Genomic DNA, 72,089 nt, shown 5'->3' on the forward strand with positions numbered 1-72,089 from the left:
GAGTATAAGAGAGTGTGATGAAAGAGAGAGGAAGTATAAGAGAGTGTGATAAAAAGAGAGGGAGTATAAGAGAGTGTGATAAAAAGAGAGGGAGTATAAGAGAGTGTGATAAAAAGAGAGGGAGTATAAGAGAGTGTGATGAGAGAGAGAAAGAGAGGGAGTATAATAGTGTGATAAAAGAGAGAGAAAGAGAGGCAGTACAAGAGAGTGTGAGAGAGCATGAAGTGAGAGAGAAAGAGAGGGAACAGGGCAGAGTGAGGGGATGAACGAGAGGGAAAGAGCATAAGAGAGAAAGGGACTGAGAGTGACAGAGAGAGAAAGAGAGAGAGAGAGAGAGAGAGAGAGAGAAAGGGTGCACAGGACAGAGTTAGAGGAAAGAGAGTGAGAGTGAAAAGGAGAGAGACAGATAGAGAATGATAGAGAGAGGGACAGTGAAAAGGAGAGAAGGAGAGAGACGATGTAGAGAGATATAGAATAACAGAGAGAGGGCGAATGAAAGAGAGAGAGAGGGAGAGAGAGAGAGAGAATAGTTTTTTGTGTTCTTGGCTCTTTGGGTGAGATTCCTCTCATGCTGGTTAGTATTGTTTGAGTGCCAAACATACAACTGAGCCGGATTACTCTCAAACAAGCTGCCATTCTGTTTCTCTCTCTCTCTCTCTCTCCCTCTTTCTGTGTGTGTGTGTGTGTGTGTGTGTGTGTGTGTGTGTGTGTGTGTGTGTGTGTGAGAGAGAGAGAGAGAGAGAGAGAGAGAGAGAGAGACAGAGAGAGAAAGGTAGCGTATGTCTGTGTATATGTGAGACTGATTGTGTGTGAATGAGTTTATGCGTGTGTGTGTGTGTGTGTGTGTGTGTGTGTGTGTCAGTAACTCAGCACGAAGTGTGTAAGTACGACCCCAGACTCAGTGTGTGTCTGAGGAACAGGTGGGCACGGAACAAACCACTGTGAAAGAAACACACACACACACACACACACACACACACACACACACACACACACACACACACACACATAATGTAGGCTGTGTATCTTGGCATAACACAACAGCACCATCTACTGAAACAGAAAATCAATGTGTGTCTCTCCGCCCCACTCTCTCTCACTGATTAATTCTCAAGTCATCTGATTCATCATGTTTAAGTTGCAGCTGCATATTCCTAAACACCCCCCCCCCCACACACACACACACACACACACACACACACACACACGCACGCATGCACACTTTCCATTGTGTGTATAACAAAAAGAGCCTGGAAGAAACTGTCCCAGAGTGAAAGTAATGCTTGAAAGAGAGGGAGTTAGAGTGAGAGAGAGTGAGAGAGAGAGAGTGAAAGAGAGGGAGGGAGAGGGTGTGTGTGTGTGTGTGTGTGTGTGTGTGTGTGTGTGTGTTTTCACATGTTGTCATAGCTGTGTGAGTGGTCCAAAGCACCCTCTGTAATTTTAATGATATTTCTGATGGGGCAGACATATCTGTCTACAGCTAGACTCAGTCAAGTGGAAACCATTACCAAAACACACACACACACACACACACACACACACACACACACACACACACACACAGAGCAGGCACATACACACACTTGGCACATAACACACCCGCACAGAGCCTGCTCCATGTTCACCTCGTCTAAAAGCCCTATTTCTCCACACACACACACAGAAATTTAGAGTATGAGGGACCACTTCTACATTTTTACCTAGTCTAAAAGTGCTATTTCCACACACACACACACACACTCTCTCTCTCTCTCTGTTTCTCATGCGGCCTTTTTTCACTCACATCTCTGAGTCTACCCCATTGTCCACTAATAAACCTTCAGCTCTCACACGCGCACATAATCACAAATGCTCTGTTTAGCTCTCTATTCTCTCTCTCTCTCTCACACACACACACACACACACACACACACACACACACACACACACACACACACACACACACACACACACACACACACACACACACACACACACACACACACACATACACACACTTGGCACATAACACACCCGCCCAGAGAAAGTAGAGGGTAAGGGACTACTTCTCCATGTTCACCTCATCTAAAAGCCCTATTTCCACACACACATACAAAGTAAGAGTATGAGGGACCACTTCTACATTTTCACCTAGTCTAAAAGTGCTATTACCACACACACACACACACACACACACGCACACACACACACACACACTCTTTCAGTTTCTTATATACTGTCTTTTTTCTTTACCATCTCTAAATCTACCCTATCATCCACTAATAAACCTTCACCTCACACACACACACATAATCACAAATGCTCTGTTTGGCTCTCTATTTTCTCTCTCTCTCTCTCACTCTCTCTATCTCTACACACACACACACGCCGTCTTCTGTTCTTTTTTTCTGCTGGTTACAGCAATCCCCCTCTGCATCACTCTCTCTGCATCACTCTCTCTGCATCACTCTCTCTGCATCACTCTCTCTGCATCACTCTCTCTGTGCATCTCTCTGCATCACTCTCTCTGCATCACTCTCTCTGCATCACTCTCTCTGCATCACTCTCTCTGCATCACTCTCTCTGTGCATCTGTCTGCATCACTCTCTCTGCATCACTCTCTCTGCATCACTCTCTCTGCATCACTCTCTCTGCATCACTCTCTCTGTGCATCTGTCTGCATCACTCTCTCTGCATCACTCTCTCTGCATCACTCTCTCTGCATCACTCTCTCTGCATCACTCTCTCTGCATCACTCTCTCTGCATCACTCTCTCTGTGCATCTGTCTGCATCACTCTCTCTGCATCACTCTCTCTGCATCACTCTCTCTGCATCACTCTCTCTGCATCACTCTCTCTGTGCATCTGTCTGCATCACTCTCTCTGCATCACTCTCTCTGCATCACTCTCTCTGCATCACTCTCTCTGTGCATCTGTCTGCATCTGTCTGTCTCTATCCCTCCCTCGGTCAGATCAAATTATTGCTATTCTTTTGAACTTTTCTCCAAAATACTGTGTGTGTATGTGTGTGTGTGTGTGTGTGTGTTCGTCACATAAAATGCTGATTAAACCAACTCACAGATCAATAAGCTGTTTCCGTTAATAATGAAAAAGACTCTTTTGCCAACTACTTCCAAAACGCTGACACACACACACACACACACACACACACACACACACACACACTTAATCTGAATGAGAGAATGGGATTGGAATTGTTTGGGTGTGTGGCTCTAAGAGGAATGAAGACGGCCAGGAGGTTCTCGGCTGTGGAGGGATCTCTATTAGCGCGGCGGTAAAATGGCCTCGACATGAAGAAGAGCTCAGGAAGTGATGGTATGAATGACACCAGCTCAGCAAAGGGGTAAACACCCTCAACACTGACACTACGCACAGTGTCTACACTGCATGCACTGGCAAAAGCAGGAGACTGTGTGTAAGAGAGATCGAATGACACACAGTGAGAGAGAGAGAGAGAGAGTGAGTCAGAGTTATACAGAGTGAGATAGAGAGAATAAGAGAAATAGAGTGTGAGACAGATAGACAGAGAGAGAATGAGAGGAAGAGAGCCCGACAGAGAGACTTAAGGGCCATTCACACCAAGAACGATAACTAACAATAACTGAAAGTGACTTTGACGATATTGTTCTTCATGTCTCCTTCATATTCCCCCCCTCATTTTCATTGTTTATTTGATTAGGCTACTGATTGAATTGACATTGTTCATTATTGCTATTATTGTTTTTTTTATTGCTATTCTCCTTATTATAGTCTGACCAACATTTTAATTTGTTCCCTTTTAAATTATTATATTGTTTTGTGTTTGTATGTCGGTTTGGACAAAAGCGTATCCATAACCATAACCATGTCAATATTGTTATAGTTTATGTGTGGATGTTGTAATTCATATTATAGCTCAGATAACCCCAGTGCTTGGCAGGATTACAGATCTTCAGATGTTCTTCTATTGCGGTCACTCATACACACAGGACAACAGGGAGAGGCCAGTGATAGAAAGAGAGACAGGAGGAGGGGAAGAGAGAGAAGATAGAGAGAGAAAGATGAGGAGAGAGAGAGAGAGAGAGAGAGAGAGAGAGAGAGAGAGAGAGAGAGAGAGAGAGAGAGAGAGAAAACGGGTGGTGGGGCTGGGGGCATTGGATGGAGAAATAAAAGTGGGCAAGAAGATTGTAAGAAGGTGACTTCATTACTCTCTGCATTATGGATGAACCAGAAGCACAGATCACACACAATCACACACACATACACACACACACACACAACTCAGACAACCCAGACACCACACATACTTGCTCATACATACACACACACATGCACGCACGCGCACACACACACACACACACACACACACACACACACACACACACACACACACACACACACACACACACACACACACACACACACACACACACACACACACACACACACACACACCGGTATTTAAGAAGACAACACATGTAGTTAGACAGGTGGGTATTTTATAAAGGCGGTAGACAAGTAGACAGATAGGCCAGCAGGCAGACAGACAGACAGACAGACATGAGATCAGACTGTGAACAATGATAGTGGCAATCAGTGACAGGGAGATCAGGAGACACAGGTACATACAGAGAGAGAATGATAGATACAGAGAGAAAGAGGGAGAGATTGAAGGAGAAAGAAGAGAGAAAGGGAGAAAAGAGAGAGGGGTGAGCAAGATAGAGAGCGCACAGGGTGAGAGGGATAATATCACTACATAGACACAGTGGAGCATCAAACAGAGCAACGTCTAGAGGAAATTCAAAAAGGTAAAGAGAAAGATGGAGAGGGGAGAGAGAGAGTGGCATGAACAAGATAGACAGATTGAGGGAAAAGGAGAGAAAGACGAAGGGGGAGGATGACAGAGATGGAGGGAAACGAAGGAGAGAATGAGAGACTCAGTAGAAAGGGAGAGTCTGAGACAGATAGAAAGCGACAGAGGGCAGATAACCCTCTGATACCCCATGATGGGGTTAAAGCTACCCCTCTGCCCCCTCCCTGCTCCACAGCCCATTCCACCTCCTCTCGCTACATGTCACTGTATGATCAAGGTCACTCTCAGAGAGATTCAATTTACAGCCTGTGCTGCCCACCTGGGAGACCTGCCGTGTGTGTGTGTGTGTGTGTGTGTGTGTGTGTGTGTGTGGCAGACACACAGGAGAGCAGCATGGTGTTTTCTCAGGGAGTAAAAAAAGATCGACCAGAAAAAAAATCAAAGTGTGTGTGTGTGTGTGTGTGGCAGGGACAGCAAGTGTGTCTCTGTCAGTGTGTGTGTGTATGTCAAAGACATGAGTTTGTTTGATGGTGACATTGCATGGTTCCTCTGAGACAGTCTGCACAGGTCTCCTTGAATACACACACACACACACACACACACACACACACACATACACAGAGTACATTTCAAGGTTAGGGAGTTGTTTGTTTGTTTGTTGTTGGGGAGAATGTGCAGATGAACAGATGACGTGGAACTCTGATCTGCCATTCTAGTTGTTCCCAGGGGGAACAAAATCACTGTCACACTGGGAGCACACAGCTGATGTTTCACACTACAAACAAACATCACATTTACACTGTGGCTCTCAGCCAGCATGTGCACACACACTCACACACAGCAAGCCACTGGCTACAGAATCACTGAGCCTAATAGCCTGAAACTAGGCTATTTACTAACAACTAAAACCACACGCTGCAAACAAAAATTACAAACAGACACACTCACAAAGGCTGTGGTCCTATACAGAATCACACAAACACACACACACACCCCTATATACTAAACTGCTTTGAAATCCACCTCCTTGGTCTTCTTTCACTTCTAAGTGGGTCATGCAGTCATCCCAATGGGAGGGGGGAGACACACACACACACACAGTTTAACATAAGCACACACACAGTTTAATTATGGTCGATGGGTCTGTCTGAAGTTGGGATAAATCGTTCGTCTCGTTCAGGGTAAGCGGAACTCTAATTAAAACATTATTGGCTTTTTCCTTAGACACTATTGGCACACAGCTTGCTTAAAGACCATTTTTTTAGAAAAAAATAATAATTGTTTAATCACACTGGGAGACAGTTGTCTTAAATTATTTGTCATCATAATGCTGTAATCATGAAAGGGTGATTCATGAATCTTCCAAATTATTGAGTGGTGAGTGCACTGATTCCAGGAGGGCCTGGAGACTTTGGTTACTGTGGTGGCGTATTTCTGCCATCTAGTGGCCAATATGTGTATGTGACATCTCAAGGAGCAGATGGATGTTAAACTAGTCAGCGTCCCTCTCTGAGCCTAATCAATATTTCTGATTTCCTGTTACTCATCCACTCTTCCAGATAAACAATAAATTAAGTTCTATATATCTATATTCTCCTTTTAAAGCAAACATTCTACCAATATTTCTAAACTATCTTTAGCAATGTTTTTTGGTGCCAGTCACACCTTGAGGTGCAAAAAAAAAAAGTCATCCTATTGTGGGGAATCATATATTTGTTTTTATTTTATTTCATAGCAAACAACAGAGGAATTTGTGTTTAACAGATAAATTATCTACAACCGTTAGGCCTAAAACATGAGAGAATTAACTGTTACACAGAGGCAAAAAAAACATGATACAATACTTAATCCAACATTCAAAATGGTAAAACAACAGGATTTTGTTACAGGTAACAACTGATGTTAAAGATTATAATTACACTGGCAAAAGAATGTTGCACCGTTTCGTTTCGCTCGTCTGTTCCAGCACGGAGGACGTCCTACGGTCCGGCTGAGGGAACGGTGTGTAAAGAATGCCCACAAACTGGGTCGTGGAGGATTAAAGTGGCGTTGTGCCCAAGAACTTGGTCCCAAAGACCCGTGTGGCAACATCTCTCATGGAGATGTCACACGAGTCGACTCGGGAACCTCAGCAACACGGGATGGTTTAAAAACGAGAGTACTGAGACCACTGAAAAAGTTTGTGCAATTCACCACACGTAAACATCCTTCAATAGAAAAAGTGATGTGGGGTGTGTGTGTGTGTGTGTGTGTGTTAATGCAAGGGAATGCATGTACCGTCTTAAAATTGTGTCAGTTCCAAGAATAGAATAGTCTATAGGTTAGCCCTTGGACGAAGAGTTTTAAGTACAAAATACTATAGTAAAACAGTAGGGAATGTGAGTGTCCTTCCCTCAAGGACCTGGAATGCCCTCCAGCACTCATCAAGGAAATGGATTTGGATTTGGTGGACCAGATCTCACTTCTCTCAACAGGTATGTCTGGGAAGTTACCTGTAGGCCTAGTGCTGTTAACTTCCATCCAGTCCAACAAACAACTCCAAACCCTTTTCTCAGATGTGTGTGTACGTGTGTGTGTGTGTGAGAATGTGTATTTGTGACCATATGTGTGTGTGTGGTTTTCCTGAGTGTGTGGCAGGATTTATAGAATCATGGTTGTGGCAGGTTTTCTGGCAGGTTACTGTATGTGCGTATGTATGTAAGGTATGTATGTGTGTGTGTCAGCGTTTACACTTGGAAAAAATGGTTTTGTTTTCCGGACATTTTGATCAAATATCCTATTATCGCTTTGTTCGTTGTTTATAACAGACGTTTTATTTGAAACATAGCCAGATGGTGTATTCTTGCTTTAGTATAGGCCTACATTTTAGGCTTATTCTCAAATTCATATTGTGTTAGGTGGACGGGATTATTAGCCAATTTCAATCAAACCTTTTATCGGACATTTAATTTTTTTTCCGGACAATGTCCGGCCGGGTATTACCGGATAACCGAAACCCTGGTGTGTGTGTGTATATATACATGCAGGTTCAAGTATATGTAGCAAGCTGCCTCGTGTATTTGTGTGTGTGTGTGTGTGTGTGTGTCTGAGGCAGGTTTTTTCTCCATCCTATCTGGCTGTCTCATGTGTATGCATATGTGTGTATGCATGTGTGTATGCATGTGTATGCGAGTGTGTGTGTGTGTATGTATGGTCGCTAAGGTCCAGTGGCGTGGCATGCCTGCTGGTAGCTGGTGGCGTTGAGCGGGCTGAAGATGTCCCCGCGGACGAAGCGCAGGAACTTGCCGAGCGGGCAGAGCGGCGTGTGCGTGTGGCGTGGGTGCGTGCGGCAGAAGGTGGTGTGGAACGTCAGGTCCTCGCCGTTGTACAGCACGCGCACAAACAGGTCATCCTGCGAGCGCTTGGCCCTCAGCTCCCTCCCCCGCTCCCTCCCCTTCTCCTCCGCCGCCCTGGCTCTATCCCTCGCTCCGCCTGCGTTCGGCCGCCTCCACAGCTCCATCACCAGCCGCGCGGCGAAGCTCGGGAAGCCGGCCACGCCCTCCAGGCCCAAGGCGCTTAGCAGCGGCGCCATGGTGATGTCGTGCGCGGACGCCACGGTGACGAGGGGCTCGGAGGGCGGCGGCACCGGGTTGCCGCGGGCGACGCGCTCCATGCGGGCGGCCGTGCGCTCCAGGTAGGGCTGGGCGGCCAGCACGGCGTAGCGGTGGTACAGCCCCGCCACCTGCCGCTCCCGCTCGTCCTCCTCCTGCTGACGCCGGATCTCCGCCAGGTGCGCCGCGGTCAGGCAGCTGGACGCCGGCGACGAGGACGCGTTGGCGCTGCCGTCGGCGACGCGGCAGGGGAAAGGCAGTCCGTGGCACAGGTGGCAGAGCAGCGCGTCCACCGGATTGGCCGCCCGGAGCACCCGCGGCGCCACGCCAAGCGCCGCCGCCATGTCGACGTAGGCGCGGTCGAGGCGCGTGTCGGCCACGCGCAGCCGGTACTGCCGTCGCTGCTCGGCCTCCAGGTGGCGCTGGCGAGCGGGGCAGTCGCAGGCGCGGCCGCAGAAGAGCGCGTTCCAGTGCTGCCGGACCTTCAGGGCCGGCCGGGAGAAGCCCGGCAGCAGTCCGTAGACCAGCGCCAGGCCGCTCTGCAGCGTCCGGCTCTTCCCCGTCGTCTCCAGCAGCACCTGAGACGAGCCCAGGGACGCCGGCAGCAGCGGCGCACCACGCAGGTACGCGCCCCGCAACACCTGCCCGTTACGCAGGTGCTGGACCACACCTGAGTGGGGGAGAAGAGGGGTCCGAGATGGAGAGAGGGAGAATAGAATTGATATTCTACACTTCAAGCAATATTATACATGTCCACAGTAACACACACACACACACACACACACACACACACACACAGACACACACACAGACACAGACACACACACACAGACACAGACACACAGACACACACACACAGACACACACACAGACACACACACAGACACACACACACACACCTATCAGACAAGATGTGTTCAAATTATCCACAGCGGCTTGTAATAGGCTCTCTGACTGACCATGCTGGACGGACGTGATTGGTTTGTTTACCTGTCTGTGTGAGCTCGCCCATCTCACATAATCTGTGATTGGGCAGGCGGGCCAGCGAGGTGAGGGAGGCGTCCCAGTTGTCAGTCTGGCCATCTTTAGCCATGTCACTGATGAAGGAGGACAGGAGTGGGTGGGAAGGCGCTCTGAGAGAGAGAGAGAAAGAGAGAGACAGAGACAGAGAGAGATAGAAAGAGAGAGAGAGAGATTACCAGAAATGAATGTAGACCTATAGCCCTCTCACAACACATATATTTTGGGGAGGCCCTGGAAACACTAGCAATGTAGCAAGGTTAGGTACACTCTCTCTCTCTCTCACACACACACTCTCACACATACAAACACACACACACTTTTGGAAGGTCCTGGGGAAAAAAAACTGGCAAGGTTAACGGTGCAGTTGTGTTGTGTTGGTGAGGTCCTGGAAGGAAAAAAAAACATGCAAAAACTCTATACTCTTTTGATCCCGTGAGGGAAATTAGGTCTCTGTATTTATCCCAATAGTGAAACACACTCAGCACACAGTGAACACACAGTGAGGTGAAGCACACACTAATCCCGACGCAGTAAGCTGCCTGCTACAGCGGCGCTCAGGGAGCAATGAGGGGTTAGGTGCCTTGCTCAAAGGCACTTCAGTTGTGGATGTGGGCATGGGAGAGTAGTGCTCAAACACTTCCCTCGCCCACATTTTTCCTACTGGTCGGGGGTCGAACCAGCAACCCTTCGGTTACAAGCCCGAAGCCCTAACCAGTAGGCCACGGCTGCCCCTAATAATATTTCTTACATTTCTGACTGGACAAGAGGGATTCCACCACTTGAACTCTTCACAACTTGTTGTAATCACTCCACACTAGATATCCTAAAACCGTTGCCTTGCACAATGTCCACAGTTTTGTTCTTGGCTGTAGAGCAGACATTATGTGGTGCGTGGATGATATGACACTGAAATCTCTTTTTGAGAGGTGAAAGAAGTGAATGAAGCTAAATCGAAAGAAATACAACAAAACAGTTTCTAAAGTCAGTCAGTAGAGGAATATGTAACATGACACTCGTATTTGTAGAGGAATATGGGGTTGGATGAGGATATCTCATGGCTGTCATTACTTGTTCTGGTTGAATCACAGCTATGTGTGGATATCCTCACCCAATCCAACTCTCACTCTCATATGAGTATATGAGTCAATAGTAATACTTCACATGAACACATGGGGGCAGCAACAGCTCACTAGTATTCCATGAATGGAAAGAGAAATGAGTGAGTGTGAGTGTGAGTGTGTGTGTGTGTGTGTGTGTGTGGGGGGGGGGGCATTATAACCACAGTTGTGTGTCTACAAGTCAGCACCTGACATCTGTATGTATCTGTATGTGCGTGCATTTGTGTGTGTGTAAGCATCTATGACAAAGAGAGAGAGAGAGAGAGAGAGAGACACGGATGGAGAGAGGAGAGGACAGTTGGAGGCGGAAGTGGGGGAGGGGTTTAATAGGTTCAACATGACACGGATTACATTTTAATACTGAAAATCTGCCACGGCAACCAGATGACTATTATGGGCTGTCAACAGCCTCCAATAACCAAGCCAAAGCTAAAGAAAGCAAAGGAGAGGAAGAGAATGACAAGGAAAAAAAAGAGAGGACAGACAGAGTGAGAAAAAGAGGAGAGCGAGAATAGAGGGAAAAAAGAAAGAGATAATTGGAGGGAGAGGAAAAGAGAGATGATAAAAAGGAGATGTATAGACAGATAGAGACAGAGATAGGGTGACAGAGGAAAGTAGAGAGGGGGAGAGAGACTGGATAAATTAGAGGGTGAATAAGAGAGGGAGAGAGATGAAGGGAGGAGAAAGAATGGGGGGAGGCGTCTGAATCTTCATAAGCCGTCACTCCTGAGAGATAAACCTTGTTGGCATGTTACCATGGTGACAAAGAGTCCGAGGATTACCAACACCCCTCTCACACTTCGGTTGACAGATCAACAGCCATCAACCTAATCCTGCCAACACATACACTGTACGCAAGCACTGACATATGCAACGCGCGCACGCACACACACACACACACACACACACACACACACACACACACACACACACACACACACACACACACACACACACACACACACACACACACACACACACACACACACACACACACACACACACACACACACACACACACACACACACACACACACACACACACACACACACACACACACACACACACACACACACACACACACACACACACACACACACACACACACACACACCACACTACCCTTCTGATTCTCAGTACACACTCCGCTGTCCATGGCTGACGCCTCAAACGCAACAATCCGGTTCTGCCGGCTCTCCACATCACATCAGAAGCATGATCTGGAAGAAACGCTCTTAAACTAAACCAGAAAGGTAGTGGCAAAAAATAGCAATACAATCTAATTCCCAGAGAACACACACACACTGATGGGAATGTACCGCAGGCTGCTTTGGGTAAAAATGCCTGATAAACAAACACACAAATAAACACTCACTATGCATCCAGCCTGGTGAACCCGCTGAGTAGAGGACGAAGGGAGGATTAATGCCGTTGCAAGCTTCTGCGCACACGGTTGGAATTGCCGCATCTGCCCGACCTAGGTTTGGGGCGCAACACCCAACTGACTCTTACATGGGTGACTGACTACTCTTGCTACAGTATATTCAAGATGATGGGGAGAATGCATTTCCCTATAAGTACAGAGCACACTGGACTGACAATACAGCAAAGGTCTTTCAGTGTTGCTGCTTCTCCTGTAGTTCTCCTCATGCGCAGTTCACATGTCGTCAATGCTGTCTTGACGCACGCCCACAACATTTCGAAGGTATGCAATGGCATGCACATGCCGTATTGAAGGCACCATTTTTGTCATGTGCTTCAGCCAGATCCATGTACGCAGAGCACAGACACTTTAGTTTACTGGTAGCAGACATTTCAGACACTTTAGTTTACCGGTAGCAGACATTTCAGACGCTTTAGTTTACCGGTAGCAGACATTTCAGACACTTTAGTTTCTAAAGACAACCGTATGGCTGACTGCGGGAGACTCTGGAGAGAACGTGCTCCCCAACCGTACAGACGATCCGCTTGAACTTATTTTGACCCAAATCCCTCCTGCAAAGAGGAATGGCCCAATGCAGGTTAAGCTATATAGAGCACTGAGCAGCCCTCAGTGTGTGTGTGTGTGTGTGTGTGTGTGTGTGTGTGTGTGTGAGTGAGTGAGTGAGTGAGTAAATGATGGCAAGGAAAGGGGATGGGTAAATGTGTGTGTGTGTCAGTAATGTAAAGCACTGGGCAGCTGGGAAGCTCCAGAAGTTGTGTGTGTGTGTGTACCAATAGCTATAAAAAACAGTGACAGCAGGGACAGGCACACACACACACCCCTACTCACAGGACACACACACACACGTCCAGAGGGGCAGTCAGATCTCTATTAGACTGATTAGTTGGTCAGATTATATAAAGCCCCTCCATTACGGAGAGATTATTATGGGTAAGATTATGATTATATGAGACAAAAATGATGAGAAATAGCTAGAGAGAGAGGCAGAGATAGATAGAGAGAGACACACATAGAGAAAGAAAGTGAGAGAGAGATGTGGGGCACTAGAAAACAAAGGCATGAAAGCATCCCACTGCAGTCCTCCATAGAACTGCAGTGGCATCATAATCATGGTGCTACGGATAGGGGTTTAGGGTGTGTCCAGGTGTAAACTCTCCCCAACCCTGCACATACACTCTACATAAACCAAGCTGTGATATGCTATCATCATCACAATGGCTAAAATAAACAGTGGCTCATCCCTTTTCTGTGTTCTCTCTCTCTCTCTCTCTCTTTCTCTCTCTCTCTCTTCCCCCCCCCCCCTCTGGCCCCACAAAACAAGACAGGCCAGTTTCCAAGTGACTTTGCAAGAACTTATTTGTTAGTTTAGTTCCACACCCCAGCAAACACACAATCACACACAGACAGACAGACACACGGAGAGACAAACACACACACATACTGTACGTCAAATAGGACAACTTGTAGAGCCAGAAGGGTCAGAGTGTGTGTGTGTGTGTGTGTAACTCACTTGTTAGGAGACAAGGTGCAGTCTATAGGAGGTTTCTTGGTCCTGGGAATGGAGTAGAGAGGGTAGCGGTCGCCATGACGAATCATGACCTGCACGGAGAGCAGCTGGTAGTCTGCAGGGCTGTGGCCTGAAGCATCATGGGAAATGTAGTCAGTAAAGCACAGATGCTGGCACAGGCGTCTTTATGAACAAATGAGCAAAACAAGAGTGACTGAAGAGCTGCTAGACTAAGGCATTAGCGCTGGTTTTAGATGTTATTTCGTCTCTACATGCACTTTAAAATATGCCATTGTAAGTATGAACAATGTGCATGCTCTACATTCAAAACTGTATCAGTTTAAACTTTAAAGGTACAGATAGAATGAAATTCTAATGACTAACTTTTTAAATGTTAACACTGACAGAACAACTGATGTGCTTGCAAAATAAATATAATTAGTGCATCATGCTGTATTTGTTATAGGTTGTATATGATGTTATATATGACACACTATGTCTAGGAAGCTTTCTATTCATTGGTCTGTTGGGGATGTTGCAGTAGTAGTGGTGTGTGTGTGTGTGTGTGTGTGTGTTTGTGCGCGCATGCGTGAGTATGTGTGTCTCGACTTCCCATTTCTGCTGGGTGTGGTTTGGTGTGTTGCAGTAAGAGATGTGTGTGTGTTCCATATCCCACCTCCATTTCTGTTGGCTGAGGTTGGGGGTGTTGCAGCAGAAGTCTGTGTGTGTGTGTGTGTGTAAGTGTCCCACCCTCACATGTCTGCTGAGTGCGGTTGGAGTTGTTGTTGCAGTAGAGGTGTGTGGGGGTGCGTTTGTGTGTGTGCATGCATATGTGCATGTGTGAGCGACCCACCCTCCCATGTCTGCTGTGTGTGGTTGGGGGTGTTGCAGTTGCTGTGTGTGTATGTGTGAGACACACACACACACACACACACACACACACACACACACACACACACACACACACACACACACACACACACACACACACACACACACACACACACACACACACACACACACACACACACACACACACACACACACACACACATACACACACACACACACACACACACACACACACACACACACACACACACACACATCTGCTGGGAGTGGTTGGGGGTGTTAGTAGACGTGTGTGTGTGTGTGTGTGTGTGTGTGTGTGCGGTGTGTGTGTGTCTGCCTAAGTGCGTGTAACTAGGGATGTAACGGTTGAAAATTTAACCTCACGGTTATACTGACCAAAATTATCACGTTTTTTGGTATTATTACAGTATTTCTAAAAGTGTGTTCAACATGTTCAGACAGCACTGATAGGCCTACACGAGCTGAAATAGTTTCAAAAAGTGTCCCGTTCACTTTTTTCTTGGTCATGTTTGATTGGCTATGTGCTTATATAGCTTAACTTACCCTACCGTGACATGGAGTTTGCTATTTCTGTTATTTGGATCCAATGAGTGAGACCAAAGTAAGCGTTTGAAATAAAACTTAGGCTACTGTATTCTCCTGATAACGTGAGTGGAATGGATTTAATGTGGACGCAAACATAAAAAGATGCAGAGTGGCTACATGATACAGTGCACATTTTGCGGTGAAAATGTTCCGCCTTTTAAAATCAGGTGTAGCCTAATTCGAATCAATTTGACAACAGAATCAGTAGGGTACCAGTTTTGTTTCATTGTACCAGGCCTACTGTATGTCAAAAACAGGATGAAGCTGGGAAAGAATTAAACACACGGTTTCCACACCGTGGTAATCAACCATGATAATTATAATATTTGAAAAGAAAACGGTAATTGTTATCGTCAACATTGTTATCATCAACATTTTTATTGTGGTTTACCATTATATCGGTAATCGTTACATCCCTACGTGTGACCCACCCTCCCATGTCTGCTGGGTGCGGTTGGGGGTGTTGCAGTAGAGGTGTGTGTGTGTGTGTGTGTGTGTGTGTGTGTGTGTGTGTGACCCACCCTCCCATGTCTGCTGGGTGCGGTTGGGGGTGTTGCAGTAGCGGTGTGTGTGTGTGTGTGTGTGTGTGTGTGACCCACCCTCCCATGTCTGCTGGGTGCGGTTGGGGGTGTTGCAGTAGAGGTGTGTGTGTGTGTGTGTGTGTGTGTGTGTGTGACCCACCCTCCCATGTCTGCTGGGTGCGGTTGGGGGTGTTGCAGTAGCGGTGTGTGTGTGTGTGTGTGTGTGTGTGTGTTTGTGTGTGATTGTTTGTGTTCAATGAAATCTACTGTAAAATGTGAACACAAATAAAGGTATTAAAATGTGTGTGTGTGTGTGTGTGTGTGTGTGTGTGTGTGTGTGTGTGTGTGTGTGTGTGACCCACCCTCCCATGTCTGCTGGGTGCGGTTGGGGGTGTTGCAGTAGCGGTAGGCTCCGGCCAGGGGGTCGGGTGTGGCGGGCGGCGTCTGCAGCACGGGGTTCAACCTCTTCCTGCTCTTCCCCACGCCAGAGCGGCTGGACTCCACCGGAGACACCGGCACCAGCTGCACTGCAGAGAGAGAGAGAGAGAGAGAGAGAGAGAGAGAGAGAGATGGACAGGTTGAGACAGAGAGGAGAGAGAGGGGAGAGAGAGAGAGAGAGATGTATAGGGAGTCACAGAGGAGGGAAAGAGTGTGACAGGTAAGTGAAATTAATACCATTTCAGTGAAAGTAACCAAGCCATTTGTGCCCACCAACCTACACAGATCTACACACACACATACATTATGTGTTTTAGTAAAGCAGTGCAATGTTTTATGCAAACATTTCAGCTCATGACACCTCACTGCAAAAAAACTGATACACAATACACATTAACCGTCTGGTCTTTTACAGCACATGCTTGTGTGTGTGCGCGCGCGCACACACACACACACACACACACACACACACACACACACACACACACACACACACACACACACACACACACACACACACACACACACACACACACACACACACACACACACACACACACACACACACACACACACACACACACACACACACACACACACACACACTTAATATGTGTTATGATACAGTAGCGTGTCAGTAAATATTACAGCTCACTCTTATAGAAGTGCTCCGAGAGGATAAACATTCAAGTCTGTGGATGTCCTGAAAACACTCACATAGGCGCACACACACACACACACACACACACACACACTTAATATGTGTTATGATACAGTAGCGTGTCAGTAAATATTACAGCTCACTCTTATAGAAGTGCTCCGAGAGGATAAACATTCAAGTCTGTGGATGTCCTGAAAACACTCACATAGGCGCACACACACACACACACACACCTCTGGTGCTGTCTAAGCCTATCTAACGTCTGTCTAACCCCACCCTTGGCCGACATCACCATGGCAACGTCTGTCTAACCACACCCTTGGCCGACATCACCATGGCAACGTCTGTCTAACCACACCCTTGGCCAACATAATCATGGCTTTTCCCAAAAACTCCAGAATCTGAAGCCTTCTCCAAGACCACTGTTTACTCAATGAGCTCAATGCTGGAATAGGACTCTGTGGAGTTGAGTATGAGTGTGTGAGTGTCAGTCCATTTCAGTTCCTCTCATTTGCGCGCGCACACACACACACGCATTCACGCACACACACTTTTAACTGAAGAAAAGGTCCACACTTTCAATGAATTCCTTTGTGAGTTTGGGAAAGAGCTCTCTTGAAACACACAGTACCCAACTTCTCTCTCTCTCTCACACACACACACTTACATGCACGCAAACAAACACCTACCCAGGCACACACACACACACACACACACAGAGACACACACACACACACAGCAAACCTGGCTTGACCAAACACCACAACTGCATCAGCCTACGTGGAAGACAGGGTGTGTAAACAGTGCTTGGTCCCCCGTCTGGGAACCTAATCATGCAAGGCTCATTCTGTGGTGTGTGTGTGTGTGTGTGTGTGTGTGTGTGTGTGTGTGTGTGTGTGTGCAGCATTCAGACAGCACTTCTTCAAACCAAACTTGCCAGGTCAGGGGCGCCTCTGGGAGTGAAGGAGCATGGGAAATCGTCTACAGTGTGCTCATTCCCCAGGACTACTGCAGCACACACAGTGTACTAAGAACATTGAGGTTTTGTGTGTGTGTGTGTGTGTGTGTGTGTGTGTGTGTGTGTGTGAGAGACATTAAGATGTCAGGAGAGGCCAGCACATAGATGAAACTTTCAGAGAAATGCATTCTGTCTATTTGGAAAAGTTTTGTATTAAAGTTTTTAACAGCCATGTCAACATTTAAAAGAGTCTTGATTTCATGGTCTTCAAAAGCATTTCTGGTCTCGGCATGAGACACACACCATCCTCCCGGGTAGACAGAGAACATCTGGTGCCTTAAGAGCGAGCGCGCGCGCACACACACACACACACACACACACACACAGCAAGTCCTAAAACTCAAGGAGACAGGAAAATACCAAAGCCAAATATCCCTCAGCGCACACACACACTATATTTGTTATACACCGCTAAGTCTAAATGTGTGGTGTATTTTTCAGCAAAACAAAGAGCCCACACAGAAAGCCACATTCATAAGTCAATCAAAGAGTATAAAATCACTCACATAAATCCACCCAAAACACTAATCCACCAGGAAAACAGAAACACACAGTACACATCACTGAAACTTTGTAAAGGCTGCAAAACACCTAAATAACAAATAACTTCAAACAACTTTAGTCCAAGTTGTTTAAATATCTTTAAATAACAGTAGTCCAACTCCTTTAACATGGTCTTAAAATGCACTGCTCAAATTATACTCACCAGCAAACACCACGAACACCAGTGTCTGCATACTAACCACGGTTAACATGATGAATGTGACTAGGTGTGTGTGTGTATGTAAGTGTGTGTGTGTGTGTGTGTGTGTGTGTGAGTGTGTGTGTGTGTGTGAGCATCAGTTAAGTCTATTCAGGGAGTCTTTGCCCCATACCCTCTTCCCGCCTGCGTACACACATCCACCAATCAGAGGGAGGCAACTGGCTAACCAACCAATGGGACCACAGCACAGAGGTAAGGCAGGCTTCACAAAGAAGCTTTTGTAGGTTGCACTCTATTCCACACACATACACAGACACACACAGACCGTTAGTTCTCTATACACATTCAAGCAATGCAAAGACACATATGCAGAACGGAACAGACAATCACACAGGAATGTACACACACACACACTGTATGTGACCTGACAAGACGAGAGAGGGAAAAAAAGTGGAGAGGAGGGGGGTAGAGAGAGAGAGAGAGAGAGAGAGAGAGAGAGCCAACACACACACACACACAAACACACACACAAACACACACAGGGCACCAGTGTGGTAGTCAAGTCACTATGCCTCGAGTCCGAGTCCGAGTCCAGGTTCGAGTCCCTAGTGTTCAAGTCCGAGTCGAGTCCACTACTCATCCGAGTCAAGTCCGAGTCGAGTCACTTATTGATCCACGTCGAGTCCGAGTCGAGTCCCTATTGATCAAGTCGAGTCCAAGTCCAGCACTAAAGTAAGCATAGCCTACATGTCGTTCCATATTTTCCCATTGCAGATGAAATTCTTAAAAGCAAAACGGCCAAACCCAATGTGTTGTATTTATTATATCGGAGAGAATACCATACCATAGCCTACCATAGCCTATAGGCCTACTCATAATAAATGAGCAATCCACATCCCAATCACAAAAGCCATTAAGTCACATTATGCTGTTACTGACTGCTGACAATTGTAGGCCTACTCTGTAGGCAGTGTTGTAGAAGTTCATACTTCACAAGAGCTAGATGGACGTTGGACTGGCCTATTTTGTAAGAGGTAGTGTGGATCATAAAAGGGCCTCCCCCAGGCATTTTTTTTATTCTGGCTGTCGCTTAAGGAAACAAGGAGGCGCACACAAGGCTTGTGTGGAAAAATGTGTATTGTAGCCGAAAAATTACAAAAGAAGTCAGAGGCTAAAACTGGAGCAACAGACGTTTCGGACCTAGTCCATTTTCAATGTCTCCAGACGCCGACCTTGCTGGTTTTTCCTTTATTAATTCTGGCTGTTAAATAGCCTACACAATTTTAGTGCAGTTTGGGAGGAACAGAAACAGAGCAGGGCCCGTCTTGGTAGCTTCTTTCAGACTCCCGTGACTTGAACACTGGCTACCTGCAACTGCATAATGTTATCACTTCACTGACACTATGGAGACATATTTCATAGAGATGAAAACTAGCTTTCGGTTAACAGGGATGCAGATCATCTGCCTAATTAATTTCTTTGCGCAACAGGCCACATTCTACTTTCATTTCAGCGAGATGAGTGAAAAAAATGTTTTTTTTTAAGCTGCCATCGCCATAGGCTACTATTTGCTACGATATTCATCTGTTAGAAATAAAACAAGTTGCTATTTCCTTTTTTTGCAGTGGATTAGGCTATCAAATCGCTCGTTTGAACAGTTACAGTAATCCACTTCAATCGTGGTTTTAAATATAGTTGTTTCTGGCCTACCCACGAGAGGTCAGTTTGTCAGTTTCACTTGCGCAGACACATAGGCCTACATTGACACTCTACATGGACACTCTACTAGGCAATTTAATGTTATGCTTCTATATTTTATGACACCAAAATTAACAAGTATGCTATATCTTGATCGGGAAAACTTTTAGTTTATTTTTCTTTCGATCCGATAATAGCCTGCTGCAAATTAACAGACAGAAGCACGGCAGGGCACACCCCAAATGAAAATGAATGAATGGAACTTCGCTTCGCGTCAGTCAGGGAAAACACTGTTCACCAAGTCACGATGATCAGCTATCCAGCAGCAGTGTGTGATGTTTAGCCTAGGCTGGGTGTAATCTTAGGTAATGTCATGTCATGTATGAGAACTAATATTGCCTGGCAATACTACAGTACATTGAAAGACATGGCGGCCATGTCTCCAGGCATTTTGGTGTTAAAGTTAACGTTTGCTTTGCATGTGAACATGACGTGACTTGCGATAGGCTATGACACGAAGCAGCCTAACATTCCCTTGCACTAAAATTAGCATTACAAATAATTTAGATATTAAAATCATATAGCAAATTATAGCCTAATGACATACTACAATTATAGCCTTATGATATATTACAAAAAAAAAGTCGAATCCTCGATGAGTCATCGCGAGTGCGAATGCACGAGTCCGAGTCCAAGTTCGAGTCCTTCAGTGCTCAAGTCCAAGTGAAGTCACGAGTCTCTAAATTTAGCTAATCACTCGGACTCAGTACTACAACACTGCAGGGCCCTAAGGAGACTTTTACAGACCCTAACTCTTCCTGGCCTCATCAGCCATATGAGGCTACAAGTGGTCCTAACCAGACCCAGTGATGGGCACTATGTTCTCCGAGGGCCTGTCAGTGCAGGGCCCTTGGAATCACGCCAACCTATCACACCGATGCCAGTCTGCTGCCCATAGTTTGAGAAAAGCTGAGGTAAACTGCCCTCAGCTGGTTGTCCACCTCCGCACATTACGTTATCAGCTTGAGTCTGAAATCCCTATAGAAGTATTTTGTTTTTCAAAATGGGCACATTTTTACAATTTTTACTATAGAAGTGATTTTAAACATGAAAATGCCTCGTTGAGTTTTAGTCATAGCAATTATGTTTTTGATGAGTTTTTGTGTGCGTCTGAACTTATCAAGCGCCTCTCTCCTGTGTCTGTTGAACACAGCATCTGAACTTGATGCACCTTTATTTCCTGTGTCTGCTGAATGAAAGGTGCATCTGAGCTCAATGCACCTCTCTCTCTCTTTCTCTCCTGTGGCTGCTGAACACATCATCTGAGCTCGATGCACCTTTCTTTCCTGTGTCTGTTGAACACAGCATCTGAGCTCAATGCGACTCTTTCTCTCTCCTGTGTCTGTTGAACACAGCATCTGAGCTCAATGCGACTCTCTCCTGTGTCTGATGAACACAGCATCTGAACTCGATGCGACTCTCCTGTGTCTGCTGAACACAGCATCTGAACTCGATGCACCTCTCTCTCTCTCTCTCTCTCTCTCCTGTGTCTGTTGAACACAACACCAGAGCTCGATGCGACTCTCTCCTGTGTCTGCTGAAAGAAAGGTGCATCTGAGCTCAATGCACCTCTCTCTCTCTCTCTCTCCTGTGGCTGCTGAACAGCATCTAACCTCAATGCACCTCTCTCTCTCTCTCTCCTGTGGCTGCTGAACACAGCATCTGAGCTCAATGCGACTCTCTCCTGTGTCTGTTGAACACAGCATCTGAGCTCAATGCGACTCTCTCTCTCTCCTGTGTCTGTTGAACACGGCATCTGAGCTCAATGCGATTCTCTCCTGTGTCTGTTGAACACAGCATCTGAACTCGATGCACCTCTCTCTCTCTCTCTCTCTCTCTCTCTCCTAAACACAGCATCTGAGCTCAATGCACCTCTCTCTCTCTCTCTCCTGTGTCTGTTGAACACAGCATCTGAGCTCAATGCGACTCTCTCCTGTGTCTGCTGAACGCAGCATCTCAAGGCGCAGATGGGAAAGCTGCAGTAAGGACTCTCCACTTTCTTTTTCGCCTTTTTGCCGACTTTGCAAGATACTTCGGAAGTAAAAGTAAACAACTGGCCACTGAAACAGACTAATAATATGTTGTGCTATTTTGTGCATTTGCAGTGCCATCTGTATGTTTGTGTCGTGGGTGACTATATTCAGTGGGGGAGGAACTTACACGCTAGGGAATGAGTTTCCATGCGGAATGTTTTAATAGAATACCCAGGGTTAAAATGGTTGCCCCCTGTGTTGAAATGTAAACAGTAGCGCAATCCATTAGGCTAACATGCTTCAGGTGTTTAGCAGCAGGAAGCTAGGCTGGCGATTGGTGCTGATGATGGGCGGGAGCCCTTTATATGGCCTAGGTTGCCGACAGAAAAGAGAGAAGGAAGACTTGGGGAAGAAGGCAGCACCCAGCACATTCACACAGGTGGCGGCCCGACGGGCCCGCTCGTTCTGAGCAGACTCAGGGAAGAAGGCAGCACCCAGCACATTCACATAGGAGGGCGGTACGACATGCATGCTTGTTCAAAGCCGACGAGGATCTTAAACGAAACCGGCATTCTGTCAGATCTGGATTTCGCAACCTCCACAGCTACAACCATCGTGGAAATACTGCCAGTCGAGAAGCCGACTAGCCTCTCACTGTCCAGTCCCCCTTGCTGGAGGAAACGAGCCGCTGCTGTCCTGACGCCGACTAGCGAAATACAAAATAAGGAACTAGCCTCTGTGAGCGTGCGTGTTAATTTTAGGAGAAAACACAGTTAATATTGAGGATAAGATTAGTGTGTGTGTGTGTGTACACATGTGAGGGAGAGAGTGAAGGTGTTTGTAGGATTGGGTAGAGTGTGTGTAGGTGTGTATAGAGAGACACACACACACACACACACACACACACACACACACACACACACACACACACACACACACACACAGGAGAGCCTTTTGTGAGCCTGGTGTGGGAGTGCATTCATTCTTCTGCATCCCACTGCAGTATAATACCAGTTAAATATAGACTTCCATCAGGGGAAACATCTTTGTTAAGCAGTGAATAACAAGCCAGGCAAACAACTCCCAGTGGACACTCACACACACTCTCACACACTCACTCACAAACACACACATGTAGGGTTGGGGCTGGGACAAAAGGAGGCCTGCCTTTAACCAAGTCACCAAGCCAGCATGGTTTAAGAGGAGCAGCTACTAAACCATTTGACACACACACAAACACACACACTAACACTTACAGTACTGCACACTGTAGCTGAGAACAGCCAGCACCACCCCAACCACCAGCAACAGGATGAAGCGGTTCCTGGCCAGCATTTTCCTCTGATTGGTTCTTTCTGCTGTCCATCAGCCCTCCATTTCCCACCCCCTCTCCTGCCACCTGCAGACATGAAACAGGAAAGATCAACAAACAATTGAACAGTAAACAAACACAAAGCCTGTATCCACACCTGGATAACAAACACAGGCCACTGGGTGTGTCAGTCATATGGATGTTAAAGGTGTGTATGAGCGATAGCGGGGATACGTCACTTCTGTTGATGCTCGAACAAAACAGAGAGCTTATGTTTGGGCCTTTTTTGGGCCTGAAATCGCTGATACAACCTTTAAGGTGTGTATGAACAGTGACCACTATTAATTGACAAGGTGTGGATGGTGAAGGAGATCCGGTTTACTTTTTACTGTGTTTGTGCGCAACAGCATGCATGGAGAGCAACTTGCCCCCAACACTGTAGTGTTGTCACGATACCAAAATTATGACTTCGATACGATACCTGCCATAAATATCACGATGCTCGATACTAAAACGATACTACGGCGAAATCCTAAGATATCTGGAGAAGAAAGGACTCATACCTCCTCCAAGTGTATTGAGTCATTTGTGTTGAATTTGGTGCACTTTTGTATTGTGTAGGTAAATTCTGGGTTCTAAACTTCCTACATAATTATTATTTTTTTATAGTCAGTAAAATAGTAGGCCTACTTTGTGTGATTAAGTCCTTTATTGTTTGTTATAGTTCATTTACATTGTGTTGTGGCAATAAAGTAGCTTTAAATAGCCAAACTAGGCTAGATCAAGGTCAGTGTTAAAATTACTGCATGCAAATCACTGAATGCTATGCAGAGGGGCCTAATCTTTAGGCCATCTGATGTACAGTATAGGCTACCCTAGGCCTTCCCGTGTTCATGGGATTTCTTTGACAGTTGCAAAGGGGAAAATGTGAGGATAGTCTTCTTTGTGCCCAGTGTACAAGTACGACGTTCCAACCACTCAGGTCTTCGTCAGATAAGCCTACACCATTACCTGTTGCAATATATCTGTGTGCATTCCTACATTACGTCTATTTCTTTGATAACATGATTTGCTACCACGTACTGTAACAATAAGCCGCTATTATTATTAGGACTCAACACGCTTTGGTGGTGTTATGCTGTGGGCTTTAATTAGCGCATTTCGGGTAGCCTATCCTACATCTGGGCAATAATTATTGAACAAATTGCAGTCTACATGCCATGACAAATATTACCAGTAGTAGGCTGCTACTGACCGAACATGAAATAGATCGTTTACAAGTTATGGTAATGTTATTCTGGCGTGAACATTGCGCTTTCATCGCGTTAGCACCCTTGATTACAGCTCGTTATGTCTCGTCAAAATGATTACAGCTCTGTCTCGTCAAAATTCATTGATGAAGGAAGGTTCGCTTTATCCCAGAGAACCATACTCGTTTCACTTAAGCTAGACTAAAACATAAGAAAATAACTTGGCACTAACCATGTAGTCGTGTTTTCTATAGCATATTCGTTAACCTGTTGTTCTTTGAACTCTTTAAAAATGTTGGGATATATCTGCGAGGTGTTTAGCCAAGTTCCATGCGTAGCCTACTGCTTTTAAATAACTTTGTGTACCTGATGGCTTGCCTTCACGCGATGTATCCGAAATAGAAATAGCACACCTTTTGTTTTATCCACAAGGCCTAGAACTGTCGGCAAAGAACTATGTTGACGTTGGCTGCGCACTCACTCACTCAGAGCTGCCTGCTTGACACGCCCACTTGCCTAGATGCGTGCAAGGAGCAGTGGGAGCAGCAGTTGACACAGACACAGAACGTTATTATTTTAATAAAGTATCGATTCTAAAAACGTCTGAAATCGTATCGTTTTTTGCGTGAAGGCATCGCGATACCTTTTTAGTATCGATACACCGTGCAACACTACAACACTGCCAAAGATTCTATAGCTTTATCAAACGTCTCGGACTCTGCTTTAACCCTGTCACCATCAGTGCAGTTGTGGTTGTGTTGAATGCACTGCTCTATCTGTCATCATATAAGGCCCGCCCCATGCCCGATAAGCAAATTGGTGTTAATGATATTGCTAATACGCTGCTGGTTATTAAACAGATGGATGTATGCTCTTTGGAATTGAGTAAACAACTGCATTTAAAACCTTTGTTTACAAGAGATATTTGATTTGCTGCACTTCTGAAACAATTTGGTAAAAGTTTAATGCACCATTTCATTTTACTGCTAGTTACTCCCCTGGAACTCATAAGTCTATGAAACTTTTCCAGACCCACCCAATTGAGATATGAGAAACAGCCTGGTGTTAATTAGACAACAACAACTCTGTACACCATCCAAAAGGAAGACTTATTGCTTGGCCATTTGTTTATTGGACTGTGTGCGTAGACAACACTTAGTCATCCGACAAGGCTCAGGCCTATTGAAGAGAAGAAAGAGCAAACAAAAAACAAAACAAAAACAGCAGACCATGACAGAATAATTAGAACCTTTCTTTCCTACTTATTAATGCAAACAGTACACACACACACACACACACACACAAAACCTCAACAGCAACACAGGCCCTTTTTCCTTGTCTAGCCAATAACGCTAGGCTGAGAAGGAACATTAAAAGACAGGCAGACATTCTGTGGTCATTTCAACACACACACACACACACACACACACACACCATTTGACAACTACCCTGCAATCTATGCCACTGAGTAGGCAAGGGCATCATTATGTCTGAGAATAGACTGAGCCTGCAGGGCCTCTCCAATGTGCCTGAACAGAGCTCCACGGTCACCTCATGTCTTGTGAACGTACGTTTTAATACCGAGCCTCGTCTTCCTTCTCTCTTCGCATTTTCGCTCTCTCACACACAGGGAGAGGGGAGGCAAAAGAAGAGCGAGAAGCGGGGGAGGAAAGGACAGAAGGACGAGATGGAGGGATATAAATATATTCATTCCATTCTGCTTTAATTCTATCCCTCTTGTCTGCAGGAATACTGATTGCAGGACGTCGCACTCGATAAGCGCGGCTCTCACAGCGTTCTCCATCGCGATTTGCTAGTCTAGCAAACAAGCAACAGCTGTTGAGTTGACAGCCTCCAAGACAGCAACTTAACAACTCATGAACATAATGTCAATTATCTGCCTTTATAACTCAGCCTATATCCAAGGAATACGTACTCATAATCAAAACCAGCTGAATTAGCATTAATCACACAGCCCAAAATACTTCTAAAACGTCCCTGGTAGGCTATGAAGTTGTTGGGGGGCACCACCACACGCTAACTTAACGTTAAGTTAACTCGCCTGTAGACTTGAACTCGCTATGAACTCGCTAAACCAAAAAACATTAACCAGCAAGTTCACTTAACCATAATAGAATTTGGAATGCCATTGACGTTTCGCACAGGGTAAACATGTTAGTTCAATGTGATTACGTAGGCCTACTGTCAACAAATCATAAGCAACCATTTAACGTAGGGTAACGTTAAGTAAGCCCAATTATTATCTCACAGAACTTCAGGCAGGAAATAAACCTTACTAACGTTCACCTATGCCAAATGCAATAACGTACATGCAAGACTGATGCTACAGTGTTTGTGTTAACCTTTTTCATAATAACTTACCACATTTCCAGTAGGGGAAATGCACTCAGCAACTTCAGACGACTGACTAACGTTGAGGTTGAGCTAGATTGAGCTTTGCCATGGTCTAGTTATCAACGTCAAGTCAAAACGCGCTGCCAGTCGAGTCGATTCCCAGTTTACTTTTGTCGTTGTGGATGGGAAACATTAACGTTATAACTAGTGTGGTTTAGATAGATAGGCTACATTACATGTAAAGGACTAGCATGCATGCTAAGTTACTATTGGCTAACGACCGTATGAATAAATCACTTATTTTCCAGATTCGAATTAAAAATGCAAAAGCCTACCTGTACACTCCCAGTCAGGTCAGCCGGGTGGTCTCTACTGTCCTGCTAATCTAAAAAAAGCTACACTAAAAAGAATGGAGATGGATCCCATCTATATAGCCTCCCTACTGCCTTCCTTTTGACTCTCTCGCTCGCTGGGCTGGTTTGATAGTAGTGTGAAACTAGCGACAGTAAAGAAAATTCCAATATGGCCGCCATTCGCGAATCATTCAAAATAAAAGTCAGAACATATTCATTACTTTTTCAATAAAAAAGTTTAAAAATTATTCATTTAAAACTGTATTGTGTTACCAAAGGGAAAGTAAATTTAGAAAATAATTAAATAAGACATTTAAATCGAAAATACACATTAGAATGCTATATTTTTTCTACACCAATATAATTAAAACTGTGTGGCTGTGAAAACAATAAGTTGTGCATATGTAAAAGGGGGGTGAAATGGAATCCTTATAACATGTACTTTCAGAATATATATAGATGTTTATACCAAGTTCGCCTTTGTGAGTGCCAGGCCATACTAAGTGTGTACCGAGTCATATACTATAGGCCTGTCATTGGCACACTGTTGAACTTCAAATTGTGTGGCTGTGAAAACAATAAGTTGTGCATATGTAAAAGGGGGGTGAAATGGAATCCTTATAGCATGTACTGTCAGAATATATATAGATATTTATACCAAATTCGCCTTTGTAGGTACCAGGCCATACTAACTCTGTACCGAGTCATATACTATAGGCCTGTCATTGGCCACTGTTGAACTTCAAATTGTGTGGCTGTGAAAACAATAAGTTGTGCATATGTAAAAGGGGGGTGAAATGGAATCCTTATAACATGTACTTTCAGAATATATATAGATATTTATACCAAATTCGCCTTTGTAGGTACCAGGCCATACTAAGTGTGTACCGAGTCATATACTATGTCTGCCATTGACATACACTGTTTAACTTCAAATTGTGTGGCTGTGAAAACAATAAGTTGTGCATATGTAAAAGGGGGGTGAAATGGAATCCTTATAACATGTACTTTCAGAATATATATAGATGTTTATACCAAGTTCGCCTTTGTGAGTGCCAAGCCATACTAAGTGTGTACCGAGTCATATACTATAGGCCTGTCATTGGCACACTGTTGAACTTCAAATTGTGTGGCTGTGAAAACAATAAGTTGTGCATATGTAAAAGGGGGGTGAAATGGAATCCTTATAGCATGTACTGTCAGAATATATATAGATATTTATACCAAATTCGCCTTTGTAGGTACCAGGCCATACTAACTCTGTACCGAGTCATATACTATAGGCCTGTCATTGGCCACTGTTGAACTTCAAATTGTGTGGCTGTGAAAACAATAAGTTGTGCATATGTAAAAGGGGGGTGAAATGGAATCCTTATAACATGTACTTTCAGAATATATATAGATATTTATACCAAATTCGCCTTTGTAGGTACCAGGCCATACTAAGTGTGTACCGAGTCATATACTATGTCTGCCATTGACATACACTGTTGAACTTCAAATTGTGTGGCTGTGAAAACAATAGGTTGTGCATATGTAAAAGGGGGGTGAAATGGAATCCTTATAACATGTACTTTCAGAATATATATAGATGTTTATACCAAGTTCGCCTTTGTGAGTGCCAGGCCATACTAAGTGTGTACCGAGTCATATACTATAGGCCTGTCATTGGCACACTGTTGAACTTCAAATTGTGTGGCTGTGAAAACAATAAGTTGTGCATATGTAAAAGGGGGGTGAAATGGAATCCTTATAGCATGTACTGTCAGAATATATATAGATATTTATACCAAATTCGCCTTTGTAAGTACCAGGCCATACTAACTCTGTACCGAGTCATATACTATAGGCCTGTCATTGGCCACTGTTGAACTTCAAATTGTGTGGCTGTGAAAACAATAAGTTGTGCATATGTAAAAGGGGGGTGAAATGGAATCCTTATAACATGTACTTTCAGAATATATATAGATATTTATACCAAATTCGCCTTTGTAGGTACCAGGCCATACTAAGTGTGTACCGAGTCATATACTATGTCTGCCATTGACATACACTGTTGAACTTCAAATTGTGTGGCTGTGAAAACAATAAGTTGTGCATATGTAAAAGGGGGGTGAAATGGAATCCTTATAACATGTACTTTCAGAATATATATAGATGTTTATACCAAGTTCGCCTTTGTGAGTACCAGGCCATACTAAGTGTGTCCCGAGTCATGTACTATGTCTGCCATTAACATACACTGTTGAACTTCAAATTGTGTGGCTGTGAAAACAATAAGTTGTGCATATGTAAAAGGGGGGTGAAATGGAATCCTTATAACATGTACTTTCAGAATATATATAGATGTTTATACCAAGTTCGCCTTTGTGAGTGCCAAGCCATACTAAGTGTGTACCGAGTCATATACTAGGCCTGTCATTGGCACACTGTTGAACTTCAAATTGTGTGGCTGTGAAAACAATAAGTTGTGCATATGTAAAAGGGGGGTGAAATGGAATCCTTATAGCATGTACTGTCAGAATATATATAGATATTTATACCAAATTCGCCTTTGTAGGTACCAGGCCATACTAACTCTGTACCGAGTCATATACTATAGGCCTGTCATTGGCCACTGTTGAACTTCAAATTGTGTGGCTGTGAAAACAATAAGTTGTGCATATGTAAAAGGGGGGTGAAATGGAATCCTTATAACATGTACTTTCAGAATATATATAGATGTTTATACCAAATTCGCCTTTGTGAGTGCCAGGCCATACTAAGTGTGTACCGAGTCATATACTATGTCTGCCATTGACATACACTGTTGAACTTCAAATTGTGTGGCTGTGAAAACAATAAGTTGTGCATATGTAAAAGGGGGGTGAAATGGAATCCTTATAGCATGTACTGTCAGAATATATATAGATATTTATACCAAATTCGCCTTTGTAGGTACCAGGCCATACTAACTCTGTACCGAGTCATATACTATAGGCAGTGTTGGGAGGGTTACTTTCAAAACGTATTCCGTTACAGAATACAGAATACATGCCCAAAAATGTAATCTGTAACGTATTCCGTTACGTTACTCAATCTGAGTAACATATTCTGAATACTTAGATTACTTCCGCATTGAATTGGATTGTATAAGTGTAGGAATGCGGCCATCAAATCCTGCTTAGGCCTACTAAACAGGCCTATTCTGGTGTGTTCTTCTGTTCCAAATGGCTGAAGTGTTAGGCCCACATAGGAGAATGTAAAGTCAACTAAGCTACCTGATACAACTTTAAAATAGCAAGGTGACCACTAAAACTACTGTACAGCAGGCGACTAGGCTAATTAAAACAAACTAAATAAATAGGCTACTCTAAGGGCGTAGCCAGAAAATATATTAGTGCCTGTGAGATTTTTCGGTGGCATCAACCCAGTACAAGTGAGGGGCGCATATGACAGGTGGAACGCAAATGACCTGTAAATGTAAACACTATCTAGGCTACTGTATATCAGTGCTCTCAAAATGAACGTGATTGCGTAATGACAATCAAAAACCGCACGTTAAAATATGCTAGCCTACTCGCAAGAATAATTCTTCAGAGGCTCCACCATATAATTCATTTTAAAACGTAGGCTAGATCTAATTAGAAAACAAAATAATCCATAAAGCTATTTTAAGTTAGAATAAAAAACTTAGAATGCAGTGCCTATTTTAGAGATTGGTTTAATTGTAGGCCTAGGTCTAAATCAACACGTGAACTATAGGCTCTGTTTATTGATTAGCAAACTGTGTAACCGATTGGCCGAAGTAGCCTGAGCTATTAATACTTGGGAAAATATCCTTTGAACAGACATCAGGAACCGCGATCAGTGAGGAACAGGAGTTACCTCCACTTGCTTTACTCCTAATTTGCTGTGCAAACAGTCATTTCAGGATCTCCGATGACGCGTCCATAATGCGCGCTGGCTGCGTTTTGAGGCTAGTGCAAGACGGCGGGGCTTGGATTTAAACATGGAAATCATAGATTGCTTTTAGGAGCTTCTGAGTTGCCTTTATTTATTTAGAGAGTGAATAAACTTATGAAACAGAGAAGTATCGTCATGTAATCCATTGGTTTCAACAATGTAACTGTATTCTAAATACCAACTATTTAACTTGTAACTGTATCGGAATACAGTTACTCATAATTTGTATTCTGAATACGTAACGCCGGTACATGTATTCCGTTACTCCCCAACACTGACTATAGGCCTGTCATTGGCCACTGTTGAACTTCAAATTGTGTGGCTGTGAAAACAATAAGTTGTGCATATGTAAAAGGGGGGTGAAATGGAATCCTTATAGCATGTACTGTCAGAATATATATAGATATTTATACCAAATTCGCCTTTGTAGGTACCAGGCCATACTAACTCTGTACCGAGTCATATACTATAGGCCTGTCATTGGCCACTGTTGAACTTCAAATTGTGTGGCTGTGAAAACAATAAGTTGTGCATATGTAAAAGGGGGGTGAAATGGAATCCTTATAACATGTACTTTCAGAATATATATAGATGTTTATACCAAATTCGCCTTTGTGAGTGCCAGGCCATACTAAGTGTGTACCGAGTCATATACTATGTCTGCCATTGACATACACTGTTGAACTTCAAATTGTGTGGCTGTGAAAACAATAAGTTGTGCATATGTAAAAGGGGGGTGAAATGGAATCCTTATAGCATGTACTGTCAGAATATATATATATAGATGAAATTAAATCCCTGCAGCTTCTAAAAGATAAAATGGAGGTAGATGACATGTCCAATGAAAAGATTAAAGGGTTCATTCAAAGCATTCAACTTTATCCATTTAGGGTCATCTGTTTTACTGAAGGTGGCATAAGACTCTGGCACGAGATAGCAGAGTCGTCCCCAGCATTCTGGGATGCCACAGGGAGCATGATTAACTCAGAAATAAATAAAAAGCGCATTTTATATTACGAAATAACCATTAGTTCGTCATCAACTCCTCATGCGTCTGCTCCAATTGCCTTTATGATAACAGATGACCATACGCAGAGTTCAGCAGAACAACTTTTAAACACAGTTAGACATTTTGAGATGAAGTTGTTTGGCTGTAATAATACACCGATTCAAATCAATAGCGACAGGTCACTGGTACTTTTGCAAGCTGCTATGAATGTATTTAATAAGGACACAATGTCAACATATTTAAATCGCTGCTGGCACATTCTTAACGGAACCCAAAAGGAAATTGATTTAGATTTTTGTGTCATACGGTCTTGTAAAAGTCATTTAATGCGTCAAGCCAGTGAGATCTGCAAAAAGCAATATAATGGAAAAGACAAAAGATATAGGATTGGTATGTATATGTTTAGTCTTTTAATAAATGCTAAATCGCTTGCTGAAGCAAAAAACTTAATTTTTGATATCTGTATGGTCTTGGAGAGCAGAGTGTACTCAGACGTGGTAGAGAAAAGTACAGCCAATTTAGAGGAAAAAGTTAAGAGTTTAGGGTCTGAAGATTTTGAGGGAAAAGATGAAAGCCTATCAGGGGACATTTTTGAGATAGTCACACATCAATCCCCATTTCTTCGTTATTTTAATCAAATATGCAACGAAGCGCGGAAACAGCCGACCTCTATAAAAAGCACAGAAAAAAAACCTTACTTTGGCCCTATGTTACTCGAGAAATTATTTAATAATTTTCTACCGGTAATTCCAATTTGGTCAGATATGGTTCAGGTTCATTTATCAAAGATGGAAAGGTTCCGCAATAAAAATCTAGATAAAACCACTTCGATTTCAGAAGTCACATTTAAAAATACTAAAACATTGTTTTTGAATAACAAAAAACTTAGAACTGATGAATGCATCCAGGAACTATATAAATTATATAAAGCACGTGAGAGAGACTTCTGCGAGAAAATCAAACTGAAAAGGATGAAAAGATTAAGAGACATACAGGAACCCGAGGAATCATGGAACAAGAAAAAAAGCGTACCCAAGCACCTTCAGAATACATTTCAAAAACCCCCAAAAGAGAGCACAAAGTTATTCAGCATTAATAAAAATAGTAGGCAACCGGGGGGTATCCCAGAAATAGCTAAAGGTAGTGGGAGCACACCAATACTGCAATTCTTTAAACAAACAAGAGCCGTGAAGCAGTGTCAAAAAATACTTTCCTCCGCCTATAAAAAGAAACGTAGCCCTGACTTTCAAGTTTCACAGAAAGCAATTGAAGACATCTCTTTATGTGAACATTATGAACTTGAAAGTCAAGTTACTAAAAATGAAGCTGTAGTGTTAATTAAAACATTTGTAGATAAATACCTGCAGGCAAACTTTTTAGCCAATGATTTGCTGTATGCTCACTGCTTATCATTATTTAATTGTATCAGGTGTGCAGAAAATGAGAGAAGTAACCGCACAAACAAAATTCTAATGTCATTACCTTTAGATATTTCAGAAGAGGCAATAAAACACTTTTTAACTAATCAAGCTTTAAATAAAAAAAATAGAAATGAAACAGACAATTGCAAATCATGTGGAGAGAATACTGTGTCAGAAACTTTGCTGATTCATTTGCCACAGTCACTTCTCATATTAGCAGATAACCCCAAAAGCCTCCCATTACATCTTACACTTGACACAGTTTTTGGCATTTACAAGTATTCACTGGCATCCCTTTTGGTATCTCTCTCAGAAAAACCTTTTATACAGTTGTTAAGTTTTGATTGTGTTTCAGACAAACAAACAGAAATTGCCAATTTAATACAACTTAATCCCGTATTCTTTTTAGTTGAATACTGTGTGGAGACCACTGAACAGATTAATATATGCCGTTTATATGAGGAACAACACATATGTAATAAACAGTGTGGTAGTCATGAACCATTTGAAATTCAAGAATGGATTCCTCAAGGAGATGTTAACTTGCCTCATATGACAGAGAAGGATATGAACGTGATTAGAAGTAGTGAATGGCTAGATGATAAAATAATAGACATTTATATGAAAATGCTCCAAGCAAAACTGACAACAAATGACATTTTAATGGTCCCATCGACATTTATAAGTCAGTGTTTAAAAAGTGTATTTTGCCCTGACATCAATGTATTACCAAAAATATATAAGCCTGAAAATAATTGGTGGCGCTACCACACAGTAGTGATTCCAGTAAATTTTAACAACATGCATTGGGCTGTTATGATTTTGGAGCTGATTGAACAACACCCCCAAAATAATGAAATAACTGTAACAGCAAAAGTATTTGACTCAATCAAAACATTTGATTATGAAATGATAAAAATAATGCCAACATTGCAGAGATACCTATTGTTACAGTATCTAGCGATCCATGGGAAGCTGGTGAATCTTGTATTTAGATATGAATTTTATCATAAATGCCCAACATTTATAAAACAGTCTGATAGCATAAACTGTGGAGTGTATGTTTGTTTTTTTGTTAAATCTTTTCTTTTTCAAACAAATTTAAACAAATTTTGCAGTAGCAATATGCGGAGGATTTTAGAGTATGAATTAAGTCACCAGGTGATACTGTAATATTTTTCCTGGATATATTGGGGTTTGTATTTATTTATTTATTTATTGATGAATATGTATTATTGTAATTATAATATATAACTTATACTTATTCATAATATTTATTGGAGAAGTGTGCAATATTTGATGTGGGACAATGTGCAATATCCAAACTGTGGCAATTTGCAATATGTATGTGTGTGTGTGTGATAATTGTGTGTGTTGTGTTTAATTGTGACATTGTGTGAATATTGCAGTGTTTTGCACTGGCTCCTGCTGAGGTCCTTGTGAAATGACACCCCTGCTGTCACTAAGGTAATGTATGTCCATATGTATGTATGTGTATTTATTTATTTATTATTGTCCTTATTTATGTTATGTCCTTGTGACGTTTGTCTGTCATTGTTTATCATTGTTTATTTGTCCAAGAAAAAGTTTGCATCCCCTTACTTTGAACAGTAGTAGAGGAGGTTATAAAGGGATACATTATAGAACATTTCATGAAGGGGCATGGAAACTAGCATGTATAATTGTCATTTATGTACCTTTTTACTGTCTTTTATTACTTTCTATTTATATATGTGTTTTACTAACCTTGTCCTCTTGTCTTGTCCTGTCATACTAACATCCCACTTGTGGCCTGTACCTTGACGTGGTGAGTGGGCTTTCAACTAAACAGGCCTGTCTTCCTGAACACTCATCTGTTTTTCTCTTTTAATCTTTCAGTCCTATACAGTGCAACCAACAAACCAGAACGTTTTCAGACCCTTTCAAGTTTTACACATTTTCTTATGCTTCAGACTCATCTTCAATTTTTTTCTCTCATAAAACTACACACAATACTCCAGAAAAAAATCAGGTGTTTTAAGTGTTTTGTAAATGTATAATAAATAAAAGACTGAAATATATCATTTACATAAGTATTCAGACCCTTTGTTATGACGCTTGCAATTGAGCTCTGGTGCATCCTCATCTATCAATGGTCCTTGAGATGCTTCTACAACTTGTATGTCAAAGTGAAAACCAAGCCACAAGGTCAAGACAATTATTTGCATATGCAGGCCATTTATTTTTTATTCTATATTTGTACATATTTCTTTTTGTAAATATTTGAACATTACACATGTATTTCTGTATCTGTTTTGGTGCCTTCAATTTGGTTTTACATACACATCTATATGTATCTTATATTTGGTTTTACAAACATATCGTATTTCCTGAAAGTACATGTTATAAGGATTCCATTTTACCCCCCTTTTAAATATTCACAAGTGATTATTTTCACAGCCACAACAGTAGCCTATGTGGCAATGATAGGCCTAGTATGTGACTTGGTACAGACTTAGCATGGCCTGGTACCTACAAAGGTGAACTTGGTATACATATCTATATATATATTCTGAAAGTACATGTTATAAGGATTTCATTTCACCCCCCCTTTTACATATGCACAACTTATTATTTTCACAGCCACACAATTTGAAGTTCAACAGTGTATGTCAATGGCAGACATAGTATATGACTCGGTACACACTTAGTATGGCCTGGTACCTACAAAGGCGAACTTGGTATAAATATCTATATATACACAATTTGAATTCAACAGTGTATGTCAATGGTAGACATAGTATATGACTTGGTACAGAGGTAGTATGGCCTGGTACTCACAAGGGCGAATTTGGTATAAACATCTATATGTATCCTGAAAGTACATGTTATAATGATTTCATTTCACCCCCCTTTTACATATGCACAACTTATTGTTTTCACAGCCACACAATTTGAATTCAACAGTGTATGTCAATGGTAGACATAGGATATGACTTGGTACAGAGGTAGTATGGCCTGGTACTCACAAAGGCGAATTTGGTATAAACATCTATATGTGTTCTGAAAGTACATGTTATAATGATTTCATTTCACCCCACTTTTACATATGCACAACTTATTGTTTTCACAGCCACACAATTTGAAGTTCAACAGTGTATGTCAATGGCAGACATAGTATATGACTCGGTACACACTTAGTATGGCCTGGTACCTACAAAGGCAAATTTGGTATAAATATCTCTATATATTCTGAAAGTACATGTTATAAGGATTCCATTTCACCCCCCTTTTACATATGCGCAACTTATTGTTTTCACAGCCACACAATTTGAAGTTCAACATCGTGCCAATGACAGGCCTAAAGTATATGACTCGGTACAGAGTTAGTATGGCCTGGTACCTACAAAGGCGAACTTGGTATAAATATCTTATTCTGAAAGTACATGTTATAAGGATTTAATTTACTCCCCTTTTACATTTGCACAACTTATTGTTTTCACAGCCACACAATTTGAAGTTCAACAGTGTGTGTCAATAGAAGGCCTATGACTTGGTACAGACTTGGTATTGCCTGGTACTACAAAGGCGAACTTGGTATAAATATCTATGTGTATTCTGAAAGTATATGTTATAAGGAGTCCATTTTACCCCCTTTTAAATATGCACAACTTATTGTTTCCATAGCCACACAATTTAAAGTTCAATAGTATTGTGTATAGTATGACAGGCCTAGGGTAGGCCATGAGTCCGTACAGAGTTAGTATGGCATATACCTATAAAGACAAATTTGGCATAAATATCTATTCTGAAAGTACAAGGAGTCCATTTTAGCCTACCACCCTAAGTTTGAACTAAGTGTTATTTGATAATATGTTATTTTAGGTCTTGTTAATGAAAAAGGTAATCCTTCCACAATTATATTAATGCAAAGTATAATCGTATAAAAACATTAACTTTAAACCAATGTATAGTACATTATTATCCCCCTTTTCTACGTTTGTTTTTGTTCCCTTCTCTTTTAATAGTAGCCTACATCAGGATATGGAGACGTTTGTCCAGAGAATGTCCGTAGACGGGCTCTGGTTTGAGAAAGGTGTTGCGTGAGATCACTTCCGTTCAATTTCAAGGATGTTAGCAAGACAATTCTGCTACAATTACAACATTTGCACATGCATTTACATAGGCTAAGTTTCAGCAACATGTTTACATTTCGTGTAAACCTTTGAAAAATACTCTGAAAACCGAATTTTAACCTACTTTATCTGATCGTTCGTCTGTACCTTTATTTTGACGCTTTTCGCCGCCATATTGCCCGCTATTGTCGCGTACTGTCGCTTACTGTCGCTAGCTCCACGGAACTTGGTTTGATGTCTCTTGTTTGTACCGCTGGTTATCCAGAGCCGTATTGCTCTGTGGTTCAGAACACTGCTGCCACCTGCTGGGACGGTGCAGTAATGCATCGGGTCGCATTCCTTTACAAAAAAACTCCATTCTGCGCTTAATTTGGTTAGATAAAGTAAATTGGACACAGACTGTAGAAGACACAATGCCAATATTTTACCCATCAAATAGGCCATCTTGCACCCCAAAGCACTCACAAACACACATAGAGTCAGGGGCATTTTCTACTTTTATATCAATTTGTCTGAATCATGCTACCCTTGATAGAAGCCATGCATTGGCAGCGTCAGACATGCTATTCTACATACGTATTTTAGATCAGTAGCATCAAAATGAGCTTGACCCCTTATTTTAAGGTAAACAAACTTACATTGTATTTACAAGGGCATTGTTCACCTCTTTTGGAGCCTACCATCAAATGTTTGACCTCTATAGAAAGCTGAGAAACCTGTAGTTTTTGTAGGAAACAGTCAAAATAACTGTGTGTATGTACTGACACGGAGTTACAGAGGCTAGAATATATTTTTTTCTTTCTGCCGGATTACAAGCATCTCTGAACTGACCACATTTCAGCCCTCTCTAGGTCACTTGATATCACTTACAAACACTACTGAGCCCTAGCACCACACAGTAAATTTAGCTGTGTCAAATTAACACCTAAAGAGTTGAATTTAACACTATTTCAGAGTGTATTTGGTCCTACTCCAAACTGGTGTTAAACTCAAGTGTTAAAATATTAGAGTAAAATGTACTCTAAAGAGAGTTAAGAATTAACACTGGTGTACACTATATAGTGTTATTTAAAGTCAACACTACATGTTAAATAACTCTATGGAGAGTAACTTTAATTCTTAAGAGTGTTGATTATTTACTATAACTAGAGTTAAGAATTAACACTGGTGTACACTATATAGTGTTATTTAAAGTCAACACTACATGTTAAATAACTCTATGGAGAGTAAATTTAATTCTTAAGAGTGTTGATTATTTACTATAGCTAGAGTTAAGAATTAACACTGCTGTACACTATATAGTGTTATTTAGAGTCAACACTACATGTTAAATAACTCTATGGAGAGTAAATTTAATTCTTAAGAGTGTTGATAATTTACTCTGTTATAATGTCAAACCAGCTCTAATATGAGTTTAATTTATATGTTCAATAACACTGCATTGTTGTGCATTTAACACTGTCAATGAAAATCACCACTATTTGTTAAAATAGGTCTCTGTGGTGTTTAAAGGTGCTTTAAGGGATGCCACACGTTTTTTAGGCTAAAACATTTTGTCACTTACAGCAAACATCACCTCACCATCCGCTAGCTGCCTGTGTCCTGAATACACTGTACACTGTAAACGCCATCTCTGTGGACAGCCGCGGCACCAAAAACAACCTGGGCAAACCTAGCCCATAAAAAAACATAACAAACTGTTACAGCAAATCACCAACGAGATGCGTTTAGGAGTTTCAATTGCACGGGATGGAGGGGGAGGAATTAGCGAACTAGCTTTCTGTTTTCTTTGAACGTCAACAGAAGTGACGTTATCCAGCATCGTTTAGAGCACCTTTAACTAAAAGACACATTTATCCAAACAATCGAAGTTACAAACATAACATGAAATAGATAAAAATGACAATCACATAATACATTACAGCTTTATTTTACTTCTCAACATATAATCGCATAAAAAGTCACTCTTTTTTAAACTCTTTCTGGATGCAGCCTTGAATGCATGGTAATTATTATTATTTACATCAGTTGTCCACAAAGTAACACATCACACAGCAATTTTACAAAAAAAAAAAAAACAGCATCTCAAATGTTACGCAATACTGAGTCAGGACAGTATTCTGTACCATGAAAACACTGGTTGACAAAGAAGTTCCAAATTCGGAAGCACACGCACGCACACATAGAAACATACACACATGCATGCGCGCACACACACACACACACAGACACACAAACACATACACACACACGCACGCACACACACATAAAGACAAACACGCACACACAAACACATAGACACACACACACATAAAGATAAAGACACACACAAATACACACATGCAGGCACAAAAAGACACGCATGAATGAATGCATGCACGCACACTCACACACAGGAAGGCACATGCACGAACGCATGCACACACATCCACACACACCCCTTCCAAATTTGGAAGCAATCTCTTGACCACTTTCAAGATCAGCAACTTTCACCTCTATCATTACTGAAGATCTCCTAATACACGACTCATCTACATTAGTCGTCACTGCCTTTCCATAACTGTTTATACGGACATCAGTGTCAACTTGCTGCTCAATACTGTCTGTGTGTTTGGTGTTTAAATGTTTACTAAAACCAGAAAATGTATCAAACAATGCATCCAGTCTGAAGAACACACCTCAGACAAAGGTTTTCCTCTCCAAAAAATAACCACTAACAAGTAAATAAACACCTAACAAGCATATTTGAACCATCCAAGCCAGCATCACAAACAAAACCACTTCATTATGAAGAAATAGAACAAGAAGTAGACAAGAAGTATTCACAACCAGCACTCAGTTCTATCGAAGCAGTCTTGCCCTATCGAAGCAGTCTTGCCCTAATTTCAGCTACACGAGGACTCTCTTTGACTTTGCCAACATCAATGTTGTACACTGTAGTCTGAATAAAAACAAACATGTTGTGCAGCATCGAGTTGTACAAAGTACCAAAGACAAAATGTGCCTTGAAGAGTTCATCGAAGGCACCGAGGGACGAGGTGGACCTGCATGGTATGGCGTTCTGGTCGAGGACTATGAAGAATTGGTGGAGCTCACTCTTCTTCGGTCCGACCGCCAGGAGATAGGGCTGAGTGCTGGTCCTGATGGCATCGAGATGTTCTTGGACACTTGTTCCACTCTGAGAAGACAAATACACATGGAGTGGCAATTAGAATATTATGTCTGTAATAATATCATAAACCTCTTGTCATGAATAATAATGTATACACACCTTCTTGAAAACAACAAGATGTTTTTCTGCTTGGGAGGCCGCCACTTTCCCTGGTCTCTTCCGACCCTGCGCCGTCGGTGGAATTAGATGTAGCAGCAGTAAAATTGATGCCAGATCACTGTCCCAACCTGTAAATAGCACAGGTTTCAATTAAGGTAAATTAAGAGTTCTAGGGGAAGGTGCAATATTAACATCTATGCATCTATTGACATCTAAGAGGGACTGTGCAATATAACTGTGAGTGTGTACTGTTAATATTTATTGTGCCGTACAACTACCCTGGAAATCCAGAATTCTCGCGAGAGCACAATGGAATTGCCTCTGCGAGACACTCTGGCAATGAGCAATGATACATGTTACTTTTACCCCTTGCATCCCGGGGAACCAATCAAATCGGCGTATCTGATATATGCTGGCCAGAGGCGAGCTAAACTGATGACGACAGCACTGCAACGTTGGAGGTCAGTAAACATTGGTCTAGTGTTATCCAATTGCGTCAAAGTCCGAAATCATTCAGAGTAAACATTGGTCTAGTGTTATCCAATTGCATGCAGTGCCACCCCTCAAGTTGGGCCATTACATTGTTCGTGGCCAGACCCTTAATCTTTCTAGATTACCAGGGTCTGGATTTTCCAGGCTACCATTCAACAGCACCTTAAAAGAAACTTACCAGAGTCAAAATCCACTTCAGTGCCATCCTCAAGAGGATCAGCGGCCAGCAGGAGTTCTTCAACTTCACTGATGGACGGAAGCTTTCTGCACTCTTTGATGATCTTTTTCTTAAATGTGGTTGGCCACCGCTCCAGAAGCTTGCCTGATACATCCTCTCCAAACATCAGAACAAAATCCTGTTCAATCTGGATTTTGGGACAATTTCAGAAGTATTTAGAAGTTAATAGCAGCAGGTTATTCTAGTTTCAATACTAGTCTACTGCTCAAAAATATTTTATATTGTGCCAAGATAATTACCAAGCCTTTGACGTCTTTGAAATGTGGGAAATCTGACAGTAAGTTGTTTGACTGCTGGGGGTTGAGGACCAAGTTGTGGCGATAGGCAAACGTCAACTTCATTTTTTTCATCACGGTGTCCTCATCCGTCAAGTGTTTCATCAGCGAGATTGCTTCCTTGCACTGATCTTCACTCAGGCTAGTCTCCGGTATGTATTGGGGCTCTCGTCTGACAGTTGGTCCTCCAGAAATGTCTTTACCTGATGGTCCTTCTGCTGAATCTACGCAATTAGGGAAAGTGTAGACATATCATTTCTATAACGTGTGATTGTCCAACAGGTTTGGTCATTACATTTCTACAATATTATCTTTTTAAAGTTACCTCCAAAAGATGCTCGTCTGTCTTTAGCAGTGCCTCTCTGAATCGTTTTAATCCTCCAAGCAAGGTATCCAGTGCCACTCTCACCATCATAATAGTGCTCCTTGAAGGATAAAAGGATACCATAAATCATATTTCCTCATTAGTAGGTTTTGAAAGTGGAAAATGGTTAACACACTGAATTTAAAACATGTAACTGTTTCATTCAATGTTTAGCATTTACCACAACCAACTGAATGTAACTTACATAGCCATTCTTAGAGAATGGATCACCGAGGTACGGGAATACGGTCACAATTCCTCTGGCATACTTTTCTTTCACCTGTCTGGGTGGTGATGTACTACAACAATGAAGGAAAGAATGTGTTAGATATCAATCTGAACTGAAGCTACAATGACAACACAAGAGCTAACTAAAAACATTTAGCAAATTACCCATTCCTCTCTGTCATATCAGCTGCCAGCATGTTCACCATTTTCCTTCTGGTTTCATCCGTCAAGGACTTGGTTCGGTTGTATTCATTTACTATACGTTCTCCACCAGGTTTCTTAGAAAGAATGGATTCTACCAACTTCAAACACAATACAAAACAATTCAACTTGTTAGGGATATATCCATTGCAATTCAAAATTAATATAACTGCAGGAAATAAAGCAATATGACTTCAACAATATGTTTATGATGTTATATGAAACACTGTTTTATGTCAAAATTAACTGATACAAGAAAAGATTCAGATACTTCACAAGCAAGCAGTGATATCTGTGTGTCAACCCTTACTTGCTTAGCTTCTGCATCCAGCCTCTGGCGTTTTCTGGAAGGGCTATCTGAAATGATGACCGTCTCCTGTGAGTCCGAATTAAGGGATGAATTAAGGGATGGTTGGGAATACTCAGAAGCCACACTGGAGACAGACTCTGTCAAAAATTGAACAAAAAAAAGGGGGGAAACATTTCCCTTATACATTCATCTCATGAACAACGCAAACATTGCATTACACTACACAAGTATTTCCATTTAAATACAGATAGCCATTTTATCTGAAACAAACCTGTATCATATTTGATGGTTAACACCCCAGTTGAGGGATCATTTACTATATCCTCAAAAACATCCTCATCCACTTCGGTCCCAGAACTGTCAAAAACCTTCACACCTTCCATTACAGGTGGGACACCAAATTTAGCAAATGCTAAGAAATGAGCACAAAAGCTTGTGTTAGCAGACAGATTAATCCAATGAGCTAATGAACACTAACTACCGGTACACATTTCTTACCTGCACTCAGAAACACTGTAAGATCAAGCTCTGTTATTCTTACAAACTTCTGGACACCTCCAAGTTTTGCTTTAAGTAGCATCCTTCCTGCAGAAAACAGCATTAAGGTTAGTCCATACAAGTTCGCATACATTAAACATGTTAAACTATGTGCTCATGCATGCACAGAACTCAGTAGCAAAGGCAATTTGTATGTGGTAAATCAATTCAAGCATAGATATTTTAAGTAGGAGGGGTTACTTTGCACAATTGACTTAACTTTAATGCTACCAACTTATAAAGCTGTCTAAAACGTTACAAAAATTGACAATAAACGATCAATAAGCCGAATACATGCGAGTTGTCAGCACGTGTTGAACCATATTGTGCTAACGTTAGACGGTACACGTGTCGCTAGTCAAACTAACATTAATTTAGCTAGCTGCTAATTTATAGTCTACTGCCCACACATGCAGGCGTTGCTATTTTCAAAATCACCATCCCTCCATAATGTAGGATCACAAGGTTATGATTACCTCGACTGGCTTGGTCTAATAAGACGTAGTTTGCCTAATGTCAAACTACTTCAACATTAAACTTACGTGACAGCCCGAGCTTTTAGTTTAAAATACAGCTAACGTTTGCTATTATAACTAACTCCCTTCATGTGCAGCCTTTGCTAAACCATGAATGTTGACAAACAGGATCTGATCACCCCTCTAACGTTACACGTTATCTCTACCGTTAATGCTAGTTCTGTCTAGTTAGCAACTAGCTTGCTTGCCTCATATTACAACATTACATTACAACATGGGGGATTTATTGAAGGACTATTAAATTAGGCTGCATTAACTTGTCGCTACATGTGATGTAACATAACAAATATAATCTTACATTAGCTCTTCTAGATAATTTTCCTGTGGTGGACTGTTGCACCGCAACAAATGTTAGCCATCAAGTCGCATTGGTAACGTTAACGTTAAGCACTTCAAAATCTGTTATTTTAAGACCAAAGACAAAGCCGGAGTATAAGATTAACATTAATGCAACGTCATTATATCATGCGAATTCTATTCAAATAACGTGAATTTTTCGTTTAATATGTGATTAGGAGACTACGGAAGCGTATTAGGGCCACATGAAGAGAAAATATTTTTGAAAATTCTGAGATAAAAGTCAAAATTTTCGAGATAAAAGTCAAAATTTTCGAGAATCAAAGTCAAAATTTCTGAGAAAAAAGTCAGAAATAATTTCTGAGATTAAAGTCAAAATTTCTGAGAAAAAAAGTCAAAATTTTCGAGATAAAAAGTCGAAAATTTTGAGAATAAAAGTCAAAATTTCTGAGAAAAAAGTCAGAAATAATTTCTAAGATTAAAGTCAAAATTTCTGAGAAAAAAAGTCAAAATTTTCGAGATAAAAAGTCGAAAATTTTGAGAAAACAAAGTCACAAATGTGCCAGAAACAACGGAAATGCGCTACGAGTCACTCACTCTAACGTTAGTCACAGGCACAGCATGTCATGAGAAGGGCGTCGGGAAGCCATGGCTGTATCAGGTGAGCGAATTAACTTAAATTAGGTGATAGTGTTTGTTTTGTAGTGTTTTGTAGGCCTAGGTAAGGCTAGCTGCTTACTATGATTGCGTAAACTCATACCAGAAACGGTTTATGAACTATCTTTGCCCATTATACAGCTCTGTTAAATTCGGTCATCGCTGCTGTCCATTTGGGCTTAGCCTGCGATGTGTTGATGGCTGCACTCGATATCTTTAAGAAAGACTAAAATCAGTGTAGCCTACTGTACTTGATCAGGGTAACTTAACGTTTGTAAAACGCATTTGTGCTTTCACACGATGTTAAACCGGAATAGCAAGCCCGTTGTCAATTTGTCCTTCGTGCTAGGTAGTGCGTCTGCACAGCCTAAGTTACCCATCGCTAAAGAATATCATGCCACTTTTAATTGATAAGGTTGACTTTACTGAACAGTGTATGAGCAGCATATCTTCCCAGTTGTGGCTTGGATTAAATGATTCGGTGGGGTTATGCAGGAAGTGCTACCCCTTTCACTTTCTTGCGTAGGCTACGTCTCCCTTAGTGCTACTTTCAAAATCCAAATGTTCCTGTGATTGTCCTATGACAGCGTTACTCATTGCGCGGCTCGCAAGCCACATGTGGCTCGTCAAGCTATAATTGGTGGCTCGCATAGTAAATTTGGTTTTCCTAATTTTGAGTAGGCCTAAACTGTTCGTCAAAGGCCATCATCTCTGGCCCCAGGTTGATAAAAACAAAAGTAGCCTCTGATTTAGCTTAGTGTACTGTATGAATTTAACGAGGTGATCTTAAGTTTCGTTCTGCTTAACTTACAGTATCTCACTGCCACTGCAACGCCTTTGAATGCAATCCGCTGCCCTGTTTACAATGCTACAGCGGACTTAAACTGCCATCTTGTGGCGATAAGTTGTAATACATTTCATGCAGCTGCATACATCACATAAATCACATTTCATGCAGCTGCATAAATCACATAAATCACGGAAAGCGCGAATGAAGTGGCCACTTCTAAATGGGACCCACTGTATGTGGTAACGGTCAATACATTTTTTCAAATGTGCTTTGCACTACAAAAACGCAAACATCTGAATTATACTTCCCCCTTCACCCAAATACAGTAATGAAGGTAAAAGGAAGTTATTAAGCCTTAATGGTGCTTCCTTAAAGGGAGTATTGTCAAATGCTAGCCTACTACTAATACTAAAAATACAGCATGAAGAAAGTCAAGGACATGCATGCCAGCTTCCGCTCATCCCAGTATTAAAGTAAATCTGGTCTTAAATGAAAATGTATCTGTGTCATTTCTTTTTTGTGGGATGTCCCATTTATATGCAGAAATGCACATTTGCAAAGGTGACTTAGTATGTTGTCGTAAAAGTGGCTCTCCTTTTGATTTTGCACTGCCGATGTGGCTCTTGTGAAAAAAATAGTGAGGATCGCTGTCCTATGACATGCTTGGTGTATATACATTTTCTCTGGTAATGCACCACAGACGTAGCAGGGACAGATCGTGGTTGGTTGAAATCACAACTGAATAGGCCCCTACCTGACACCCGTAAAAGACAGATAAATAGCCTAATAACCCTGCTATGGTTTATTATTTACCAGTGTTTAACATAATGACATACATAGACAAATGTAAGATTTAAAAGCATTAAGATCTTTAAAAAAAAGTGTCCCTACCATACTGCCCTACAAAGGCAAAGTGTAACTACATATTTGGTCAAAATTGAGTTTAGACTGAAAAAGGGCTTCATAACACCTCCTTTGTCTTGTGACAAAAGCTCTTGGTCCAACTGGGTCCCGTTTTAGAGAAATCACTATGTGAAATTTGCAGTAACTACGAAATCCAACCTAATACCGAGGCTAACTGCAGTAAGTGTAGATACTACGTTCTGCCTGTGTTTACCTGGCTTTGACGCAGATACTGCGGTCTGCCTAGTAGCCCCATCCAAAACATTCCATCACACACACCACAAACAGATATGCTTTGAAACGCAAGTATCCAAACAACGGTAAGGAAGATGGATAACATGAACAACTAACCAGTCAAATAACATCTAAATCTATTAATCATAAGCCTCGCGCTAGGCTACTAGCTAGCGAGCCCCTAGCATATTAAACCATTTTAGCCTACCTGCTCCCTTTAAGACTAACATCTATCCAGTCTGGAAATGCTGTCATAATCCAAATACGATCCCGTCGCTGTCGCTGTTCTGTTTCTTGCCTTCATTTCTTAAGCTATTTTCGTTTCAGGCAGCTAGTCCAATTGTTGTGAAGTTAACAAGATTACATTAAGTTAGTCGACTGGAGCAAAGTCACTGTTAGTTTAGCATTCTAGTGCTAGCCGAGCTCCTGAGGAGAGCCGTGTAGCACCTGCAGCCGCAAAGACGGTCTTGAATTAAATGTCACTTTATCTCGGTTGTTTAGTTCTCATTACACACGCTACATCACATGGTTTAGGTAAAATATCACGTTGTTTAATTGATAGCCAATGAAGTTCAAGCTGAAAGGTCATGGGTTGCGAAACGACCATCGAGATCAGTCGACTTTTTCCGTTCATATCTTCTACTCTCAATGATTACATTGGCAGTCACTTATTTTGATGTTAATAATTAACGGTTAGATCTAGGCTGGGATTTAATTGGCAAGAGTATTTTTTCTGTGTAGATAGGCTACGTTTCCAATATTTGCTTTGCAGTTGTCACTGTAGGATAAAATTATAAATATAGCCGCAAGCGGCAATGGCGGGCCCGAGCACCTGCGGGCCGCAACCCGTGACATGTCGGAATCCAACAAAGCACCGACGTGGTGCATCTGTGAAATGTGCATATTTTATGCGTGTGCTATTTGTTTTCGTATTTTATTTTCTGGCACATATCCTGCTTGACCAGGTGGTGGCGCTATGCCAGGCAGGCCCATTGGGTGTCTGGATATCATCATAATCATAATATCTATTAACCTGAGAAGTTTCAGACCATTTATTCAAAGCATTGAGCATTTCTGGCACACTATCTGCTTGGCCAGATGGTGGCGCTATGCTAGGCCTGTGAATTACGCATGTGAATATCATCACAATAATGATATCCAATATTTAATAAACTTTCAGATCAATCACTTAAGGCATTGTCCATTTCTGGCACATTTCCTGCTTGACCAGGTGGTAGCGCTATGGCAGACAGGCCCATTGGGTGTCTGGATATCATCATAATCATAATATCTATTAACCTGAGAAGTTTCAGACCATTTATTCAAAGCATTGAGCATTTCTGGCACACTATCTGCTTGGCCAGATGGTGGCGCTATGCTAGGCCTGTGAATTACGCATGTGAATATCATCACAATAATGATATCCAATATTTAATAAACTTTCAGATCAATCACTTAAGGCATTGTCCATTTCTGGCACATATCTTGCTTGGCCAGGTGGTGGCGCTATGCCAGGCAGGCCCATTGGGTGTCTGGATATCATCATAATCATGATATCTATTAACCTGAAAAGTTTCAGACCATTCATTCAATGCACTGTGATTTATGACACATTTCCTGTTTATGTGGTGAGATATTAAAATCATATCAAATATATTACAACATTCAAAAATCCCTTCACAATTTAACATCAGCGACATCTTGGCATAATGTTTGCCAAATTTCAAATGAATCTGACAAACCGTCTAGGAGGAGTATGTTCAAATTGATCATGTGAAATCAGTATAATTGTCATTCTTTCTGTTGCCAGGTGGTGGCGCTATGCCAAACATGCATTATGGGCATGTGAATATTATCATTAACATGGTCTTTAATGACCTGTGAAATTTAAAACATTTCAAGCCATGCATGGTGAATTATGACACATTTATTGTTCATGTGGAATGGTATTAAAATTAATAATTTCGCCATTTCGTCAAATTACAACATATCAAAAAAAGGCTTCACAATTTATAATCAGGAACATCTCGGCGTCATGTATACCAACTTTGACATGAATCGGATCAACCGTCTAGGAGGAGTATGTTAAAATTGATCATGCCCACAACGCACAAAATCTCAATTACCTCACTTCCTGTGGGCGTGGCTAATGGCATGTTAATACAAAAGTTGATTGTTTTTGGGAGTTACACACACCCATCAAATTTGGTGTGTGTATCTAAAACTATATGCCAACCACAAGTCACTGTGACGTAAGGGGGCGCTATGGAGTTCCTGGGCAACGCCCGGTGCCAAGCTTTTATCCCTGTCTATTCACTGTACCACTTGATGTGTGTGCTAAATTTCATGCGTTTTCGACTATGTTAACCACCTCAAAATATTTGCCAACCACGGGATCAGTCACCTAAGGGGGCGCTAGCGAGTCCCTGGGCCACGCCCAGGGTCAAGCTCTTGTACCTAACTGCGATGCATGATACCTGACGTGTGTGCCAAATTTCAATAGGTTTCGACCATGTTAACCACCTCAAAAACAGGAAAGCAAAAAAGTGGAATAACAATAATAATAATAATAATAATAATAATAGTGAAAAATAATAATCCTTACAAAAACAATAGGGCCTTGCGCCCTTCGGTGCTCGGGCCCTAATAATCCTTACAAAAACAATAGGGCCTTGCGCCCTTCGGGTGCTCGGGCCCTAATAAATTGAATGTCACTGACAGCCAGAGGGGCGGGTCTCAAGTCACTGACCCTGACCCAGGGCACACGAGCTCATGCAACATCATAACTTTTTTCTCATGCAAACGCATAGGCTAAGTGTAACCAGGGCTAGGCCCCAGTACACAAGATCTACACACTTATGCTAAGTGGAAGTACACTAAACACTGGTGACTGCTACCTAGTACTTCTGAGGCTATCCAAGTAAATGGATGCAAACAAGAAGGCTGTTACGATCGATCAATAAATATTTTATTTATGTCTGCGTGTCTTGGTGACTTAGGTTTGTATCAGAAGCAAGGGTACAAAACATGGATGACATAACACAAAAGAAACAATCATAAGGAAACATACATGAGGCAAGGTGCCAATCCCAGGAAAGCCATCATCACACTGCTAGAGTAGGCTACCTCTGGCAAACACTCAACCATACGTGATCACACAGTACACTTGCACACCAATGTAACACAGCAAATGTCTCACGGACAGGATAAATCACACAGAGAACAAGCTTATATGAGTAAATAGGCTAAGTTCGAGGCTACACTCAGCCACTATGGCGTGTTCACACTGCAAACTAAGGGCGGAATACTACCAGTAGGTTACTCACACAACATATCACTGAATTTTTTTCAATACTCTCAACCTATTATAAACATCTATAAACAAACCACAAAACAGATTAAAAGACATAAGGAATACAAAAATGTGTAAGTCTGAACACATCTAAATTGTAGATACTGCACTTTGCTTTTGTAATAGTGCTCTAGTTGATCAAGGTAATTCAAAGGCAGAGTGCAGGATCTACATTTTTGGGGTCAAAGGTCATATCATTGGTCTTTTTTTTTATATGTCTTGGGGACAGAGGGAAAACCATAGGAAACAGTAAAAACCATGCGTAAAAAGCCTCATATTACATAAAAAAAGAATTAAATTTTACATAACATTGTTAATTGTGCTGCAACTTCTTTACAGGACTGTCCAGTATCACTGTGTCTGATTTCCTACGCCAACGAGGAGTCCAAGAGGAAACAATAAAACGCTTGGAGGAGGACAAGGTAAAGTGTGTGCTGTGCTTGTTTGGACTGGGCTGTGACATGAATGTTAAAATGGCATGAATGTTAATGTAAACACCTAATGTGGTTTGGCACTTAAGAAGACACTTTTACACATATGCCACACTCACAGAAGAACACACTTACATATACCTTCCAGCAGTTATAAGAGCAGGGGGTGGAGGTAAACTGAGATGCAGAATTTATTTTCTTCAGCTAGACACACACACACACACACACACACACAAACAAGTACAACATATAGATACATCTGTCACATACACTGAGCTTTAGTCATATGTTGTTGTTATTATAAGAGTAAAACAACTTACATTCAATTTGATCATTTCACAGATTGACAAAGATGTCATTCCCTTAATGGAAGATGGAGAACTGGCAAAATACATTTCCTCGTTTGGGGATCGTCTGGCATTGAAGAATTTCTGCAGAAATGGGACAACACTTCCGAAACACAAAATGGGTCTTTTTGAAAAGCTTAGGGTCAAGCTTAATAATCGAAATAATGCTGAGGAAAATGGAAATAGGAAAACAAAAAAGGCGAGAAATGCGGAGGAAAACAAAAACCAAGATGCAGAACCAGCTGATCCATCAGCAGCTTCTTCAAAGAAGAAGTGGAAAGCAAGCCATCGGAAAATTGAAATTGGATGGTTGCACTGTGAGGGAGGAGAAATGAAACAAATACGAGCTAAACAGGGAGGAGGGACAAGAATGGTACCTATTAGAGTACATTGTGGAATGGATGAGGTCCTTCAAAAAGGAAAGAGACTCTTCTTCCCAGATGGAATATCATCTAAAGGACATGAGTCTCTGTTCAATTTTGAATTAAGGGACTACAAACACAACCCTATACAAGATGATGTAACCGTTGGATTCATTTATGACACTCTGTGTATGGCACGTTTACGATTTTATGTTACTACTTCCCCCAAGGAGTTAAAGGATGATAGTGCCACAGATGGTGAGAAGTCAAAATGCGGCGTAATAACAATAGATGAGGAGGATGATGATCACCAGGACTCAATCACTGGCATACTATTGGAATGTACCCTGCTGACTGACAATGAAGTCACCATTGGTCCGGGTAGTGACATTGAAAGTGACACTGACAATGACACCGAACCTTTTGATTTTGGTTTTCAGCTCCAACTGCAGCCACCCATAACATTAGATGTTTCTTCGTCATTATGTTCTGCCTCGGAGCGGAAACGCTACCACAGATCCTGAAGGAGATTGCACATAAAGAACTAGTACAAAAACCTAGGTATGTAATTGATTGTTGGAAGGAGGTGATGCATGGTAAGGCCAACATTGCTCATGATGACCTACTGGCACGCTATCAGGCACTCAGACCCAATCCGAGACGAGTTCAAGGTCTACTTGACTTCCAAGAGGTCATGACCCCAAAACAGCGAGAGGTGGAAAACCACTTGAAAAGATATCTCAGAGAGTTAGATGATGACCGTCTCGGAAAATTCCTGCGTTTCACAACTGGTAGTGATATAATCACTTGTACCAACATCCAGGTTGTCTTTACGAAAATGTCACACTTCTCCAGAAGACCCATTGGCCACACATGTGGATGTGTGCTGGAGGTGTCAGATAGTTGCAATAACTTTCCAGATTTTAGATCTGAATTCAATGCTGTTTTAGACAGTAATATCTGGGTTATGGACATTGTCTAGGCTTCTGATGTTTTGCCCTGTCACATGCATATTGCTCAGGGATGTTTTTGATGTTTTGGATTGTCACATGCACATTGCTCATGGACGTTATAAATGCATTTAAATTACTGATGTACCGGTATACTGTTATATACTGGTCTTTAAAAATGTAATTAACTTTTTTGGATGCAGTTATTTTTGTGGCTTTGTGGTGTTTGCCCGTTACGTCGGTTTAGGCTTTAAAGGGCCACTGCCATGTTTTCTATGATGTAGGCATATGTGTTGATTGAACACAATTTTAGGCATATGTGTTGTTCAGATGTTTCACCTTGTCACATGCATATTGGTCATACATGTTTTTACATGCATTTGAAACGTATACTATTTTAAATATTGATCTATACTGTTAAGTATACTGATACTGTTCTCTAGCACACTAAAGAATTTTTTTGTATGCAGTTTTATGTTGTATTTGTACTTTTGTATTTTTGTAAAGCTGTCATGTTTTATATGGTGTAGGCCTATACTGTTTGAGCACAATAGGCCTATGTATTGTTTGAACTTGTTTGTACTTGAGTACATTGAAAACAATGAGTAAAATGAGTTTTAAGTAAATGCTTTACAAACCGTTGAAAAAGTCAGTGATTTTATTTGTTACTTACATTGTTATTCAGTGATGGCATGCTGTGAGGTCTGTGGCAGGGTAGGCAGTGTGTAAATTATATCCCTATGCAAAATAATACTTTGAATTTCCCTTGGGATAAATAATCCACCGTGGGATAGTGAGAAACGTAATTTCGATCTCTTTGTATGTCTGGAACATGTGAAGAAATTGACAATAAAGCTGACTTTGACTTTGACTTTGATACAATTTATATACATCATTAATTATTATATAAATCTCACAGGCTGCTAAGTATGCATACAAGCACACATTGCAGACCATTCAACTTCAATTACACTTTGATACAATGACCTACGAACTCTAAACACCTCAACTTCACAAAATGAACACATGTAAATGCAGACTTTGTATAAATACAGTTGAGGACAAGAAGTTGGCATGGGCATTATCACCGGGGGGAGCCTTTTATCCCCTACAAATCCTATAACAAGGATGCCACCCGCCCACACCATGGTCTTTTCCTATTTGGTTTGTACAGGATAGTTGAAATCCTCAAAGATTATTTCTTATCTCCTCTCGTAACAGCGTGTACAGTTCAGCAGCATCAAACGCATCTTTAGGAGTGTCCCATCCATTTTCCTGCATCAGCAAAACTGACAGATCAAAGACAGTTTCATCACAAGGCAATTGACCCTTGGGTCTGCACTCCTCCTTACAAAGATCAACCTCCTCCTGACGAAACAACTTCAGTCTGTCCTCTCCACCAAAAATCTGTGGGGCTGTGTAGAGTAGGACTGGACGACCCCCTGAATCACCCCTGGATGGAGCTGGTCTGATTCGATGACAATTCCACGTCTGTACAACCTCGTCCAGCTCTTTCTGCAAGACAATGAAAAAAAATAGTATAGGCTATTAAAAAGACATTTTCAAAACACTCAACAGATCTATCCATCTATCCATGCTTAACCCATTTCAACCCACACACTCACACACACACATACACACTCACACACACACAAATATACACACTCACACACACAGATACACAGATACACACACATACACACCGACATACACACTCAGACATACACACTCACACACACACAGATACAAACACACACACAGACATACACACACACACAGATATACACACATAGATACACACACACACACACACAGATATACACACACATATATACACTCACACACACAGACATACACACACACTCACATACACACTCACACACACACAAATATACACACTCACACACACAGATACACACACATACACACTCAGACATACACACTCACACACACACAGATACAAACACACACACAGACATACACACACACACAGATATACACACTCACACACATAGATACACACACACACACACGCATACACACAGATATACACACTCACACACCCACCTGCAGATATACACACACACACACACACACATATACACACACATATACACACACATACATACACTCACACACACACACAGACATACACACTCAAGGGGACTTTGCCTGCTGCTCTCACACACCCACCTGCAGATATACACATACACACACACACACACACACATACACACACACACACACATATATACATATATATATATATATATGTGTGTGTGTGTATATATACATATATATATACATATATATATATATATACGCACGCACGCACACACACACACAATATGCACACTAACTCTCAAAGGGTTGCTAATAACACATGATTTGCATATTTGCATGTCTAGGAAAAATTTGGGCTTAAATGGGTTAATTAGTCTAGGTTTGCTACATAATTATCTGATGTTGTCAATGATGTACATCAAAATCATTTACTGTGCATTTTTACAATTTGGCATAAGCAGTATTTTGATTACCTCCATGCCTAGGGTTTGTTATGGCCTATATGGCGTTTTGAGAATGGCTGCTGCGCTGGCATGTGAACTTGTAATGGTCAACCATTAAAATTATGTGTTTTATTTTGAGCATGTACTCATTGTATGGTTTTGAATGTTACTGTTTGTATAATAGTAATTATGTGAGTCATGAACATTAGATACCAGAACTGAAGTAAACACACGGATAGAGGACTGATTTTCACACTGGTAATGAGGAACTCCCATCGATTGGCCTGCAATCAACAGGAGGCGTTCGTGGGACAGGTTCAACGTTTTCTTATGTTCTGCTATCACGTTAGGTAGGGGCAGCGCGAACAGGCCTATGAGTTTGACATGTTGGACTACGTGAGTGTGGAGTATCATCGCTCGGTCTCGGATTACCCTTTTTTGGTTCTCTAGGACATTGTTGGATACTTTGCTTTTTTTCCCTATATGCCAACAAGGACAGGCTGGTGAGACGCGGGGTTTTTAAAACCGGACCGCCGTGTCCTTCCTTATTTTTTTGCGTTCGCGGAGAGGCTGCCACTTCCTAAAAGGACATTGTTTTGTTTGCTCGGACATTAAATTATTCCACGGTCTTGACCTATTGGACAATATACTGGACAAATTGTTTTGTGTGTTGTTTTGGGGGGATTTTGGGGTTGCTGGCGCGATGCGCGCACTTTGTTTTGTTTATGAGTGAATGAATGGAGCGGGCCTACTGTACATTTCTTAACCCGCCGGAACAATAATTCTATAAAGCACGGAGGTTTAACGTTTGTGTCCAGGCTTGGAATTTCACCATTCTGGGGGCAAGGCCACTTGGCCTTCAGTTGGGCATATTTGGTGGGGGGCACAAAGGCCACATGTCAGGGCACCAAGGCCAAAGTTAACTATACAGTAGTAGGCTATAAAAATGATCAAAGTTGTATTTAGCCTATTCACTGCAGTAGACCTGCATCACTGTATGAAACATTACAAAAACATGAAACATGACATATTACATAGAACCTTGAATTTCCCCATGGGGATCAATAAAGTATCTATCTATCTATCTATCTATCTAGAACTGTAAATCATCTGATCATCTAATATTTACAGATATCTAGGCTATATATAACATTTATTTTATATTTGGCCTGTTATGAAATCATGTATTGAACAATTTAAGCACAGCTCAGCTTTAAGAAACTCAAATAGCCTAGATCGAGGCATGCTTAGCATTTTGTGATCATTCAGGCTACTTTCACAAACTCTTAGTCAGCTGTCCTCTGATTTACCAATATCTAGGCGATATTTGTAACATTTATTTTGTATTTGGCCCGTTATGAAATGATGTGGAACAATTTAAACACTTTGTAAAACATAAAGCCCAAATTTGGAGACATCCATGTATGTCAAACTTTACTGCAAATTCAAAACTGGATTACTCTGGAACGGCTAACTGTACAGGGGACTGCTTTACACCTTTGTGTTCGGTAAGGTCTCCTGTTTATTCTGATATATGGTTTGTCATGTGTTAAAAGAAGGGTTCGTAAAGTATTCCACCGAGATGAATGGGTAGGGAGATCATGGGACACAAAACCTTCAGTTATGTTATTTACTTTTCTCGCAAACCGTTCAACACAGCAATTGTCGGCTAACATCGTTTAAAAGCTGAGAAAAAGCTCTTTCATGTGATACTTGTGATGTCTGTGTGATGAATAGGCTACTTCGCGAATAGTTCAACTGAGAATGGGTGAATTTGGACGCACTTTCTTTCTTGCGCTGTCACTTTCTCCACTGCGTAAAAGACTAAATTAATTTGCGCTGTGAATGCTAAGATTATTTTGACAGGCCACAGGCTAAATAAAAATCGCTATTAGTAGGACGCAAAGCAGAATATTGAAAGAAGGGGGCACCAAGGCCACCGTGGCCTGTAAACCTCTGATTTTCAAAGGTGAAATTCCTACCCTGTTTGTGTCTTTGTGTGATTCAATCGTGTTTGGTAAAACGTCCTGGGTTTATTGCGTGGACGATCCATGTTTGTATTTTTGGTTATTTAATGCATGTCCACTACTTTGATTGCCAGCATAGTGTAATGAAATAGTCACCCCGCACCTTTTGATGTGTATTGTAGCCCTCTCTTTCGGAAGCATTACTAACTTAACTCACGCAGTGAATCTGTTTAATATGTGTGTGTGTGTGTGAGAGAGAGAGAGAGAGAGAGAGAGAGAGAAAAGAGAGAGAAAGAGTTTGGGAGAATTATTGTCTTCAGGGATAGCCTAATGCTTAGCGCCTACCTGAACTAGTTTGAGGAAGCAAAATTGCATCAGACTCTTATCCAAGGAATCACCGGAGAAGTGACCAGCATCTTGCATTGATTTGAAAAGGTTCATCCAAAATTGCGCGCTCTGCTTGCGAAGGATACCCCACCAGGACTCAATGCGCTGATTTGCAGTGCTGCGGCCATACAAGAAGCTCTTGTCGCCGGCAAATACATCGCCGTGTTCTCTTCTTAGGAATATTTGCATGCCCTCAACGTGACCGTTCTCAGTGCCCCTGTCAGCTCGCAGCCGCTCTGGACAGCCCCCTACATGCTCAACACACTGAATATAGTAGGAAGCAATGACTTTGGGGTCGTTATTGGTGGTGTAAGCCTCCATCCATAATACATAACGACTGTAGCCATCGATGCATCCGTTGATACAAATCCCAAATGGCTTCAGTTTGTCATATGAATCCATATGCCAAAGTGCATTAGGCCCGCGGGTTGTATACAGACGCCGCCTCAGACGACGGGCCCGTCTCATTTCTATCCCTTGTGGATCAAGTGCTTTGAGGATCTGCCTTACTGTTTCTTGCGAGACCACCAATCGCCTCTGGACTGCTCGAAGGTGCAGCCAACGATACCCCTGCATCTGTCCATTTCCACTCAGTTCCTCCTGCACGAAGGCTATCACTTGGTCTATGTCAGTCTGATTTCGCCTCCTGAAAAGGCGAAGTTCGCGACAACGCCTCTTCAAAGTACGGACAGAAATCACAATATTGTGATTCTGTGCCAAGACACCAAGGATCTCCTTGTTATTAAACCCGATCCTGAAATAAAGGTTAATTAAGTCATCCATTTCAGGCAGCAAAACACGAACCATTTCCGTCGAAGGCTCTGTTGTGAGGGACTCCCTGCTGTTTTCTGGCAGATTTGTGACTTTGTTTTCTCAAAATTTTCGACTTTTTATCTCGAAAATTTTGACTTTTTTTCTCAGAAATTTTGACTTTAATCTCAGAAATTATTTCTGACTTTTTTCTCAGAAATTTTGACTTTTATTCTCAAAATTTTCGACTTTTTATCTCGAAAATTTTGACTTTTTTCCTCAGAAATTCTGACTTTAATCTCAGAAATTATTTCTGACTTTGTTTCTCAAAAATTTTGACTTTGATTCTCGAAAATTTTGACTTTTATCTCGAAAATTTTGACTTTTATCTCGGAATTTTCAAAAATATTTTCTCTTCATGTGGCCCTAATACGCTTCCGTAGGAGACACTTACCGAAATCCTTGTAGGTGGAAAAAATGGCGCTGGAAAACTTCTGCTTCATTTGAAAACTGAGAAAAAAAGTAGGCGGAGCTCTCCAGAGCACTTCTGACACTACGTCTTTCAACTACGTGATTTTTCACTGACACTGTAAAGCATCTTACACTATGTGTTGTTGTAATTGCTCGGAAAGAGTAAATTTACTTTTACACTGCATATTTGACACTGGTGAATTTACTGTGCAGGTCTTGTGAAGCTGTGTGCAAAAGTAGATCAATATAGAATGAAAATTGGCCCCAGCTATGGCGCAACTGGCTGGAGCACCTGCACCGGACGCCGGCGACCCGGGTTCGATTCCCACCCCGTGGTCCTTTCCGGATCCCACCCCTACTCTCTCTCCCATTCACTTCCTGTCATTCTCTACTGTCCTGTCATTAAAGGCATGAAAAGCCCCCAAAAATATACTTAATAAATATATATATATATATATATATATATATAATGAAAATATGAGTGCTTTAGACCATTATTTGCCAAGGTATGCTCATGCATTTGTAAAATGCCTATGGAAACTCCTCATAGGACTTTTGGTTATCCAAAATGCATACTGACAATCAAATGCTTACTGCACATGAACCCATTTGTGTAGAAGCATAATCCTGGTCTCAAATGAAAGGTAACAATTTAAGGTTTCTTGTGGACTATTTAGATCGTATGTCAGGTGTTCTGATATAGACTGACTACACAAAATATAGAATAATTACAAAAAAACTCTATTTTTGCATTTACTTTGTTGGTTCAATGAGTGTGTATAAGATAGCGTATACATATGTACAACTAATATTGGATAATACAACATGAAGATTACATTTCTATGGATTCTTGTGAATATTTCAGTACCCAATATCTTGCATCTACTTATTGTGCTGCAGCTACCCTGCAGCCAGAGGTCAGGGTAGCACCAAAAGCAGAGGAGGGGGAGGGGGGCATTTTGGATCAAATTTAATTGAGACATAATACGATTAATCTGAGAATGTAAAACACTATACAGATTGTACATGACAAAAGTTGTCATTTTTGGATTCCCAAGTCACAGCTTTCAAATGGTGTATAACATTACTATGCTACATACATAGCGAAGTGAAAAAGAAAAGGAATATTGGTGGAACATTTTTTGGTCTTTTTTATTTAATGTATTTAGTTTTTGAGTACTTTATTTTGAAGTACTCCAAAAGTAATCCAAAAGTATTCAGATTAAAATACATCATTTTTGTAATAAGATATTTGCTGCAGAAATGTTCTTGTACCCTTCCCCGGATCTGTGAATCTTGTATTTTGGTTTTCACTAGACATACACCATCAACTTCGAGACCTTACATAGACAAATGTGTGCCTCTCCTAATAATGTCCAATGACAATGAGGCAGTGGAAATTAAAAGGGCAACTGTAGAAAGAGCGAACACATACAAATACCTGGGTGTTGTTTTTAATGATAAGCTGACATGGACTGATCATTTTTCATCACTGCTGGACAAATTGAGTCCACGCCTGTACTGTATGAGGAAGTTGCAGTCTTTTAATTCTGATGTAATGAAAATGTGTGCTGTCTGTTATATGTAGTGTGTGGAGCAACTGTGTTGTGGGATGGGGTGGGAATGCAGGGAATACTGAGAAGAATAGGATTGATAAACTGAACAAACGGGCAGGAAAAATTGCTGGGCTGACAATTACTGATAGAGTATACTATGACCGCCTGGAGAAAATGGCAGCTAAGATTATGCAGGACTCTTGTCACCCTCTCCATACTTGTTTGGACAACAAGGTTATGAAGCGCAGTGGGCGGTTAAGACCACCGGCGATAAACACTATAGCGGTATGCTCTTTCTTTTATACCACGAGTGGTTAGGCAGCACAATGAGCACTTTAAACGTACATTTGTAGAGCTTTTCTAGTTGTATGTGTGTGTTTAATGTTAACTTATTATCGTAGTGTTATTTTTATGTTTTTATGTTTTTTATTTTTTGATGTAAGCATGGCAGTGGGCGTAAGCACATCATTTTTTTCTTATGGATGAAATAAATTTGACTTGACTTGAATTAATTTAGGTACAGGTGGACTCCAATTAAGTTGTAGAAACATCTCAAGGACCATTGAAGTATCCTAGAACTGAAATATATTTTTTCCTATGTATTTTTCTTATGTGAGCTTTAAGACCAGAAATGTTATGCTTTGTGGCACTATGCACTTTGCAAGGCAGATTCATGGGCAGTTTTTGAAAAAGACACCACAATGTAGGCTATTGAATAGATACAAAATCTGTGAACAAACACTTTTGCATATCAGGAACTATTACACATACAGTACATCATGATATGTCGTAGTTCAAATTGTTTTGCAATGAATGGTATTTCAGAATCACTATCATGATACCATCATTATCATGGACAAAATTGTATTGTTGTTGGGATTAGCAATTAGCCTGGCTAACGTCAGACCTCATCTCATTGAGATGGGGTCTGGGAACTAGGCATTCATTTTTCGTATTTGAAACGTGGTTTACGATTGCCCAGAGCCGTTTATTGGGCGCTACGAATGTCTATCAAATGCGTCTGTACGTAGCTCATAACGGCTTCGGTGTGTCGTCATCGTCTTGCTGCCCTCCCTCCGTTCTGTGATTGGTCCCCTAACTGAGGCGAAAATTTGCTCCATGGAATCCAGGCTGCCTAGCAGCGTGAATAAAATCGGGCGCGTAAGGCAGCATGGGAAAACCCAGGCTAATTAGCAATACTTTTTGGGGCAAGATAGTCTCACTGTGGCACATTAGACATTACAATACTTATTTACTTAATATTTTAATTGTTTTATTTTGGTCCATTTATCCGATATGATGACAATATGGTAAAATTGCTGAAGACCATGGAACACAACTTTGTTTTTTCTTGTGTTACAGTGTAAATTCATATTTAACACACCAAAATGGCTGCAGACACAACTAAAACAGAAATAAATCACAACCTAGATAGACATATTGCAGAGTAAATGTGAAAGTCAAGATGCAGAATCATAATCAAGCTTTGCTGTATCATAAAACATAAGAAATTACACAATACTGTATTATGGTACAAATATTGTGTAGTATGCATTGGTTGCAAATGTGCAATGGTATGCAATGGTATTGGTTACCTCTGTGGCTATTCTCACATCCAGTCAAAATAGCTCCCATTTACATTTATTTGTACATGGGGAATCATTAGACCTACATCTGCAGTGGGGCACAGGCCCCCAGGGGTCCAGGAGGATGGTCCCCCATAAGAAAATGGTGTACATTTTAATGTTTAAATGCATCAATCTGGTGCACTTTGAAAAGAAATTCAGAGGTTAGCCTTGGATGGATGGAACTATGGATGAAAATATTTGTGCTTACTATTTGTAATTACTATTTATTTTATATAGTTGTTGAACTGCTGTTGTTGCAGAAGAGTGTGTGAGTGTGTGTGTGTGTGTGTGATAATGTTAAGGTTAGGTTAGTTGGATTTGCTTAAGTGAGAGGCGCTGGCTGATGTGATGCTGTTAGATGCCAGTTTGTCTTTCCTCAGCAGGGTGCAGTTAGCAGTACCTCAGAAACAGGAAGAAACCTGCACAGACACAGGATCAGACATCATAACAAAAATAACAACAACACCACTAGTATCATCATCAACAACAATAACAACAACGACGCAAGAATCATCATCATCAACAGCAACAACTAGAATGCATTTCCGTGGAACACACCGTGGAAGTGTGCTTGCTCAAGTGCGGTTCACTAATGGGAGCAGACAGTGGAATATGTGTTGAACTTGGTTGAACCAAGGATTCCAACACTACCTCATTTTCAAAATCAGGCATACGGGTCAAAAGTTATGTGCATTAACGCAACGTCCAAAACCAATTTTTGTTAACTGAAGCTCCATCTAGAGGTCAAAGGGCACCAGATTTCTGGTTCTGATACGTGAAAGTGTTGCTGTGATATGACCTCATATGACCCTTGCTCAGTTGCAGTTCACCAACATGTGCAGTTTATAGTAGAGGTTTATTGTTATTTATTTATTTTTGAAATTAGGATAATTATTGATAGAAATCTTTGAAATTAGGATCATCCTTGGGTTTGATCTGTGGTAGCATTATGTTCTCCAACTGAACTGGAAATTGAATATGTTTTCAAACAACTATATCTCTAATGATGCAGTTCCTGTCTTCATCCTGATAGGATGCTACTGTCACAGTGCATTTAGCGGTCAAATGCATGCATTTCTAATATTAGAAACGTCTTAATAGCATTATGTGATTTATTTTTTACATGATTCAACAGTATAGTTTCTATAACATAAGGGTTCTGTGGAAATATGAATAAATGTTAAGGTGAATGTGTGCAGATAACCCGGTACCTACTTACATTCACATTCCCACCCATTCATTCTTGGGTGTATATATAAATAGTTGCTATAGCCTACCAGTAGCAAGATATTAAATTGATGGAACTATCTGCATATGTGTGCTACACATTATGGAATTGACATCATGGAATTATACAATATGGAATCACGTGGCAAGGACAGCAAGACAATCAGACGGTGTTCGTCATAAAAAACAGCATTGTTAAAGGTGAGCTATATCATTTTTTATACAGTTTTCAAAACTATAGTGTATGTGCATCCTCTCTATGGATCCAGAGTCCATGTACCAAGTTTGTTTCTGATATGTTAAAGGGTTGCTGAGATATGCCACTCCTTCCTGTTTGGCGGCTTTGCCAAGGGCTGTGACGGGCAAACGCTTTTGAAAATCAAAAATCTTTCCACTGACTTCTGTGTGGCTTGGTCTAAAGATCATGTACGTCAAGTTTTGTGAAGATCAAACAAAATTTGGGACATGTGGAAGTTAAAGGAGAATTCCGGTGTGATATTGACCTAAAGTGTGTTGAAACATGATACCGAGTGTGAACGTATGTCTCATAGCCCATCTCGGCTTGTCCCCTGCACTCCAAAATCTGGCGCTAGTTAGCCGATGCTGACAACAGCTTTTTCAATGGTGGTGCTTCGGCATCGGGCTAGCCATGCAAATAAATCACTGTTTTACACCATTTACGAGGCTCAATGTATCTCCACACTTCATTGGTAGACTACCGAAGGCCCTGATATTTAAAACGAGACATTGAGAACTTTTAAAAAGCACTGGTAGTTTACTTACAAGACGATTTATACAGACAGTATCTTCACGAAGTTTAGCGTTTGCAGCCATCTTGAATTAAGTCACGATAAGTAGAGCGACGAGTAAGAATGAACAGGTATGATAAGGGATCAGATTCCAAAAATAATTCCGTGGAAATGCATGGATTCCAGTTGCTGCTACTGGAAGAAACTGGAATCCATGCATTTCCACTGAATTATTTTTGGAATCTGATCCCTTATCAACACACTTTAGGTCAATATCACACCGGAATTCTCCTTTAAGTTTTGGTGTGATAAAATCCAATATGGCAGAAAAACGAGAAAGGTCAGTGACGCCATGTTCTCAAGCAACTTACACCAGCTCTGGCCAGACCTTCCAGAGTTGGACCAGTGGCGAGCAGGAGCTGGCCAAAAAATGGGATGACGGTAGCCAGACATAGGCATACTCAATTCTATTCAGAATTTGTGTCTGATACTGCTTGATTGGGACGTGATTATGGGACATGCTCCAACCGGACGCATGCCTATGTTCCTACAGCCCTATGTTTCCACATGTTTACGGAATGCACCTAGCCTACGCATCATTCTGTGCATCCTATTTCAATTTCGTCCACAGAAGTATTGTGTTGTGTTACAGAAGGCATTCCGTCCACGCAATAGTAACTTAACAACTTACGAAATGCATTCAGTGACATATGCTTTCATTCTGTGGACGAAATGCATAATAGAATCACGTACAATACATTTGAGTCAGCAGTTTACGAAATTAATTATGTGTCACGATAATTTCATTACGTGGACGAAATGCATAACAGAATCACGAAATCAGTTTTGTGACCTGATTCAATACATTTTGTGAGTCAGCAGTTTACGGAATTAATTATGTGTCACGGTCATTTCATTACGTGGACGAAATGCATAACAAAATCACGAAATCAGTTTTGTGACCTGCTGCAATACATTTCGTGAGTCAGCAGTTTACGGAATTAATTATGTGTCATGATAATTCCATTATGTGGTCGAAATGCATAACAGAATCACAAAATCACTTTTGTGACCTGCTACAATACATTTTGTGAGTCAGCAGTTTACGTAATGAATTATGTGTCACGATAATTTCATTACACGGACGAAATGCATAATAGAATCACGAAATCAGTTTTGTGACCTGCTAAAATACATTTTGTGAGTCAGCAGTTTGCGGAATGAATTAGCCAGTGGGTAGCCTAGGCTACCATTTAGAAGTGGCCACTTCAATCGCGCCTCCCGTTAGTCAGAGCTCCGTGAAACAAAGGAAAGCCCTTTATTTGGACGGCAAGTAGGCATAGCGATTAGGCCTATTATGCGCGCACTCCAGCGAGACGATATAGCCTAAACTAGGCCTACTGTTAGGCCTACAACAAGTCGCGATTTAGGCTATCCAATCGCTTTACTGTTTTCATGAACATTACAGGAATCCACTTCATTCATTGTTTTAAATATCGTTGCTTAGCCCACGAGTTTGTCAGTTTCACTTGAACAGACACGCATAGACTTTGAATGAGCACTCACAGCCTACCACTATCACCTAGGCTAATGTTATGCCTCTATATTTGATGAATTAAGAAGTAGGCCTATGCATTGATCAGGGAAACATTTAGTTTATTTTTCTTTCGGTCCACGGTTCCAGCAGTTGTGCCGCAAAATTAACAGACAGAAGCACCGGGCATAGACCTAATCTAGCCTAAATTCGTGGTCCAGTGGACCAGCAATCTACTCGTCGAAGAGGCTCATAGTTTGAAGATCATAGACCATAGATAATTCAGAGAAAGCCTATGCAGTTGCTTTTCGCGGACCTAGGCTAGGTCCAACACGGCCTGGCACCGGTTCGCGGATTGCCAATCACACTGCCGTTGCAAAGCCTCTGAATGCAGCCAGCTGTCCCGTTTACCGGCAATGCTACAGCGGACTTAAGCTGCCACCTCGTGGCGAAAAGTTGCAATACATTTCACGCAGCTCTGTGAATAACGGGAGGCGCGAGTGCCACTTCTAAATGGGACCCACTGGCTAATTCATTCCGCAAACTGCTGACTCACGAAATGTATTTTAGCAGGTTACAAAACTGATTTTGTGATTCTCTTATGCATTTTGTCCACGTAATAAAATTATCGTGACACATAATTCATTCCGTAAACTGCTGACTCACAAAATTAATTGTAGCAGGTCACAAAGCTGATTTCGTGATTCTGTTATGCATTTCGTCCACGTAATGAAATTATCCTGACACATAATTCATTTCGTAAACTGCTGACTCACAAAATGTATTATAGCAGGTCACAAAACTGATTTCGTGATTCTTTTATGCATCACGAAATCACGAAAGGAAAAGGCCACCAGTCAATTTCGTCCACGAAATGATGTGCTCTCTTCAGTGTTTCGTGGACACAATGCATACCAATTTGTGCATTCCGTGGACAAAAGACGTTACGATGTAACATGGTTTCGTAATGAATATATGTATTTCGTCACACGAAAGTCATTCTGTCCACGAAATAAGGCATGTTACATTTGGCGCCCCATAAACCCTAACCCTAAGGGACCGTTCGTTATTTATAAACGGGGTCACCGGAGGGATTTTGAGTGCTTCAATCAAAAGTTGCATGACCCTCCCCTGCCTGCAAAAGATTTTTCAACGACCCTCCAGCAGTGTTTTCAAAAAAGACATGACCCTCCCCGGCCAATTGTCGATACCTTCCGCCCACGTTATAAAGCGCTATGAAATCACATCGACGTAAGCTATGGTTCTAAACTCACCCTCTGCTTTCTGATCTTACACATCACACTTCACCAAGATGGTGGCCATTTCAGTAGATTTATTCACTAACATTGTTGTGGAAACACAATAAGCATGGAAACTAAATGCACACTAAATGCACACACCACACGCATTAGCCTAGGCTACTTGAAATAAGTTACTCCTCTAGTAAGTATTCACATGAAATAAAACAATAAAACATTGAGACCATTCAACAAAGCACACTGGGTAATAACAAATTCAACACATGAACTTGTTGCTATGGACTCGTCTAGACTTCCTCAGTCATTGCAAAGCTGCCGAAGCTGAACATTATCCAAAACTCAATTTCTCAGATGAGCGTCAATTTGGGAGCATGCTACACTCCTTCCTTTTCAAATGATTTGAAAAGGCCGTTTGCACAATTTCACAAATAATCACAGGGACCGAAAAATACCTAACATGCCAACTTTTTCCGGGTTTAGGCCTATCATTTTAACGTTTCCCCGCTGTCTTGCCGTTTTAATATTTTCCCGTAGAATATCCCATATTACTGTAATACTCTCATAACATTAGCATTCTGTCCTGTCTCTGTGTTGTCCTGTTGTTACCCCTTGCCCTTCCAGAGAAACTGATGTATTCAAATCATCATTTTGCTTGCTTGAATGCGAACTCAGAGTGATGTTAACCTACAGTAGGCCTATTTAAGTTAACGACGTGGTTGTCGTGAGAGCACGATTCATTGTCGCTTGCAGTGTTCGGCCGTAGGCTATGTCTACGTGCGCACCTGCCAGGCTAAGAGCCAAAGAAATCCCCCTGTATATTCACTCCAAGTTGGCCTACCATAACTTACCAACTCTACACTGTAGACCATAAACTGGCTATTTATATGACCAATGTATTTGTTCAACTTTATGAAGCAGAATTACGCACTGCTACTTGGAACGTAACACATTTTTGTTGGAGAGAGAATGACAGCGATTAACAAATTGCACTTGTTGCTGGTTACCAATAAATAGGGCCTACTATATATTTTTTTGCAAACAACAAAAACAGAAAGGATGGAGCTCAGCAAAGCTAGAGATGGGCAGGAACAAGGTCAATTGGTAGAAATGCTAGTCAAAACATTAGGAGCTGGATGTGTGGATGAATGAAGCACAAGTATGCTTTATAAGCATGCACACTGTTTAAAGTTAGGCTAGGCTACACGGTAAACTACAGGTAAACCAAAGTTAAATTTAGCTTTTTTAGGGCTGGATAAAGTTGACCAAATGGATATAGGCTGTTAGGCGTGAATAAAGTAGGCTACTTTGTTGCTCCAACCTTCCAACGTTAATGGGGAGGGATGTTGACATTTTCCGTATTTTGCGTGAGAAACCCGGGAAATCTCCCTTATTTTCATTGTTCAATGTTGACAGAGCTATGGAACGAAAGAGAACGTTATATGGCGACATAAATCAACAATCAAAAAAGCCACTTTGATTTTTTGCTGTTTTCATTAATACAAAAGATGGGTGACCCCCCCCCCCTCCTAGACAAAAAAAAGTTAGGTGACCCTCCCCTCAACAAAGAATAAAAAGACATGACCCTCCCCTATTTTCCTCCGGTGGCCCCGTTTATAAATAACGAACGGTCCCTAATTTTGAAAATGTCCTAGAAAAGTGGGAACATAGGGTTTCATTTTGAGAAAAATCTTAGAAATGTGGTAACTGTGGGAACATAGGGCCTAATTTTGAGAAAAAATCTTAAAAATGTGGGACCATAGGGCTGTGGGAAGATAAGGCCTAATTTTCAGTAAAAAAAAAAAGAAATGTGGGGAAATAGGGCTGTGGTACCACTGGGCTGTGACAACATAGGCCTGACCCCATTCCAACCGACATGGGGGAAAACGCCTCTGCACTCAATTGGATAGACCTACCCAATCATAGCAACGGTCTTTCAATCTTTTGATCTTTTTTGAAGTTATTGTAGGCGTCTACTGTCAATAGGCTATCTTGTACAACAGACACAACAGTGAAACGTCTAAATGTAGGCTATAGCTTCTCTAGCAACAACAACTTTTTGTGTATACAAAATCAACCCAAGCATGCTCAAGTTACATGATAGACTAGGCACCGTTGCTTATCTGTCCATCATCGAATAAAGCCCGCCCATACAATTTGATTGGTGCAAACTGCTCTAGTTTGGGCGTAGTTGCTTCTCAGTGGAACAAGTCCAGACCGAATTTCCAGGGTTAAAATTCGGGCTGGCTTCCAGGGTAGGATTATGGGAATAATAATAATGATAATAAAACTTAAGAAGAACAATAGAGTGCCTGCTTTATTAAGCACACTAACTATACCAGAATCATCAACAACAAGATACAAACACACGCACACGATGGAACGAATGCATGCACACTTGCGTGTGCACGCACAACACATGAACCACACAGGCTTACCATGCAGGCCATTGAGGGTGCAGAATATGTAAAAACTGATTTCCTGAAATGTTCTAACCATTCACTAAAGCAGATTCTAACTGGGACAACCCTTCAGCCAGGTGGCATAGTTAACACCAATAAAGGACTTTCTGAAGCCTCAGATTTAAAGGATATTTTCTCCCAACTGATGTTAAAGCATCTGTCAAACCTGAGACAGCAAGGGACCAGGCTTGTTGACACAGTAGTAAGAGCACATGCTGCTTTACCCCATCATGTACAGCAGTGTTTCCCAAAGTCTGGGTCGCGACCCACGGGTGGGTCGCCAGCACAATTTATGTTGTGTAATAGGCCTAACTGATACCATTTGTCATTTGATACCAGGAAAGCTAACAGTTTTCTATTAGGATGTAGTTTGTTAACTACCACAGTCACGGTTTTGTCATAAAAGCTCATGAAACTGGCGCATGAAACGAACGCATCGCAGAGGGGGTGCCAGCATGGGTTATCTACCTCTCAAAATGAAACCGTTCTGTGGGGCGCCTGCCATGTACCTCGCAGTTGTAAACTACGAGGGACATGAATCCGCCTATTTGCACGAACATTAATAGATACCAGCTCCTCAACTTTACCGATTTAAATCTAGTGACCGTGCTGTCAACTAAAGCAGACATCCATAGACCGGACATAAGGCCATTCAATTTGCATACAGTTTCGATTGCAGATGCAATCTTTAAAGTTAATAGCAACCTCCTCACATTCTTATTTCTGATTTAAAATGCACAACAGTGCATTATAGTCTACAATTTAAATGGGCATTTTAAACACTATTCCTCTCGTTTTCTACCTCGCTAACTCCAAAGTAAAGGCGCATTCTTCCGGCTATTGCGCAAACGCCTCTTGTTCTGATATAACGACTATACAATATATAATACAACAATACAATAACGACTTGAGTTATTTGCTGTTTACATTGGAATTGACGTCCACAGTGTTATGGACCCATTTGTCTGCAACGCAACGTAGCCTACAACATTTTTTTTTTAGAAGAACAGCTTACTATGCTGACGAATGACGACTGCGCAACATGCGAGAATTTCCCCTACTCTCGGATGCGCAATAAAACGTATCTTAAAACAGTAGTCATTTCCAACGTTTCACGCTGATGGTGCTCAAAATGCAACACAACCGTGTTCAAAGCAGGGATCCTATAGCAATGTATGGTTGGGGGAGGCATATAAAAGTTGGAGAACCTGTGGCCTAAAACAATATTGGTGGTTGCAGGGTAGATTTGAAGTGAAATGGGTCGCGATGGTCTATCATTTTTAAAAAGTGGGTCGCCAGAAAAAAAGTTTGGGAAACACTGATGTACAGTATACAGATAAATACATAGATTGAATTTGTCCTGCAGATCCATTGGAAAGGATCCAATTGATGTCTGTTTCTGAACTTCACGTTATGACTTCTGTTTGCCTGGTTTCACCCAGGCTAGTATGGCTAGGATCCCGAGGAAAATTTAGGTAAACTCCTGTTCAAAGGTATTCAAATCCAGCTGAAGCTAGAGAGCAGGCCCGCCATGGGGGCGCTTGATTCTCAGGCGTGATAAGGGCGATATGATGGGATCACAGTCCGACAGGCAAATTAGCATTTGAATAAACAGTGGGTGAAACACAGGAGGAGGTCTGTGCAGCAGAGTGTTTAGGTTTTCAACAACAACAACAACAACAACAAAAGGCAAATTCTTTCAAATATCAGTGGCTGATGTACAACTGTTTTAGATGTATTCTAAACAATGAAAATGGCCACGAAAGGTTGTTTGTTGAGCAACTAATGTCCATAGCAGTGGGGAAAAAAATGCTAGACATTACGAAGAGTTCCCATGGGCTCTGTATACAGGTACCTTTATATGGCTCTGGAGACAACCTGCCCTGCTGGTGTTAGTTTGAGCTGACTTAGCAAAGTAGCAGGTAGTGGTAAAACAGATTGTGAACAATCATGGTTATAACTTGAATTGTGAAGGGTTTGCTCTCAGCATTTCTCACCGGAGGATTACTGTACACCACATCAGGGTTTTGCCTAAAAGATTTGGCCACACCAGCAGGGTTCTCAAGTTTTGAGCTCAGCTTGGAGTGAGATTAGGGTGGGAGGCAGGGTCGGACTGGGAACAAAATTCGGCCCTGGCAATTTTCTCCTGGACCGGCCCACCACCGGACCGACGACCCCCCCCCCCCCCCCCAAAAAAAAAAATCCCCCCCTGATTCCCCCCATAAATAACAAACACCCAGTATTATGCTGTAGCAACACTTCATAAACTTAACACTTAAAAACTTTTTTTAATTCTGGTTGCTAATCACACCATTTTAAAGTGATTTGAGAGGGGCAGGATTCAGGGATAGGCAAGACAGTCTCGTATTCTGTCTGTCTCACGTCATGTTACCCCATGCATTAAACCACATGTCACTGCTTGACTAAATGAAAAATATAGGCTACTGAACCAGGGGCGTCACTAAACCTTATTCACTGGGGCACGTGCCTTAGTAAAAGTCTCCAGTGCCCCAGTAAAATTCTAGCGCTGCTCTCGCTGGAAACGGCATTCATGAGCGCATCTCCGTGCCTGCTTTAAAGGCCGTGTTGCAGGGTTCATTTTCCAACAAATTTGCACAATTTGCTTGTTGATAATAAACAATTAAACGGTTATCCATTGTATTTGATGTTGTTGGGTATCAAAAAACGGAATATATTACGAAAAAGCAGCTACTATTTCACAGCATTTGAAGTGATTCTCCTTTCCCCCACAATGCATTGCATTACGTCACCTTGGGGAGACTACAGACCAAAGCCCTATGGCAAGCGATTTTATCATTTACCCGCTAAGTTTGACTATCTGGAATTAACATTGTAGATATCAACAACGTCTTTCTGACTAGTCGCAATTACATTTTGGATAGTTGGAATTGTCATTCAAGATATCTGTAACGTAATTGTGACTAGTCGAAACGTCAGATAGAGATATCTGTAATTTAGTTTTGACTAGGCAAAACTGAATTACAGATATCTGTCCTCACGTCATTGAAAACAACATTCAACTCGTCACACATCT

At 41.6% G+C, this 72,089-nt stretch overlaps 2 protein-coding genes and 1 long non-coding RNA gene across 5 annotated transcripts; all 3 read right to left on the reverse strand.

The window, feature by feature from the left end:
• Positions 1 to 6,495: 6,495 nt before the first annotated feature.
• On the reverse strand, positions 6,496 to 27,387 carry pxylp1 (2-phosphoxylose phosphatase 1). 3 transcript variants are annotated; one of them, XM_076282696.1, is made up of 6 exons: positions 27,258 to 27,387; positions 23,262 to 23,404; positions 15,817 to 15,981; positions 13,479 to 13,605; positions 9,373 to 9,515; positions 6,496 to 9,052 (listed from the first exon to the last, which is right to left on the reverse strand). In XM_076282696.1, the coding sequence occupies exons 2-6, from the start codon at positions 23,338 to 23,340 to the stop codon at positions 7,989 to 7,991; spliced, it is 1,578 nt and encodes a 525-aa protein (XP_076138811.1). In that variant the 5' UTR covers positions 23,341 to 23,404; positions 27,258 to 27,387; the 3' UTR covers positions 6,496 to 7,988. The 3 variants fall into 3 exon arrangements, with proteins under 3 accessions (XP_076138811.1, XP_076138812.1, XP_076138813.1); XM_076282697.1 differs by lacking the exon at positions 27,258 to 27,387 and adding an exon at positions 26,950 to 27,225; XM_076282698.1 differs by lacking the exons at positions 15,817 to 15,981; positions 23,262 to 23,404; positions 27,258 to 27,387 and adding an exon at positions 14,329 to 14,568.
• Positions 27,388 to 40,184: 12,797 nt separating this feature from the next.
• LOC143121386 (uncharacterized) lies at positions 40,185 to 43,229 on the reverse strand. The gene is made up of 8 exons (XM_076281745.1): positions 43,145 to 43,229; positions 42,799 to 42,935; positions 42,611 to 42,704; positions 42,367 to 42,466; positions 42,006 to 42,265; positions 41,707 to 41,893; positions 41,037 to 41,164; positions 40,185 to 40,943 (listed from the first exon to the last, which is right to left on the reverse strand). Exons 2-8 carry the CDS (start codon positions 42,837 to 42,839, stop codon positions 40,626 to 40,628), a joined length of 1,128 nt encoding a protein of 375 aa, XP_076137860.1. The 5' UTR covers positions 42,840 to 42,935; positions 43,145 to 43,229; the 3' UTR covers positions 40,185 to 40,625.
• Positions 43,230 to 43,241: 12 nt separating this feature from the next.
• LOC143121225 (uncharacterized) lies at positions 43,242 to 44,710 on the reverse strand. The gene is made up of 3 exons (XR_012986443.1): positions 43,643 to 44,710; positions 43,416 to 43,556; positions 43,242 to 43,281 (listed from the first exon to the last, which is right to left on the reverse strand). It is a non-coding gene; the product is annotated as an uncharacterized LOC143121225 (long non-coding RNA).
• Positions 44,711 to 72,089: the final 27,379 nt, after the last annotated feature.

The sequence above is a fragment of the Alosa pseudoharengus genome, unplaced genomic scaffold (genome assembly GCF_046254945.1).
Source record: "Alosa pseudoharengus isolate Yale_2024_CS ecotype anadromous, Long Island Sound unplaced genomic scaffold, YU_APseudo_1.1 YU_APseudo_1.1_scf_13, whole genome shotgun sequence".
NCBI lineage: Eukaryota > Metazoa > Chordata > Actinopteri > Clupeiformes > Clupeidae > Alosa > Alosa pseudoharengus.

Coding starts and splice junctions, on each gene's coding strand:
- LOC143121386 (XM_076281745.1), bottom strand. CDS start 42,839: ATGGTGAACATGCTGGCAGCTGATATGACAGAGAGGAATGG. Junction 42,705..42,798: donor GATATGACAGAGAGGAATGG/GTAATTTGCTAA, acceptor TCATTGTTGTAG/TACATCACCACCCAGACAGG. Junction 40,944..41,036: donor ATCTTGTTGTTTTCAAGAAG/GTGTGTATACAT, acceptor TTGTCTTCTCAG/AGTGGAACAAGTGTCCAAGA.
- pxylp1 (XM_076282696.1), bottom strand. CDS start 23,340: ATGCTGGCCAGGAACCGCTTCATCCTGTTGCTGGTGGTTGGGGTGGTG. Junction 13,606..15,816: donor CACCCAGCAGACATGGGAGG/GTGGGTCACACA, acceptor ATGATGCTTCAG/GCCACAGCCCTGCAGACTAC. Junction 9,053..9,372: donor GGGCGAGCTCACACAGACAG/GTAAACAAACCA, acceptor TCCCCCACTCAG/GTGTGGTCCAGCACCTGCGT.